The 72089-nt window shown below is 41.2% G+C and overlaps 2 protein-coding genes across 7 annotated transcripts; both read right to left on the reverse strand.

Annotated features, from left to right (window-relative positions):
• Window positions 1-451: 451 nt before the first annotated feature.
• On the reverse strand, window positions 452-37228 carry IL18R1 (interleukin 18 receptor 1). Of its 6 annotated transcripts, none has more exons than XM_049651269.1 (13): window positions 36531-36617; window positions 35369-35461; window positions 32606-32710; window positions 31224-31309; window positions 26827-27070; window positions 22762-22927; window positions 19274-19424; window positions 17041-17103; window positions 13257-13377; window positions 11401-11540; window positions 10079-10240; window positions 4700-4858; window positions 452-2824 (listed from the first exon to the last, which is right to left on the reverse strand). In XM_049651269.1, exons 4-13 carry the CDS (start codon window positions 31279-31281, stop codon window positions 2469-2471), a joined length of 1620 nt encoding a protein of 539 aa, XP_049507226.1. In that variant the 5' UTR covers window positions 31282-31309; window positions 32606-32710; window positions 35369-35461; window positions 36531-36617; the 3' UTR covers window positions 452-2468. The 6 variants fall into 6 exon arrangements, with proteins under 6 accessions (XP_049507226.1, XP_049507227.1, XP_049507228.1 ...); XM_049651270.1 differs by having other exon boundaries at window positions 35369-35451; window positions 36531-36611; XM_049651271.1 differs by lacking the exon at window positions 35369-35461 and having other exon boundaries at window positions 10079-10237; window positions 32606-32713; window positions 36531-37228.
• A 5370-nt stretch (window positions 37229-42598) lies between these two features.
• On the reverse strand, window positions 42599-59963 carry IL1RL1 (interleukin 1 receptor like 1). Its single transcript, XM_049651273.1, has 10 exons — window positions 59887-59963; window positions 59137-59347; window positions 57934-58108; window positions 57656-57818; window positions 54794-54865; window positions 53245-53386; window positions 53006-53151; window positions 47286-47432; window positions 46125-46292; window positions 42599-43442 (listed from the first exon to the last, which is right to left on the reverse strand). The coding sequence occupies exons 1-10, from the start codon at window positions 59945-59947 to the stop codon at window positions 43057-43059; spliced, it is 1671 nt and encodes a 556-aa protein (XP_049507230.1). The 5' UTR covers window positions 59948-59963; the 3' UTR covers window positions 42599-43056.
• Between the last annotated feature and the right edge of the window lie 12126 nt (window positions 59964-72089).

The following is a 72089-nucleotide window of genomic DNA, read 5'->3' on the forward strand; positions in this document are numbered from 1 at the left end:
AGTGAGTTGACATAAAAAAAAAAAAAAAGGCAGAAGAAGATAGATGTAGAAGTTCATTTAGAATGACCCATATCTTATTAAAACAGGTAGACATCTATATTGAGAATGAGGAAGGGGAATGTTCACATAAGTGAAAAAGGCATCCAGAGACATTTCAAAATTAAGGGCACTGGACCAATGGTTTATTAATGTCTTTTAAAGCATATGTTTAATGTGCTCATTTAACACACTTAATGCAAAACTTAATAATAACACACTTAATATATTTTACAGCACACATAATAGAAGAGAAAAGCAAAATCAGTCTACATAGTAGAGACTTTGATGATAGCAATAACATTTCTCTTGACTGTATGTTTTCACACATAATTAAATTCTTTTACTTTTTTATCCATCCAACTAGCACACAAAGTTTTAAGCTCTCCAAAAAGCAAATCACTTTCTACCACTGAAAATCTAATAAAATCTTTTTTTTTTTTTTTTAATTTTCAGCAATATCTACCACAGCCGTTTTAAACAGTCTCTGGTTTAAATCTGTCTGGAACATTCAGGCTGCATCCATATAGCCTAACCAGGCTTCCAGATCTACCCAAATCTTTCCTTTCTGTGTAAGGCAGATATTTGTCACTCACTCAGTGATTTCCATGGACAGCCATTATTGCTGAGGCCACCAAGAAGGCCCACAGGGCTGTGCTTGCTTTAGGGAGACAGACACATGTCTCCCAATGTCAAGTTTCATGCCTCCAAGGAAGAAATCTCTTTTTCCCTATTGATGTGCTTCTCCCATATGCTTCTCTCCATGTACAAATAAATGTCCTCAAGTCAAAACCGCCTTCCTTCCAGATCTCTTTCCTTTTCCTGCTCTCTGGCTAGTATTTTAGTTCACTGCTAAATAAATGAGCTAACAATTAATGATGACAATAGTGACAATTAATAATAGTAATAACAACACATGAACTATTAAGTCTGGGCCAGGAACTGTGGTAGGTACTTTATTCATTTGGTTCCCCTATGAAGTAGGTACAATTACTCTAAATTCCAGTTTTACAGATAAGGACACTGAGGCACAGACCGGTTAGAAAAGATTCCAGGGGCCACACAGAAGTAAGTAGCTAGCACAGGATCCGAACCCCAGCATCTTGACTGCATGGCTCATGCTCGACAACCATGCCCTGCTGCCTCTACATTAACGGCATTTAAAATATATAATTAAAAAAAAATCAAGCAAGTAACTTTTTTTTTTTTTTTTTTTTTTTTGCTGTGGCTAATGAATAACAGTGGCTAACAGTGAATATGGAAAATCTGGTCTGGCACCATCCTGTCTATAAACATTCCTGTTCATTAAATCAACAAATGTTTTAGACAAGTTTTGAAAGACCCTGAGAATGATTTCAATGAAAATGTGTGTCTCAGCATTTGGGGAAGTTCCCTCCAAACAGGCCCAATTAAGCAAGCCCTGTGCAGTGCTTTAGGGGGGTTCCAGTAACTGCGGGTCTGTAGCTGTGGTCAGCACACACCGAACACGTCCTGAGGCCAAGGACTTGGCACACCTCGGTCCCCTACTCTGCACACAGCCCCACCCGCTCTCTGCCCCATCCCAGGCACTCTCCACAGTGCTTAGAGGTAGGAGGCACTGTGGGGAAGTGAAGGCACTGTTGCAGTTACTACGTCACCTACAGGATCATAGAAAATGCCACTTCATCAATGAGAAAGAATGAAATATGGCCCTCTGTAGCAACGTGGATGGAACTGGAGAGTGTGATGCTAAGTGAAATAAGCCATACAGGGAAAGACAGATACCATATGTGTTCACTCTTATGTGGATCCTGAGAAACTTAACAGAAACCCATGGGGGAGGGGAAGGGGGAAAAAAAAGAGGTTAGAGTGGGAGAGAGCCAAAGCATAAGAGACTCTTAAAAACTGAGAACAAACTGAGGGTTGATGGGGGGGGGGTGGGAGGGCGGGGAGGGTGGGTGATGGGTATTGAGGAGGGCACCTTTTGGGATGAGCACTGGGTGTTGTATGGAAACCAATTTGACAATAAACTTCATATATTGAAAAAAAAAAAAGAAAATGCCACTTCATGAACTTAAAATCCTTTAGTTCAATCATGAGCATTAAAAACGTGAGGATGTACCCTTTTTGTAGGGCGTAAGTTCCTTTGCTTTGTGCCCAGCCTCACCGTTGCTGAATATGGATTGAGAATGAGCACCTATAGACAGTTACGGAGGAGGAAGAAACAGAAGAGGTCTGTTGCTTTTGAATTCTGGGTTCCACTGGGAGCACATGACCACAGCTCAATGTTTAGTCCTATCTCTGGCAACCTAGTGATGACTTTCATCTTCAGACTGTAAGTAAGATTTTCAGAGAGCCAAATATTTTTAATAGTGCCCTTTGTTAAAAATAGGCTCCTCCGCTCCGAGCCCAGAGAGTCAAGAGCTCTTTCTTACATTTGGCTTTTCTAAAGATCAGGACTGTGAAAGAACAGGGAAGACTTCAGATTCAGTTCCACGAGACTTGACCACTTTTGCAGGCATCAGGTACAGAAGATTCTTCCAGAACCTTGAGTTATACGACAGAGGTTTATCAGCGTTCCACTTCAGAACTCTGTGAGATTTCAAAAGCTTTAGTGATTGGGGGAAGAATGTGAAGTCACTGACAGGTGTAAATTCAATTAAGATGATTTTAATTTTCCTTTCTACCAGAGCTTCATGGAGTCCACTTTCAAGTTCATACCTGACTTCATTAGACATGTAGCTTTTACTTAGGACAATGATCAGTCTTCGGCTTTTCTCTATCAATGAGTGGATTTCATCAACAATAGCTGAAAAGGCAAGATGTGGCAAAGTAATTAAAGAGAACTAAAAGAGCAGACAGGAGATGAAAATCATTTTGCACAGTCTAATTCTGTATTATTTAACTTACTTCACTAGTAAGTTTTTCAAGACAAACCATTTATTCTTAATTCTATACACCTATGGAAAACAATCATCTAGATAACAATAATGAAGTTGGCACTAATTCTATGCCACTCCCTCTTCTAAATGTTTTATGTATATCAACTTACTAAAGCATCATGATGATCCTATGAAGAAAGTATTGTCATCACCACCATTTTACAGATGAGGAAGCCAAAGTGCAGAGTGGTTAAGTAACTTGCCTGGAGTCACACAGCTTGTAAATGGCAGAATCAGAACCTAGGTGGTCTAGTTCTGGAGCACCTGTTCCTAACCATCATGCTATGTTGCTTGCCTCTCCACAGGCAGGGAGGAGCACACTAAAGTCCAAATTTAAAGATTATATATCTATATATCTATATCTATATGGAGATAGATCTATATGGAGATACAGATATATAGATATAGATATAGATATAGATATAGATATAGATATAGATGATATAGATATAGATAGATATAGATGATATAGATAGATATAGATATAGATATAGATATAGATATAGATATATAGATAGACATCCATCCCACAGTTAGTCCAGACCAGAAGTTGACAAACATTCTGTAAAGGGCCAGATAGCGAATATTCCAGGCTTTTCACACCATCTTTGTCACACTGCTCATCTCTGCCACGTAGCTCAAAGGCAGCCACAGACAACACATGAACAGATGTCACCTTGCTGTGTTTCAACAAAGGTGACAGACTGGATCTGACCCGTGGATGATGGGCTGCCAATTTCTGGTTTAGACCTCTACCCTTTCTCAAATAGACGTTTTAATCCAAACTAATTACAATTAAATATACAACATTCTTTATTTTTATATAAGAACCGAGAAGAAATCTATTTGATTAATTAATTTATTAAAAATTAGTATGCTTTCTCCTTCTAATTGGTAGTATTTTCCCTTTCTCATTTGTAATCTGGGTGGGTGGGAAGGGACCACAACTATTCCTTATTTACTGCTATGTTTTCAATGCCAAGCTCAGATTTTGGCACAAGGCTGGAGCTCAGTATATGTTGCATGAATGGATGATAGTGACAATGAAAATATTTATATTGTATCCTTGGTAATGCACCAGCCCCCAAAACATTCTGACGCAGATTTCAGATATTTGCTCTGGAAGACTTCAGAGAAAATATAAGGAAATGTTACTAAATTTCTTGGCTTCAAACTGGAATTTGCTTCAATGTATGTTTTAGGGTTGTTTATATTCATATACTAGTAAAAAACTGAATTTCATGACTAAAATCCGACATGAATCATCAATCTCCTTTTATTCACCCTTTTCTGACCGTAATTTTCACACCAATTCCAACCCAACAAAGAATAAGTATTTTCTGGTAAGAATGAACTGTGTTTATAGTGCAGAGAATACCGTTCTGCTGTATAAAACATTACCAAAAGAGATATTCCTACTGTGGGGCATCTCTAGATAAATGCCTCACGACAATGCCGATTCTGGGCCTGGTTCTGAAAGTGGAATGCCCTTTCCCCAAAGGTTCAGAGAAGTAGGAAGCACATTGAAGAGCCTGGGGCCCAAAGAGGTGACTCTCAGAAGTAGTGTACTTAGCTTTTTTGTCACTACTGATTCCACTGATTTAGCTGGTCACTTTTGGTTTAGAGAATCGCGTTCATTTGTTTTTAAGGCAAAACGGGGTTGTCTTTTGTAAGGCTGAATTATTCATCTTTTACAAGGAAAATCTCTCCACCAGTTCCCTATCTTGTATTCCCTTTCTTACCTCCTCCAGGCACTACATCCCTTTCATATATGCATAACTTATACCCAAAGTGTTTCTCCAACACCCTGGGCAAAATCTCCACAGCAAAGGTGTGCTCCTCTCCATTTTCGGGTCCACATTCTTTTAGGTAAGACACAAAAGCATCGTATGTTTTCCCATCTAGGAAATAAGGTTTACTCTTTTAATTACAGTGCAAATAAAAGTTTAAGTACGAATTTGAGCAAAAGGCATGAAAAATGGGAGTGGAACCAATGAAAAGGAAAAATGAAATCGAGCATCTATCTGTACAGCATCTATAATCAAATCGTACACATTAAATATGTACTGTTCCTTGTATATCAATTGGAGCTCAATGAAGCCATTTAAAAAAGAATAAAGAAAATATTTTTGCTAGAAAACAAATTAAAAATTAGAGCAAGAATGTTTAAACTAGGTAACCCGTAAGGTCCATCAAATATATTTTGGTTCTCGGAGTCTTTTTAGACATTATTCTTTATCTATGACTTTTTAAGTTGTCAAACACAAGAAATAAATTCATTATTAAAGACAAACAAAAAATAGCATCACCAAATCTCATATGCTAATCAAGCAACCAACCAGCAAACTGTTTTTTTGCATGTACATTAAGACTCCCCTTACTATAGAAGGATGGAGATAAATACTAGATCCAGGAGCTCAAGGAATTTAAAGGCAGTTAAAGCCCAGGAGACCAAATATACCCTCAGTCTAGAATTGGAAAGCAAATCTCATCTTGGATTTCTTGTATCACCTAATTCTACAGCATCCTCATATGTCTACTCTCAGAATGACTCTCACTGGAAAGCCAAGACAGAAACAAAGCTGAGAGTTTACACTGGCAAGTGAGAAGAGACAATAGAGGTGATTTCACAGAAGACCATGTGGGAAGGGAAGGGGAAAAAATAGTTACAAACAGAGAGGGAGGGAGGCAAACCATAAGAGACTCTTAAATAGAGAATAAACTGAAGGTTGATGGGTGGGGGATGGGGAAGAGGGGAAAATGGGTGATGGGCATTGAGGAGGGCACCTGCTGGGATGAGCACTAGGTGTTATATGTAAGTGATGAATCCCGGGAATCTTCTCCCCAAACCAAGAGCACATGGTACTAGATGCCAATATGAAAACTTCCAGTCTATTGAAAGGTTTTCACTGATAATAACATCTGCTCCTATTTAATTCCTGATAATGAAGCGCTTTCAGGAGGTTAAGGCGACAAAGCCAAGATGAAAGTGTTGCCTAAGCAACAAAGACCATTGTACTAATTGGGTAACCACAAAATTACATACATCTCTGTCTCCTCTACCTTCATCCAATCTGTTTGAGAAGACAAAGCAGACAGACCCAACAACTTGAAAAGTTTACAAAGAACACATTAGCAGATGCCAGACGGTGTGACAAAACCAGCAAAACAAACAGAATCAAAACAGTCAGACACTACAGCGTGATCTCCAGGAGACACGCTTTCCGAGAAAAAGAAATTTTGAGCCAAGTCCTAAATGATACAATTGATGCTAACTGGGATTGGTAGAGGAAGAAGGGGCAGTGGGTGGGGCGTGGTCTATGCCTAAGCCGTGACAGTTGGTTAGATGGTACAGGAGTTAGATATATGCTTGCCTGTGTTATTGGAATCATGAACTTGCTACTGAGTTGAAAGCTAAATATCACTGGGTCCTTTATGAAAATCTAATAGGATGAAACCGTTCCAGTTCCATGTTCTTTGTGGTGCCACATCATGCATGCTCAACAATTCAGCCCGGTACCTTCAATGGCTCACAAAACAACAATTTCTGTTTCTGGCAAAGCTTCTTCAATTCCACCTACAGCAGTTCAAGTCAGAGCCTACTGTTGATTTAAAGCAATTGGTTGGCAGAATCGCATGCATACAAAAGAAAGGACAGGGGCGCCTGGGTGGCTCAGTGGGTTAGGCGTCTGACTTTGGCTCAGATCATGATCTCCCGTGTTCACGAGTTTGAGCCTTGCATTGGGCTCTGTGCTGATAGCACTTTGGATTATCTCTCTCTCCCTCTTTCTGTGTCCCTCCCCCACTTTCCCTCTCTCTCTCTCTCAAAATAAATGTCAACTTTAAAAAAAATGAAAAGAAAGGACATTTTGGTAAAAACTGTAGAATTAATATGCATATCGGAGGTAGGAAAAGCTGGTATAAAAAAAGAGCCAGTTCCTAGTTTAATCAGTAAGTGGATCCCCCAAGTAATTCTGTTAGATTGCTGTGAAATACAGCTATTTATTAGTGTAAGAGCTAGTGTTTCCGTTAATAGTCATTATGTCAACGATTAGAATAGGCGCCAAGGAGTAAGAAATAAATAAGTACACTTTTTTAAAAGGTACTCTTTTTTTGTAATCATGATGTAACTAATTGCAATAAACTGGAAAGACAATTCAGCCAAATTTATACTGTAATATGCAAGTAATATAGCTTTACTCTTACCCATGGAAAATTAGTTTTTCAACTATTAATTAATTTTCAAATGCCTTATTTCAAGCAACTCTCTTCTTGGTTTAGCAAATCTTGTAATTTATATTCTAATTTACTTTAAACCCAGGTAATGAACGGCTTGCTGGCTTTGATAACAAAGTAAAGTGCTTAAGATAAGGTATCGGAAAGCTAATAATAATTATTTGGGGTTCTGTATAAACGAAGTCCTCATGTGAATGGGCATTTGGGACTTTAAGGAATCAGGCCAGAGCTTCTCAAACTGTGTTCAGCAAGTGACCATGTTTTCATTTAATTTGACTGGCTTGGGCTGATGGTTTCATTTCCAGTCCTTCATAAACCAGTACTGAAAACATTCTTGGATATTGCAGCAATATCAATTGGCCAGGAAAGTTTAAATTTTTGCACTTTATCTCTATTTCTGCCCTTTTCCACAACTGATCTCTGTCATGGACCACACTTTTCAATATAGCTGATGTAGAGCACATCTGTAAATGTTTCCATGCACCGCCACATCGGGAGGTAGGAAGCGTGAACTGAAAAAAAAAATGTGGATTGGGTCAAACACAACAACGAGGGGGAAAAAATCTTAGCTGAAGATCAGAAAGAGAAATATTGGTGAATGCTCATTTTGAGATACTTTCTGATCAATGCAAGTACAGACCTGTTCAGAAAGGGCCAACAAGAGACTTTTCGGTTGTTTGCAGTGTTTCTCTCCATCTCCAAAATTGCACACACACAGGCTCAAAGCTAAATTAATTAGCTTTGCTAATTTTATGTTATTTTTTAAATTTATTTTTATTTTTGAGAGAGAGAGAGAGAGAGAGAGAGAGAGCCTCAAGCTGGCTCCATGCTGTCAGCACAGATCCCAACACGGGGCTTGATCCCACAAACCGTGAGATCACAAACTGAGCTGAGATCAAGAGTCAGATGCTCAACCGACTGAGCCACTCAGGTATTCCTAATTTTATATTATTAATTAAAAGTTGCAAATGTGAAAAATCTGAGACTTCTTTCATAACTTGAGGAGAGGAGGGTCTTTCTACTTCTGATCACAGATCCAGATTTAAAAAATCCATAATAATAAAAATGTACACCTGAAACTAACATAGCAGTGTGTTCAATTATCCTTCAAGAATAACAACAACAAAAAATCTTCCACATGTGACACTACTATAAGCAAAGTCAAAAGACAGATTACAATCTGGGAATAATATTTTCATTTCATATTATAGACAACAGGCTAGCCTCCTTAAACTAGAAATAGCTCCTAGATATAAACAAGAAAAGGAAAGGCCAACAACCCAAAAGAAAAAATGGCAAAGGCTGTGAATGAGTACTTTGAGAAAAGAAGTACAAATGAGTCTTACACAAATCAATAGTGACTCTTGCATAGGAAGCGAAATGGCAAACGAAAACTACCCGGAGATACAACTATTTACCTATCAGATTGGCACATACTCAAAAGGTTTTGGGTAAGGTCATGGGACAAAAGTGACCCCATTCTTTGAAGGTGGCAGTGGTATAGTAATATGGGGGGCAAATTTGCAATATCTGCCAAAGTAACAATTGTGTTTATCCTTGGTGTTGCCAGCAATTCCACTTAGGAGAATTCTTCCTTCAGTTATACTGCCCACAGTTGAACCGATGACTGTACAAAACTATCTGTCCCATCATTTCAGTAATAACAAGTTGTTTTAAATAACCCACAAGGTGACCAAATAGGCAGTGAGACAGCTGCAGAAATAAAACACTGGGCAAGCCTAACAACTGAGAGACTTTACAAACTACTATAGAAGTGCATCCAAGGCATATTAAATCAAAGTTAAAAATAGTGTACCTAATACGCGAACATTCGTTGGAGCGGAATTTGATTCTATATTGGTATTTGTTCGCCTATACTGTCAATGGTGGATGAAGTGGGAAAAACAGACATAGGATAGGATGACAGGGAGATATTCTGCTGTATCATTTCTCAGACTTTTTGTGTTTTGAACTATGTGTGTCCTACACACACACACACACACACACACACACACACAAGCAAGTGCAATGGGGTAGACTGATTTTTTTAAATTCAGTAGCCATCTTTCTTTTTTATTAAAGTACACATAATTCAGTAACTGTCTTGAAACTTGAGGACTTCTTTAAATCACCTTTAAAAGTAGAGAAACCTAGGCACAGAGTTGCCACACAGAAACAGCCATAGATAAAAACAGGCAGTTCTAGGAAACTGGAACCCGGGTCATTTGACTTCTAGTCCGGGGTTCCTGTAGATACATCATGCAGCCTTCTTTGTCAGGTTAAAATAATGAACCATAATACAATTCAATTCCATTGAAATGAAGTTTATTGAACGTGCATATTGTTTAAGATGCCCAGATTTTGTGTGAATAACGACAGCTCATGGGCACAAGCATCTCACAGGCCATGAAGAAGGACGTGACATGCGTGCATAAAACAGTTAGAGAACAGGTTTTGGCAACATATGAGCAAGCACAAAAAAAGGTGATACAAGACAACACTTGTGAGGGATGCTACGTTCAAATCAATTTTTCCCATGGACAAACCTCTACCACACATGAAGTATAATCAAAATGAAATGAAGATTAATGTTTCTTTATTTGGTTTCTTTTTAAAAATTTTTTAATGTTTATTCATTTTTGAGACAGAGAAAGAGTGTGAGTGGGGAAGGGGCAGAGAGAGAGGGAGACACAGAATCCAAGCAGCCTCCAGGCTCTGAGCTGTCAGCACAGAGCCTGATGTGGGGCTTGAACCCACAAACCGTGAGATCATGACCTGAGCCGAAGTCAGACACTTAACTGACTGAGCCACCCAGGTGCCCCTCTTTATTTGGTTTCTTAATGAAGTAAGAAGATAAGAAAATCCAGCATTGTGATATTCATTACCTGTTAATGTTTCATCTTTTCTCATGAAATGTCTATAAAATAGAGCCAAGTCAACTCTATAAATGACACCCATTATCACTAGGCACACAACTACCACTGAGATCAAAACAGCCACAATCATTCCTCTGGTGAAGATGTAGCCTGGGATATCAGCCATATCTTCTAGAGAGGAAAAGAAAATGGAAATGATTAATGAAAGATGGTTTACCAGTGTCTCCCCCCATCTTACCTCATAGTTGTCAGTTTTTATATTTAGCCCTAATCCCAGTTGTCTATCCAACGCATTCCGTTCACTTAGTCCACATTCCTGCCTTTAGTCTGGAGTACTGACCTTTCTACTCCGATTTTTAAAGAATAAAAATGTGTAAAAGGATATTCAGAGACCTGAATGGAAAGCATTGTGATATAGCCTGTCCCTACTTGGGGAAGGCAAGGATGATAAGATACCAGGGTGAAATGTCCAGGGACCCAAACATACATCTCAGCTGGTATGTTGAGAACATAAATGGAAGTACACAGTCTTGAGAGAGCAAGTGCTGACCTGAGCTCGTCTGGGCTCCCAGCCTGGCTCCGTCACTTAGTTTGTGTCCTAGGGAAAGTCACTGATTCCCTTCATTCTTAGCATCTTCATCCATAATATGAACCCATTTCTGAGCAGCTATTGGGCCAATGACCCTGGGTTGTATTGTATTGGTGGAGGATGGAGGGGGGTGACTCTGGAATGTTCCGTCAGGTAGGCAGTGAAAAATTTTAGGAGTCCGCAGATCTGAGCCATCAACTGTCCACCTGCCAGATCCAGGGACTGGTCCAAGGAAGGGAAGCCTCAGCTAATCTTGGTTGAATACATGAGCACACGCAAGGGCCCCCTGTGCCCAGCGCCCAGCTAAGGTAGGCTGGAGGCCGCAGTACCTAGTATCATTAGCCTCACCCTACACTGAGCTGCAAGCATGCCTCCCCTCGTTATGGGTGTGTGAGGGCTGCCATGACTGCCTCCCCCATGACACTCAGCTACATCTCTGTCTCTGGGCTATATCTGCTCCACTCTCTTGGGCCCCTGGTGCTTATCTAGGACTGCAATCTGATCGAGAGCAAAGGATTAGAGTTTGCGTTTTCATTTTCTGCATGAAATCAATGCACAGGGGACTCCGGCAGGGGACTGAGCCCCAGTTTAGCCTGAATACCTGTGACACAAGGCAGACAATTTCACCTCTTGGGAGCTTGCTTCCTGGGGTGTAAAATGAAGGGAGTGGTGATCTTTGAGGTATCCCTCAGCAGCAACTTTCTAAGCTTCCACAAACTTCCAAAGTAAAACTTGCTCATACCTTTTTTCAACAAGACAAAGTTTATGGTGTCTGTGCCTCCCTCGCTGGCCACAGTGCAATTATATGAAAATTTTAGATTTTTTGCATTAATATTCTCAATTTTCAACATTCTTGACACATACAATTTGCCGTCCAGAGCCCTGTAAAAGAAGAAACAATTCAGTGACAGGCTTTGTTCATTGCCAGCAACATTGCTCATGAGGGAGGAATTCATATGCACAAATACTCAAAGGCAGTGGCTCTGTTGGCCCCATGGAACCTTCTCTTTCTGGTGGGTCCTCAGAGTGTGGGCCACCACAAACCTCTGCTCCTCCGGGGAGCATCAGGGTGGACAGAAACAGCCCTCCTGAGACCACCTGGGGACGACCCTGTGAACCGCCCAGAATGAAAATGTCTGGAAGGTAATGATGCTAAGTCCTCTCTCAATGATTTTCCCCTATTTCTCCTCGCCCAACGGCATAGCGTTCTTCCCATGGGGAGGTCTCCACCGATTGTGACAAAGCTGCAAATAGTTCAGCAGAGATACAGATTCCTATCAAGCTTGTCCATGCCATCCTGAAGATCGCTTTTATTTTGTTCAGCATCGAAAACAAACTGAAGAATGACACTATTGTCAGATGCACCTGCAGGCATATGAAAAATACCAATTAAGCTGTTCAGCACATGTCAGAAAATGACGTAGACAACCATTAGCAGCAAGCTGTCTTTCTCTTCTTAAAAGATCCAAGTTGTCCTGTCATCGATGCAAGGCAACTGCTCATGACATCTGCTTCCCCGTCAATGACAGGCCGTGAAAGCACCATGTCAACCAGCACTCCCCAGGTGCGCTCACTCACCTGCCATGCCCCTAGCAGCAGGTGCCTCTATTCTTGGGACATGGCACCCTCTGTAGCCTCCAACTGTGTCAAATATAATTTGAACATGATTCTGTAAAGAAGTCACCAATCCAGAAATAGCAACTATCTCATATCAGTGAAAAATCCCGAAGTAAGGCACAAAAGGCCAGTAAGAAGCCAAGACAGATGACAGAAAAAGCACAGGCATAACTCTAAAGAAAGACCACCTTACTCTTAGCTTAGTTTGAGCTCCATTGCAGATAGTTTGGTGAGTTGGTCTTCTATCCCTCCAAACAGGAGCAACAGATCGCTAGAAGGGGGAAATTCAGAACTCCAGGGGAGGTTCGATGCTGAGGATAAAGACACAATGGCAAGACAGCCCTGCAATTCAGCTGAGTTACTAGTCACGTGCCTACTACAAGCAAGTGGACAGACCTTGCACCATAAGGAGCTTGCAGACAAGTGTTAGCAAGAATCAAGAGTTGTTGCTGTGACATCAAAGAATTTTTTTAAGTGTAAAAAGCAGAAAAAAATCCTCAAAAGTGCAGCTAAGGTAACAGATACCTTGGGATCCCTACTCTCTGCCACCTGAGTATATCAGTACAATACTGATTAATGACCCAAAGTCATTCAAAAACACTCAAATGACCACAGGCTTAGCACAATTTTCAAAATCCAAAAAACTATGGCCTAGGTAATCCCTCTTTTATCAGATGCTTAAGTAAATTGCCCATCCCTATCAGATCCTGACCAACCAAAAGCTACTTTTTGTAAGGCGATGTTAAAAAACCTCACTGACCTTCTTTTTCTAGTTTAGATCTTAGCAATAGATTTCTGCATAATCCATCAGCCTAGCGCATGGTAATTATCATTATAAAATATGTAAATTATAAATTAAAATTTAAACTTATCTCAAACACCCAATCAGCCATTCAGGACTCTGGTGTTTTTTATAGCATGGATCTATGATACAATGTGATTTGTATATATCATGATACATAATACATCACATATACGTACCTATTTTTTTTTACGTTCTCTTCATGTACATTGGGCTCCTTTCCATTTTCATCCCACAAGTTCCAATAAATCTGATCCTTTTCATTCGCCAAAGCAGAGCAATTGAGGTTTACATCTTTTCCTACGTAAAAGTTGACAACCAATATTCTGATCTTACAGACTCAGAATTCCCAAAGGTATAAAATTAATATAATCAACATATATTAACTTAATACATAGAGCTAATGTAGTGCTACCTCTCAGAAAGAAAAAGATAGGCTTGGTTTTTAAATCTTAAAACATGTATAAAGCAGAGAAATTAGGTAGCAATTTTAAGTCATCCACAGCCTATGAGTTGGTTTCGCTTCAAATGTCTATGTTTAAATAAATTATTAAAACTTAGAGTGGCGAGTGGGCCTTCTTTTCAACATACAGTTTAGTAGGTAGTGTCGGGGCAACACTCCCACAGCAACTTCTAGAAAAACAAAATGGGTAAATCACACAAAATTAAGTTAGCCAGCAATTAAAGACATTAAAGTGCAGGGAAAACAAAGAGAAACAGCCGGGCTGAAAACGCAGCCAGGAAGAAGCCCTTCCAGGAGGAGCTGAGATAGCCGGCCATCTTATTCTTTGGAGAAATTACTTTGGGTTTGTACAGCACCAGGGGAATCTCCCAGAGAAAAGAGAGCCCAGGGGAAACTCTGACAGCCACACTGGCTTGCAGAATTATTGCCGAGGGCTTGGACAACACACAGGAGGCTGCAAAGGCTCAAGGGTCTCTCCTACAGTCTCACAGTACTTAGGGGAGAAAGTCCCACTTCCAGGAAGAGATGTACAACAAAGACAGGACTGAAGTCCTTGCATGCCCCACCCCGCCCCATAACCTCGCTGCAGGGAATGCCAAAGGAAAGGTTTCAGAGTCACAAAAAATTATCCCAGACGAAAGCAAGGCACTACATGAACAAATGAAGAGTACAAGAAAATACAAGTATTTCAGTAAATATAAAAGAATTTTGGTCACCTAAAGCAATAACAGTGCCAATCTATTTTGAGTTTTATCACATATGCAGTAGGGAAATACGTAAACTAATAGCACAAAGTGAGGTAAGAAGACAAAAGGAAATACAAGTCTCTAGCACAACTTTTTTTTTTAATATTTATTTATTTTTGACAGAGAGAGAGAGAGAGAGAGAGAGAGATGGAGCATGAGCGGGGGAGGGGCAGAGAGAGAGGGAGACACAGAATCCGAAACAGGCTCCAGGCTCTGAGCTGTCAGCACAGAGCCCGACGCGGGGCTCGAACTCACAGACCGCGAGATCATGACCTGAGCCGAAGTCGGACGCTCAACCGACTGAGCCACCCAGGCGCCCCTCTAGCACAACTTAATGAAGGACACAAAAAGGTATAACTAGAAAGAAAACAAATCATATTAAATGAAAGAAAGAAAAAATACTTCATGAATCCAAAAGGAAGGGAGGAATAACAGGAACAAATAACACATAAGGCAACTAACAAACACATAGCAAGATAAGAGGCTTCACAGGATCACCATCATTAAATATAAATGGACTGAGGGGCGCCGGGATGGCTCAGTTAGTTAGGCACATGACTCAGGTCATGATCTCACTGTTCGTGGGCTGGGGCCCCGCAAAGGGCTCTGTGCTGACAGCTCAGAGCTTGGAGCCTGCTTCAGATTCTGTGTCTCCCTCTCTCTCTCTACGGCCCCCCCCCCCCCCCCCCCCGCCCTACTCACTCCCTACCCCTCTCTGTCTCTCAAAAATGAATGAACATAAAAAAAAAATGTTTTAAATGTCAATGGACTAGACACTATACAGACTGGATTTCAAAAAAGATCCAAATAGATATAGTTGACGTGAAATATAGTGCATGTGTAACTGATTTACAAAGAAATGTTAAAAGGATATAAAAAAAAGATAAAACATGCCAATCCCAAACAAAAGAAAACTGCTATGGCTGTCTATTACTAGAGAAAGTAGGCATTTAGGAAAGAAGTAACATGATAGATAAAGAGAGAAATTTTATAATGATAAAGTGTCAGTTCAACAGGCATCAGTACGTATGTGCCCACAAGATAACCTCAGCATGTATAAAGCAAAGATTGAACAAAAGGGTACGTAGACAAATTAACCATCGTAGATGCAGATGTTAACATCTCTTTCTTTAACAGATAAAGAAAACACATCAAAGATTGGTTACAATATACATGATTTGAACAATGCCATTAGCTAACTTCACATAATTGGTATTTACAGAATGATAAAACCGAAACCTGCAGAATGCACATTTGTTTCAAACACACTGGGAACATTCATCAAGATGCCACATTCTGTTCCTTAAGCAAGTTACTGCAAATTTCATCAGACTGAAATGATACAGAATACAATCTTGGACCAGTATGAAACTAAACTGGATATCAATAACAACAACAACAACACAAAAACTAGAAAATCCTCCAACTATTTAGAAGTTAAAAAGAACAAATTATCCATAGATGAAAGAAGAAATCACAAGGGAAGTGTTTTTTTTTTTTTTAATGTTTGAACCAAATAGTAATGAAAACACAGCATACCTGTATTTGTTAGAAACAGCTACAGTAGCGATTAGAGGGAATTGTAGAGCTTAAAATTCATGTGCTACCAGAGATGATAATTGAAATCAATTATCTATGTCTCCATGTCAACAAATGAAAATTGAGGTGCAAATTAAGCCCAAAATGAGAAGAAAGAAATAACAAAGCTAAGTTCAGGAATCAATAAAAATAAAAAGCAGGCAATCCACAAACACAAAAGGCAAAGTATCTAAGCTACGCTGGGCATCTGTGGTCCCACAAATGATTGTGACAGGTGGTGGTGGTCCAAAGGTGTGGGCTTAGGAAACAGTCAACAGAAACTTGAACCCCAGCTTCACCACTTTTTATTTTTTTAACTTTAGACAGATTTGTGAACCCTTCTGGGCTTTGGTCATTTAATCCATTAGATGGGAATAATACCCCTTGGAGTTTTTTGGAGGATTGAATTCAAGAATGTTTTTCTGGACGTCTGGGTGGCTCAGTCGGTTAAGCGTCCAATTTCGACTCAGGTCATGATCTCAGGTCCGTGGGTTCAACCCCACATGGGCTCTGTGCTGACAGCCCAGAGCCTGGAGCCTGCCTCCGATTCTGTATCTCCCTCTCTCTCTGCCCCTCCCCCACTCACACTCTGTCTCTGTCTCTCAAAAATGAATAAACATTTTAAAAAAGAATATATTTCAAACACCTAATACAAAACATGATTTAGTATACGTGAATTTCTTCTTTTCCTTCCCTCCTTTCCTTATGGAAAGGAATTACTCAACTGGACATGTTGATTTCATCAAGACCTGTCTGGATGGTCAATTAAGTCCATTGATTCAAAGTCCATTGATTAAACAGTCAAATATTCATAACACAGGATAAGTCTGAATCATTTCTCCAGAGTGCTCTCTTCTAGGGTTTTCGTCTTTAAAAATAACCATAAAGACTATTAGAGAAAAGCCACAATGGGGTGACCAAAACCCTATGTAAAAACCACAGGCACGTCACATTATAGAACTTACAATGTTTTCAACATACTGTTCATTTTCATCAGCCTAAAAATGGCAACATTCAAACAATGACATACTTTCCCTGCTTTTCTAACTTTCCTCACTAAATCTGGTATGTGTTATGCACGCACAATATTGGTGAATCATGAATCACATTTAGCCTTGGAAGACTCAATTATGCACCCCATTCCTAAATGTGGAATACATGTATGTCAACATATACCTAATTCCACCTTCACACGGTTAAGCTTTGGTCCAAGAAGAACAGGAATTATTTTACTGCGATCTAAAAGTGAAAAAAAGAAAAGAAAAATGTTTCAGCGTTGCACTGAGCTTCTCTAAGACAAGTTTTTGTTGCAATATGCTTATACGATGTAACAAAAATTCTAAATAGTCATCACTATGTCATATTTTCATTAAGTAATGGTTGCAGGGAATATTGTTTGTTTCACTTTCCATCAATGCAAAGCTAATGTAACTGGAGGGAACACACTAAATTTTGTTTCCTTCAAATCTTTGGCTTCTGCAGCTATATGGCAGAGGAAAATGTTCATCCAGGAGGGACAACCACATCTGTAGGATTTAGATGCAAAGTCACTGGGAAGTGCCTTTCTGCTCTTTCTTCCTTCTGTCTGCCCTTCTCAACCCCTCGAAGATGGATTTATTGGGCACAGGGTCTCTATCCGTGCTTTGGCAAGACACTCTCTCTCAGGTGCCAACCCTCCCCTCATAGACACTAAACGAAGCACACCTTCAATTCTGTGCTCTTGATACCTCACTTGCCTCACCTTAGTCCTGGCCCTGCAAGGTGTCCACATGTGTGGGCTCAGCTCTACTTCTGTTCCCGAGTGGCTTCTGACCTTGACCAGAGGTACATAATACTCTCCACCCCAGCCTCCCTCTAGTAATGTTTCAAAAGTAAATACTTCCCTAGCAGCCTCCCACTGAATGCTCTCCTACAACCTAGGACAGCTGATAGCTGCACAACACTGAGAGCACCTGTGGTCATACATTGAAATTGCTGTTGTCAAGTTCTCGTTACTCTTCTGATCAGCACTGGCAACTTTCCTCATGACCTAGACTCTCCCTTCTAGCACATCTGGCACTCCTAGGGCATTTACAAGTAACCTCCAGAGCAGCCTTCCTGGGACATACTTGTCCTTAGCAAACACGATGCCTGAGGACAAGGAGTAAAAGGCAACCCAGGAGCTCTCCCGCAGCGCCCTCACCTACCTGAGCTCTCTCAGAAAGTGTGATGCTGAAGAGTGAAGGGTTGAGACGGGAGGGGTGAATGTGTGGGTGAGAACTGGAGGATGAAACTCGCAAAGTGAAAGCCCAGGTGAGTCGGATTTGGTTCCTCTGGGGTTCAGAGTCTCTGGGCAAGCCTGGAATTGCTATAAGTGGACAGCGGGACCTGGGACGCCCCCAGAGAAAGAAGGAACTCTCGGCCTTGAGAGTATGGAGGAACATGAGTCGATTCAAGGACAAGGGGGCAAGAGGTGATTTTGCTGAAAATTGCCATTGCTTATCTTTCTCCGGATCCATTTTCTTCCCCCCTGGGAAGAGGTAGTGTCAAAGGGTATCTGTAGGACAGGACGTCTTTAAGACAGTATGCCATCTGCTAAACCTTGAAATATATCGGGGAGCCTGGGTGGTTCAGCCGGTTAAGCGTCTGACTTCAGCCCAGGTCATGATCTCACAGTTCGTGAGTTCAAGCCCCGCGTTGGGCTCCGTGCTGACAGCTGGGGGCCTAGAGCCAGCTTCTGATTCTGCGTCGCCCCGCCTCTCTCTCTGCCCCTCCACCGCTCACACTCTCTCTCTCTCTCAAAAATAAATAAACCTTAAAAACAATTTTAAAACTTGAAGTATATCATTGGAAACCCCAAGTACCCTGTCCCCAGCGTGCTTTCCTCCTCATCCGTCATGTCCCACCTATAAACTCAGCTCAGAGTCTCCTGTCTCTGATCTATCTCTGGACTCCTTCTGCACCCTAACATCACACAGATGTGTCCGGTTTCATACACTAGGTACTTCTATGTGGCTTATCACCTCTCCTGACTGTTCCTCGAGAATAGCATAGAACTCACTTCATTGCTTATTTCCCTGTTTCCTTTACCTCCTGATGCTCAATACAGTTTATTGAATACAGGCACCCTCAATAAAATACCTGTTGAGTGAAAGCATACACTGAACAATAAAAAAATCCACAAATTACTCGAATACAAGATAAGAGGGAGACATTCTACTACATACAAGTCATTTACTATCCCCCCTCCCCACCACCAATCTCTCCAGGGTGGTGAATGACGCCCAAATTATTTGACCCTATATTTGAGCTAGTGATGCGGTCATGACTCCAAATAAGTTGCCTCTGGATTCCTGTGCTGGGTTAGAAGAAAGAAAACTCTGTTTTATAAGATACATTTCTTTCTTTCCAATTCTAACATTCCTCTTACCTCCAACGATTGTTACGTTGATGGTTTTGGTGACGTTAAATAGTTTTCCATTATGAGGGATGGAAAACACACAGGTGTAATATCCCTGATCTTTAAACTCTGCATTCTTCTGTAAAACTGGGTTTGTACCATTGTTTATCTTTTTACAGTTCTGTTTTGTGAAAAAAAAAAATCAAGTTAAAATATTTTAAGTAAAAGCAGTATCATATTACATTGATTCAAATTTTAGAAATACTTTTATAGAAAAAGGGAAACAGGACGAAAGGTAGAAATTTCTGAGTCGATATCCCAGTGATTTGGCATTGCCTGTAGAGCAACAATGAAACACAGTCCCATTACCTGTTATTATTATGGTTATTAATACATGCTGGGAAGTAGAATATAGGGGGAACTATAGCTGCTTCCATCATTTTCTTTTGATCTCTCTTTTACACACAAAGAAGGGAAGGGGTAAAGAGAGAGGGAGAGGGAGAATGGAAGGAGGGCGGGGTGGAAGAATGGAGCACAAGGAGGAGATAGAGAAAACTAAAAAACAACAAAATCCCTGCTTGGGTGAAACCTTTTTGCATTCGTAACACTTTCAATCTAACCCATGTACTCAGGAACATCCGTGGTGGGGCTAGTGGAGATAGGAGCAGAATTAGGCAGAGACCTGAGTACCTAACTGACTACCCACCCCCCCTTGATGTCTTCCACAGAAGACAGTGGACTGATCAGAAATGTATTAAGAATGTTCAAATATGTAGGCACACACAAACATGTCTCTCCGTCACAAATTTCCATACGGGTCACAGGAATGAATAATAGGAAAAAAAGCCACCTTCTTCAATCGAGCCATCGGTCACCCATAGAAAAGGTTCTGAAGCAATCTAAGGTCCAGATACGGAGAACAGGAACTACACTGCTAAACTTGACTATGTGATGCTGTTCCTGCAAACGCCAACAAGAAGAACGTACTGCGCACATACTTCTCTCGAACCTGTCAAAGCTGGCAACAACTGGGGTCACTAAGAATGGGTTTGTGAAGCACCCACATGTGTCCCTCAACTCAGTAAATTGTTTCTGTGTATGACAAATTTTTATAAACCCAAACTGTGTTTTTGAAGGCACGTTAAAATATCAATGTCTCTTCGTTTTTACTTCTAATCAGTTGTTTACTGATTTAGCTTCCTTGCTCTCCTCCCCTCAGGTACGCCACAATCTCTAAACAGGCTGAGAATATTGAAGTGGTTAATCATCTAGCTAAAAATAACCTCTCATAGATCTCTTTTCTACATTTAAACATCCGCATGGTGACATTTCTTAAAACCTAGTGCATGGAACCTTACAAATTTATATGTATTGTCAAGTATTTGCACACTTGACAGGAAATAGAATCAAGTGAACTCAGGACTAACTCAGACGTTTGGAAAACATGCGGGTAAGAGCTCTCCTTGAAAACTCACAAGTAAACAGAGGTCAAGCAAAATATGCAAACAGAAGTTTCTAGGAAATCATCTGTGGCTTCAACTTTCCAAAGGGCTTCTGTCTGGATCACTCTCCCATACAGCTCATTAAAACTTCCATGACAGGGGCACCTGGGTGGCTCAGTCGGTTAAGCGTCCGACTTCGGCTCAGGTCATGGTATCACAGTTTGTGAGTTCGAGCCCCGCCTCAGGCTGTGTGCTGACAGCTCAGAGCCTGGAGCCTGTTCGGATTCTGTGTCTCCCTCTCTCTCTGCCCCTCCTCGACTTGTGCTCTATCTGTCTCTCAAAAATAAATAAAAATGTAAAAAAAACACAAAAAACAACTTCCATGACAGAGTCACATTTGTTCTCCTATAGAAATAATATAATTTGTGTTATGTGTCTGCATGTATGTATATTATGCATGTGTATGTTATGCATGTGCATACTGTACATTTGTATATAACACATGTGTGACTGCATATATAATATCCACAGTACTGTCTACAAGAGTTCTTACAATTCAAGTTATACCAGCTGAAGAACATAGGCAATCCACAAAAGAAATAATACTGAGATGCAATAAAGATATAAAAATGTTTAATTTATTATTAAGAAAAGAAATGGGGAAAACCCACTAAAAATTACAGAACTTCTGCATGTCATATTTCTAAATGTTCTAAAGGTACGACTTCTTGGTGTGGTAGTGGTGGTTGACAAAAGTGTTTTGAACTAGCATAGCTCCCCAGAGAGGAGCCAGCTAATGCACAGCAAAAGCTATAAATGTGCTCATGGCCATTGATCCAATTATGCTACTTTTAGGGATGCGATTAAGCAATAAAATTGTGCATACACCCTAACAGTTACAGGAATGATATTTATTCTAGCCTTATAAACAATAGTGGAAAGTAGGAAACTAACAAATGTCTAATACCAGGGGATTAATTAGATGCAAGTATAAAGCACAATGGAATCCCAGATTTGGAAGAATATTTAAAGACACGGGAATAATCACAACATAATTTGTAGAGGATAAAGGAAAAATCCAGGCATAAAATACCACTTTTTATTTTTTAAAAGGTTTTTTTTAAAATACCACTTTTTAAAAGTAGATGTTGGGGCTCCTGGGTGGCTCAGTCAGTTAAGCCTCCGACTCTTGATTTTGGCCTCAGCTCATGATCTCACAGTTCGTGAGTTCGAGCCCTGAGTCAGGCTCTGTGCTGACAGCATGGAGCCTGCTTGGTATTCTCTCCCTCCCTCTCTCCTTCTGCCCCTCCCCCACTTTCTCTTTCTCAAAATAAATGAACAAACATTTAAAAAATAAAAATAAAAGTAGATGTTTACACACACACACACACACACACACAGACACACAAACCCTAAAGTCTCTGGCTGGTGGGATCATGAGCGAGTTCTGCTAACTTCATTGTCCATTTTTCCATCTTCCAATTTCACAAAAGGAGCTCATATGTTTAGGGGGAAAAGTACATACAATGGAATTTAAAAATGTAAATATATGTGGCAAGAGAAAATGCAAATGCTTAAGCTAGCTAGCAATCCTAAAAATCAATCTACCAAAACAGAAGGGCAAGGAAGGAAGGGCAAGGAAGAAGGAAGTGTTATGTTCACTGAACAGTTCGGATGGGGCAGGGGCTCATTTTAGCCATCCCGCCTGGCACCTGGCTCAGAGGGGTCGGCTAAGCTGTGTGTGTGGTGGGGGGTCATGTGACCTGCATGTGATGAGACCAAAATGCTCCACAGCCATCAGATTCTTACTTTGGAATTTTGTCCTTTGTTTCCTCAAGTCTTTTATTTTTAAGTTTATTTCTTTATTTTGAGAGAGAGAGTGTGCAGCACACAGGAGGGGCAGAGAGAGAGGGAGAGAGAGAGAATCTGCACTGGTGGTGCAGAGCCTGCTGTGTGGCTTGAACTCACGAACCCGTGAGACCATGACCTGAGCCGAAAACGAGAGCCGGTGACTAACTGAGCCACCCAGGCGCCCCTTTCCTCAAGTCTTAAGTTAAAATATTTTAAAAGCATTACCTTATACAGTGAAGTTCTATTGGCCAATGGTTGAAAGTAGTCATGTTTACAGGCTACGTGCAAAGATTTCTGAACTTCTACAGTTTTACTAGTTAGTAGTTTTTCAACAAAACAGCTGCCTTTACTTCTTCCAATGACATTTAATTTCCATTTACGAGTATCATTTCTATGAAATAAAGGTTTAAAGATATTTTATTAGTACAGAGACTTTGCAAATACCACCTTTCAGTAGCCAATGAAATTCTTTCCTTATTATTATATAAAGAGACTTATTCATTGACGCCCAGACCCTGCCCCGTTTTGGCCCTGTGCAGCAAGAAATGTAACAATTGTCATGGGACAGAGGCGAGGGGTGGGGAAAGAGAAGAACCTTAGCGGCCCTACACCCACACCCACACCCCTCCCCCCCCACACACAAACACCCTATTGCATACCATATATTATAGATACCAGGACAGAAATGTTTAAAACTTCAGTGAGCTTTGGAGATGGACAAGTTCAAAGATTCTTAACCCAGGATGGGACAGTGGCATTGGTTTCATGAGGTCCACAAACAAACTCCTGAACTTGTTTTCTGGAAGTTTGTATATATGCATTGGGTTTTATATTTCTCTGGGCTGTTTGTTTCTTCCAATCCTTTTCTCTTACTGTTGAGTAAACCCAAGTCTGGAGCGCCTGCCCTCACCGTAGCTGTAGTAGCACTTTATGTGCCTTACTGAGCAAAAGTTAGTTTGAATAGTTTTATTGTTGTTGTTCCTTCTGATTAGAAATTAGTAATCTGGAAGAGGAAACAACTTTAACCGTGTTTTTAAAAAGGATCTCCTTTTTTTTTAAGTTTACTTATTTTGAGAGAGACAGAGAGAGCAGGGGAGGGGGAGAGAGACAGAGATACAGACAGAGAAAGAGAGGGAGAGAGAGAAAGAGAGAAAGAGAGAGAGAGAGAGAGAGAGAGAGAGAGAGAGAGAGAATGAATCCCAAGCAGACTCCTTGCTATCAGTGCAGAGCCTGATAGGGCTCAAATCCATGAACCTGTGAGATCATGACTTGAGTTGAAATCAAGAGTTGGACACTTAACTGACTGAGCCACCCAGGTGCCCCTAGAAAGGAGCTTCTAAGAAAGGAAATGTTTGCAACCTGATGTTTGTTTCAACTGAACTACAGGGATCCACATACTAAATACAACAGACGTGTGTTAAATTGTCCTGTGTGTGTGACATGCTTGTACCGACCACAGGCTCTTACAGCCCCAACTCTTACGTCTGTGGTAGCATGGGAGGAAGACTAGCACTCACTGAGCTCCAGGGATTGTACTGAATATGTACAATGGAGATGGCTATTTCCCTTACTTGTGATAAGAAAGCTAAGCTTCATGTAGCAACAGGGCCAGGATGCAAACGCACATCAGCTCGGCCCTCAAGGACAGGACTGCACTGCCCAATACTATGCTTTCACAGTCGATGTGACTCTGGCCCCTCCTTTGGGTATGCATTCATACAAGATTGACCAGGACTGGGAGGGAAGTGATGGGTGGGCTGACAGGCTGTCCTGAAGGTTAAAAGCAGTAGGTCAATGGCCATGGAACATAATAGAGCTACCTGGCCCTTGAAATGGATTCGGAATCCCGTTGGTATCATCTTCTTCTCAAGTGTGTCTACTGTTTCCCCTACTTCAGCCCCACTGAGCTGAGCAGAGACCTATTTCCAGATATTTCTATCCCGTCACTTACGAGGAAGAGAGTGCATACATATTTCCATCTTATCAGGTCATATTGTTCTCTACCTCTGCAATCCTCAGTTCCTAACACTCAGTAAGTCCCGACTGGTGGAATGCTTCCGTGTCCCCGCCACCGCACTGTGAGTGCCAGAACAGGCAGATGCCGGCCTTGCTAGAGGAACTCAAAGGATGATGTGAAGCTGAGGCCAACTGACCCAAACCTGTGATCATCTGTGTTCTCATACAAGGCCATCCCATCCTGGTTGTGGAGCTACTCCTGCCACACAGGAAGGGACTTGAAAAGCTCTGGGCCATTCTTCTGAAGCCCCTTACCAAGCCAAGCTTGCTGTTTGTCAATCCAGAACATGATTGAGACATGAATTGCATGTGCTTTTTTCCTCTGTCTTCATGTCCTCCCCTCTACCACTGAAAACCCCCTCTCTCCTGTGTCCCCTCCCTTCTTGGTGGATTTTCCCCCTTAAAATTTTATCTGACTTTAGGATTAAAGTATCAGTCTCCAGAAGCATTTGATTATTAGCAGAAGGCTCCCTAGAAATGAAAGGATTATGGTTCTAATGGGGGGTGGGGTGGGGAGGAGGATTCCAGGGATGGAATCTGGTCTTTGAAGGATTCCACACAAAATTCCAAAGGCTCACTCATGCATGTGCACACACACGCACACACACACACACACACACACACACACACCCCTCTGAGGCAAACCAGTGCACCATATTTGAAAAAGCCCCCATCTTCAATGCCTCTAGGTGTCCAAACAACCTGTGTGGGTTCCCATTTATTTTCAAAACGATTGTCGAGGCTGTTCCTCATACCATCACTTTTGTCTCATGTTATTCGTCAGCCTCAAATACCCTTTAATGTTCGTCACCACAGCCCCTGAGTCACCTCATTGTTCCTGGCCTCTTGCACCCTCTTCCTGGTTCTCCACACGTCTCTGACAGCCTATCTGTTGGACTATTCCAATTTTCCTTCCTAACCCAGGCTGTGTTCCCCACCTTCCATATCAGAAAGACAGTTAATGCTTTCCCTCCCTGTCTCTAAGCGACATTTGTAGGTAACTGTCTCTTCCCCTCCATGTGCTCCTTCTGTCCAGTCTGGAATGCTTCCTTCAATCATACCTTTATTCAGTCAGGATTAAGGAGAATTTTTTTTACCCCATTTGTGAATATTCATTCTACGTTAGTGTGAGAAGACCCAGTTGTGATCCATTTCTGGAATCATCTCTCTTAAAGGGTCACATAAAATCCACTGCTGGTCAAAACAAACAACAGAAAGAGTTCTCAAATTTTCTCTCTGACTCCTGGGAGTTCCTATGCATAAAAACAAACCCAAATGACCTCATTTTGTGTAAAACCACAGGAGCGATAACAAGGTTTCACTGTGATATCTCACTGCACTCTCAACAGCACTGTTGACGATGATCGGGACCCACCCCAGAAATCGACTACATCTGCCAGCACACCACCACGACTCACCTGGCCCTGAGCTATCTTCCACAGGTCAGTCTCACATCTCCATAGAAACATACGTATACACCTACGCAAGTACGCACAGTACATCACAAATGTGCCAGATGAACACTATGTCACCAACACTACTAATCCATCACATAGAGCCCTGCCTGTCCAAGTTACTCCTTCCCACCTCACCAAATAATGTATAAAGAGAACCCAGCTCAGTGATAATCACTGACGCAGCGGTTGCTCTCATTTCATAGAACTTATGACTCTTGATGAGGAGCGTCCTGGCGTAGACTGGAGCGGTCTGGCCTGCGAAGGCTGTGCAAAGCCCTTTCCGCGCTGCCTCTCCCCCTGCCCCCGGCTGTAGGCTTGTGATTGGCTGCAAAACCCACACACTCGTCATGAACACTACGGCCTTGTCCCCAAAAGACCCCGAAACACTGAACTAGGATGTGTCTGTATCAATTCCAATCCCTCTCCTCAGCCTGCGGATATCACCCAGGAAGCTGAGGCTACCCCCTTCACTGCATGTTCATTACGGAGCTTCACCAATTAGTCCATTTGGCCAGCAACTCTAGATAACAGGAACAGTTGAGTTTTAAAATGAATTTCATCTGATACCTACTTACCTTTGATAAGGATCCCCTGAAAGAAGTATTAAGGGAATCTTTCATTAAGATCACTAAGAAGATAGACACAAGGGCAATATTTAATTTGATTTTCCAATGATGAAGTATTGATTACATGCTGGAAGAAGAGTAGGGGGGAATAAATGCATGGATTATTCTTTCAGACTGCTGTATATGTGACTGGCTGAGCTAAGTCTAGGGGTGCTACGAAACATACTAACACAAAGAGAAGCTATACTCACCCCATTTGGAAAAAGTAAGATCCACTGTCCTCCAACTCAACTGGCCAAAACTCCAAAACATAATCATGCAAAGTAATTCTGGGGGAACTGCTCGAGTTTAGCTCAATGCGTCCATGTGATCCACTGCTCTTGTACCATTTTATGGTGTTTTTTTCACTATCGTGCTCAGATGCTGATGAGCAGTATCTCAGATAGAAAAATTCCCCTTCCACTGCAGTGATGCTATGACGTGAAATACATGTTTCTTCATAAGATTAGCAAAGGAAAAGGAAAAAAAAAACACAGGTAAATTCTTTCTTTCCTAATGCATTAGGAGAATAAGCCAGGTTAGTAAGAAAATTGTAAGCAATCTCAGTGTCTCAGTCTGGTGGGTTCTCTCATCTTAGGGTCAATCTTTCCAACATCAGGGCACTTTCAGGACGTAAAGGAAGACAACATTTCCAACAGCTTTTCCCAAACAGGAAGGTACCAAAACTTAACCTGTCATAACTGAAAGACAGATAAATGTAGTGTAAGCTTTTCAAAGAAAACGCTACACATTACAATTTCCTTGTAAGGAAAGCCACAGAAGTCACAATGTTGCCACATCTACGCCCAAACACCCCTAGCTGGGGAGTCTCCGTAGAAATGAAAACCAGAAACCAGGAGGCCTTAGAGTTCATCATCTGCCTCAGCAGAAGTGTCACCTCGCCTGTTCTCAACCAGCCTACCTAACCATTTCCTGGGCAGAGAGGGATGGTTAAGGGGCTCCTATGTAGCTTAGAGCGTGTGTGAGTTCATTATCTCTCCAGGTTACCACGTGGATCATCAAGAATTGATTAATATAATATCACTCCAAATCCAGGTATATGTCACTTCCCTCCTTGAGTGCTTTTGCAAGCTGTCTCTTTCTCTCTCCCTGCCTCCCTCCCTTCCGCTTTCCCAACTAACCCAGATACTCTAGCTTTGGAAATTTATCTAATTCTGTCAGCTAACAGAGTCATCATTCCCGTCCTTTTGAATTTGTGATAGTTCAAAGTCAGCCCTCATGGACCCTTTCCATATCCTGTTTTCCAGTGGCTGCTGGGTGCCCTTTTACTTTATTGAAGTATAATTAACATATAATAATATCAGGTGCACAACATATTGATTCAACAATTCTAGGGGCGCCTGGGTGGCGCAGTCGGTTAAGCGTCCGACTTCAGCCAGGTCACGATCTCGCGGTCCGTGAGTTCGAGCCCCGCGTCAGGCCCTGGGCTGATGGCTCGGAGCCTGGAGCCTGTTTCCGATTCTGTGTCTCCCTCTCTCTCTGCCCCTCCCCCGTTCATGCTTTGTCCCTTTCCGCCCCAAAAAAAAAAAAAAAAAAAAATTCTATACGTTACTCAGTATTCACCATGGTAACTGTGGCCACCGTCACCATACAATGTTATTAAAGATATTATTGACCATACTTTCTATGCTGTACTTTCCATCCCCGTGACTTACTTATTTATTTTTATTTTATAAATCATAGTTTATTTCTGTGCTTAAAAGAAATATTTTATATATCATACATTGAAATAATTATGCTTAATACTTTCTATGTTTAAAATAAATATTTTATATATCATATATTGAAATACTTACATATTTTATATATTTTAGTATAATTTTATATAGTTTAATTTATCAATTATAGTTTATTTCATAGTTATTTTATAACTGGAAGTTGTAATCCCCTTTTTCTATTTCACTCAGCGCCCCACCTTCCCTCGGGCAACCACCAATTTGTTCTCTGTATTCAAGAGTCTGGATCTGTTTGTTTGCTCATTTGTTTTGTTTTTTAGATTCCACATATAATCGAAATTATATGGTATTTGTCTTTCTCTGTCTGAGTTATTTCGCTTAGGATAATATCCTTCAGGTCCATCCGTGTTGTCCCAAATGGCAAGATCTCATTCTTTTTTTGTGAATGAGTAATATTTCATCACATGTTCCCACACTAATTTATATGCCCACAAACAGGATTAACTGAATTTTGAGAACGAGAATCCTTAAATTAACTAGAGCACTTCGCGGAAGGCATGGAGAAAATGCCTCCTCCATACTTAGGGTCTATTTCTCAAAGCAGTTGTTTGGTTTTAATTCGATGTCGTTAACCACAATGTAAAGAGGAAGTGGCTGAAATGGTAGACGTATTCTTTGAAAACATGGATGTCAAATCTACCTCAAAGTACAAGTGTTACTGAACACCAACCTTGTGTTTGGTGGTTATAGAAGCTCCATTTTACATTTCGGTCCTTCAACGTAGAAGGTGTGATACAGGTGTAAGTGTTAGTGTTAGCTTCAATTGACATCCGAAAGGGTGGTATGTCCAAAACAATGTAATTTATTTTCCTGTTTTAGAAGTACGACACACATAAAGCCGTACAATATGTGCTCTTCTGTGCCTGGATTCTTTCTTACATCATCATGTCTATGATAGGCATCCATGTTGCTGCATGTAGCAGTGATCTGTTTTGTCTCATAGTTAGGCAGTATCCATGCCATATCCAGTTGTGTTTGTATATGATAATTTAGCCATTCTAGTGGTGTTAAACATATGGATTACTTCCAGATTTTGGCCAGTCTTTTAAAAAAACCAGAAACTTCCATAAACATCTGTGCCTGTGTTGTGATAGACATATCCACCATTTCTTTTTGGGAGTAGTTATCCTTTGAAGAACCCTAATCTGGATTACATTCTTTCCAGGGGTAGATGGTTGGAGTTGGAAGTTCACACTCTTCTGGCAACTAATGGCTTCAGCTACCTAATCCTATGCTTAACACTACAGGCCTTGTTGATTAGAAATGGTTTTTGGGGGCGCCTGGGTGGCTCAGTTGGTTGAACAACTGACTTCCGCTCAGGTCATGATCTCGCGGTTCGTGAGTTCGAACCCCGTGTCGGGCTCTGTGCTGACAGCTCAGAGCCTGGAGTGTGCTTCGGATTCTGTGTCTCCCATTCTCTCTCTCTGCCCCATCTCTGCTCTGTCTCTCTCTGTCTTTCAAAAATGAATAAACATTAAAAAAAAAAAAAAGAAATGGTTTTTGGTTGAAAAAAATGACTGGAATTTAAGCTGTGCAGACTGCCCAGGCAGGTACTCACTCCCATTCTTACATGAACAGAGAGTAAGAATCCAAAAGCGTCAACAACCTAGACCCTTTGGAATGATATCTGTGTTTGGAATTGTCTTGAGTTTGGACAGTAAATAGGATGCTTTCACTCAACTTCTACTAGGTTAAATGAAACCTCATGTAGAATACTGTCGTACTTGCCTAGATTAAAGCCTTTATGAAGGTTCTCTGAAAGGACAAAGAGCTGGGACCTTAGTAAACTTACAGAATGGGTGGTCTGGCTGTTTCTGAGCCTGAAACATGTTTCATTGTAATTTGGGAGCAAGGTTAGTTATTAGTATATGTCTACAGTGCAAGGTGCCCATGATGCACACTTTTCTGCACCTCACTTTTTCACTCAGCAGTTTCTAACAGAGGATTCCATACCAAGAGGAGCAGATCTACCTCCTTCAACATCTGGATAGTATTGCATTGTATGGATCTCAATAAAAATGGATCCACTTTAAGTAAATATTAGACAGGAATTATTTGAAAGTATCAATTTGTTCTCTCTCGAGCAGTAATTCTCAGAGTTGGGGATATGGGCTAATATGCTTCCTTCTCCTAGATGACAGGTCAAGGCAAATCGGTATTGGCATTCCCACTTTCTCTTCCAAGGCATAAGGAGAACCTTGCTTATCAGTCATGTGTCTCTTCTCCAAAGGATCGTAATGAGACCCCAGAATCATTCTCGATAAGTTTCCAAGTGATCACTGCTATTGCTAATCAGTTAAAATTGCTATCTGCCATCTGATATAAAGACTACATGTTTTCCCTAGTCTACACAGTCTTTCTTAGGTACTCCTTCTAACTCGAATATTTCCCTCAAGACCTGTAAAGTCTTCCCCCTCACTGTCTTCATCACCTAAATAACAAGATGAACCTTGGCCTCCGCGTTGGCAGAAAAATGTGTATAAAACTTGTTAAATATCAACAATAAAGATGGGTGTGAACTCTTCAGTTTTCAATAACACAAAGCAGAGTTTCACCTCAGACAAATGTAATGTGTTTCCAGACATGATCCTGCTCTCTCTACATAAACTCAGAGGACTAAATATTTCCTTTTCAGCAATCCCATATGATTCTTTACTTGATTCCATTTCTACGAACGTTTTATTCTCTATGCCAGGGACACGAATTGGTAACTCTCAAAGTAAAATTTAAAACCACTAATGTTAATAAATTCAGCATTTTCAGTAGCCACCTCCACATAAAAAAAAGTGAAACCTTGCTCTTCCCTCTCAACTACCAATGAAGTATGTCCGTGAATGATTATAATTACTTACCTGAGGTGCTTGTAAACATAAGTGCCAAAAGTGTTAAGAGCAGTTCTATATGACGCATATTTAGGATTCTGCTTCCAGTGGTTTCTCTGGAAAACAGAGCAAGATGGGTTCAGCCAAAACTTGCAAACAAAAGTATACCTGTCTCATGAAGGAGATTTTAAAACATCTTCTGGCATGCAAACTTTAAAAAAATCAGCACAGTAAGTTTCCATATCCCTTAATAGAGTCACCAAGTGTTCTCAGAACTTTCAGTCATATAGAATTCATCACATTTCAAGGCAGGAAAAATCCCTAATAATGCAATTTTCTAATACAAGAGAGTCTGCCGTACAGAAAATCTACTATTCTATGAAAGAACATTCTGTGAAGTGCCAAGATATGTATGGCAGGTCTACTCATGTAGGTGTGTGTGTGTGTGTGTGTGTGTGTGTTCTTTTTTTTCTCATCACACCAAAATGCTCTTTGTGATCTTCATGTGTGGCTTGAATTTTTAAATATCTATCTTTCTTTGTCAGAACTAAGTTCTTGATAAGTTAGGAATTAAGTCTGTTTTGTCCATTACTATATCACTAACATCCCAGCACACAGTCGTACAATGCTTAGTACATAGTAAGGACTAATGCTCATTCCAGAGGAACAGGTGTACGGATGTGTGCATGCATGTGTCTATACACACATGCCCACATGTGTTTATTTTAGGGAAACAGAGACAAAGCAAGAGTTTCCTACACTCCAAATGCTTAATCTACAGTGGGTCAATGAACTCAAATCTGTGTTGAATTTCAGTCGTACTCTAACCCATCTTTTGTCCTGTGAATTACAATTTTAGAGAGTAGGACAGGGGAAGGGGGCAGCGGGGCTCTACACCTGGGTTGGCATCTCCAGCTGGAGTCTCGACCAACAAGTTACTTAACCTCGGGCAAGTTACTTAAAAGTCTCAGAGACTAGCTGCTCATTACCAAAGTGGAGATGATAAGAAGGCCTATGACCAAAATTACTGAGTGATAGAATGAGCTAATGTTTGCCAAGGCTTTCTGGATGCATAGTGGCCTCTCAGTCCCAAATAATTCTCTTACTAACTGCCATGCACCTCCCATACTTAAAAAAGAAGAAAAACAGTTAACATCCAAATCCTGGATGAAGTTTAAGGGCTATGCAGTCAGACCATTTACATCAATCTTTATGAATAACATCACAAAGCAAAGCATCTGATGTAATTTCCAAGAGATAATAATCAGTCATGTAAAGGGTTAAGTAGGTATGGAAAGTACCAAGTGTTCAAAATAACTAAATTAGAATATTTCTATGGTTCTATGGTTTGAAATCAATCCCCCACCCACACTCACACACACGTATTTATTATTAACTATCTATTCTCTTACCTTGGATAGAATGAAACGTGTTGTTTCCTCTGGTGAAGGTTGACACAGCCTTATAAAGGGCACTGCTATTTTTTCTTGGTTTTGGTTTTTGTTAATTTTCAAGGTCTACTGAGAGATAAAGTTACTAAGAAATAATCTAGCATTGTGATGAGTTAACTCTGAGTTTCAATATGAATCATGTTAAGATCCCAGTATACAAATTAGCTGATATTTGCACTGCTCTGTGTATGTAAACATAAAAATTTTATTGTGCTTTCATGGATTTAAAAGATTAAGATATTAAATAATAGAACTCATTTCCAAAAGAAAAGCTATTCTGGAAATGTCACATTTGGTACCATGTGTAATGTTGATTTTTTTTTTTTTTGCCTTTCCATAATATTTGAATTTTTTTCTTCTTTCTTTCTTCCTTCCTTCCTGCTTTCCTTCCTTGCTTCTTTCCTTCCTTTAAAATTTTTTTTTTCTGATTTCTACAGTATTATATGTCCAATAGGGGGCATTTATAAAATGAAGATTGAAAAGAAGAAAATAATCTCAATATGCAAAATAATTTAACATGTTTCCTTGTGCTTTTTCTACATATTTTTTCAACTAATTAGGATTATGTTTAAAAAGTTTCATATCCTGCATTTTCCACTCATTAAATGAGCACCTTCCTGTGTCACAAAAATGTCTTTGCTACCATCATCTTAATTGCTACATATATTCCTTGATATGAGTCTAATTATAATTTATAAGATATATTTGATTACAAAATAACCCCATGGCCGTCTTCTCATGTCAGACGATATGTATCAGTTTTTGGAGCACGGCCTCTGGGGCCAGACTGGCTGGATTTGAACCCTCATCCTACTCTTTATCAGATGAATAATTAATTAAAGAGTCCTGCCTTTCCTATGTGTTGACAGCATAGTTATAAGTATGGGTCCTCTGTGCAAGCACTCTGTGGAAATCTAACAGTATTACTGCTCAGGAAGTGCAAATATATGCAAGCACACACACACACACACACACACACATACACACACACACACACACACCACTCTCTCTCTCTCCTCTTCCGTTGTGTTTTATTTTTCCATTCATAGCACTTATCGCTAACGGATACACTTTATTTTATGTTTGTTTATTATCTGCTGAATTAACACACACATTAGATTCATTAACTATATACAGTTGGGCATCTTAGGTGATCGCCTGATCCACTGTTACACCCGCATAATCTTACTTTTGAAATGCTTCTTAAATCATGACATCTTGGAAAATATGTTTTAACAGTGAATGTGAAGTCTACCTTGAGCTTAAAAAAAAGTGATAATAATAATGCCTGGGTCCCCACCCAGACACCTGAGGTACAGCCTAGGCTTCCTGATTGCTAAACATCATCCAGGTGATTCTAATATGCAGCCAAGGTAGAAAGACACTAATCTAGGGGGCTTATTTGTATACTTAAAAGTAAATTTAATAGATCACAAATATACACATTTAACGATAATATTTATTATTTGAGACATTAAGTATCTGTGCATATATATGTATGTGTATATAAGTGAGTATGTGCACACACACACATACACACACAAAGAATACTCACAAACTTCCCCTAAATCACCAAATGGAATGAAGTTTTCTCTAAACGAAGAAGGTTCTCTTCTAAAAATTGTGTGACTTAGAGTGAGGATACAGACACAAGCCAACTGTTTTCTCTGAACCCAGCGTGGTACTATCCAGGGCCCCTGCAGAGTGTCTGAATGTTCATTCCTGAGTCCCTGGGTCTGTCCAACTGCCCTGCTTATAGACTCCACCCTGAGCAAAGTGACCATTCTCTAGAAAAAAATAATAATAGTTCACAGAATTTCTGCTGAGGAAGCTGAGACTGGACCAGGTGAATAGGTCCAGATTGTAGAAAGTTACACTGACCCACATAAATAGATGTAGATTGCTTCCGTGAAAATCACCCTGATTAGCAAAACATAATTGAGTACCTCCTAAGATAAGCTGCCTTGATGAAAATCTTAACACCAGTGATTTTTAAAATAACTTTTTCTCTACAGTGTTCAATGCCTAAGTGTTTCACTCAGCCTTCGAGATGACAAATCCACCAAATGCAAAGAGGAAAAAGTGATCTTGGACATAAAACACACACATGTGCACACGTGCGTGCACATCCATGCTTCCACTCCAAGGAAAGCAGCATTTATGTTGAACGAGGGTTGCCCTGTGCAGGGCCAGGAGAATCATTCCCATTTCATAGTCTTTTCCACAGACACCTGCTGTGATCCTTCTGCTTCCCCCACCTCCACCTGTGCCTGTGCCAGTCCTGCTACCTGAACCCTTCCTGCTTCTAACTGTCGGCTCCCTGAATTCTAACAGCCTGGTTCAATGGTTGCCTTCTCAAGGAAGCTCTCCAACGGCTGGTGCCCCCAGACACATGCACACTTGTACCACACTGCATTCCCGTTACTCCTGATTCATCCCCGCTCCCTGGGACTTCCCTGAGGCCAGAGACCCTGTCTTTCCGTGTTCCCACACCACTTGCTCAGAGCCTTTATATGTTTTTGTGCCGGTGGGAGGGGGGAGCAGTCATACCGTTCCAGAACCTGCATAAACCCAGTTTCTCCCAAATCTACACCCTCCCAAACCATCCAAGGACCTTGGGTTGAGATGTGTGCCCCAGATCCCAGCGTTGCACAGCACCAAATGAGTGTTGGTGGAGGTTCCCAAGAATAGACCAGGGGAAGGGGGTGAAATTCATACAATCACCTCAGGTGTCTATATCTGCCTGGGATTGCCCAGTCATTAATTTGTCTCATAACTGCAGTGCAATTTGCTCGGGGTTCTCTCTCCTGGAGGCACCTCGAATTAAAGGCAAACATTTTGGAATCAGAGAAATTTTGTTGTGAATCTGTGATCTATTACTTAGTAGCTGGATGCCCTTGGATAAATAACTAAACATCCCTGTGCTTTGGTTCTCCTCCTTTAATTAAGCATAATGATAGTGCCTACTTCATTTGGCCTACAGGAAGAATAAATAAAAACAGTGCATCTAAAAGTTTTCTACGCCATGACAGACAAGAGCTTAATAAGTGAAAACTACCAAATATTTTAGCCATTTTCACTTTTTCAGGAAAAAAAAAATGGGGAAGTTTTAACCTTTAAAATTATACTATCAGGGAAAGTTGATGATGCTGTCTCACCAACTATTCATGTGTGTGTGTGTGCATATATATGTGTGTGTATATGCAGACACATGCACATATATACTCAATATTTATATACATATCGGTATATATATATATATATATATACAGTCCTTACATATGGTGACTCCACTTATGATTTTTTTTTTTAGTTTATGATGGTGCAAAAGAGATACACATTCCGTGGAAACCATACCTGGAACCTTGAATCTGTATCTTCCCCCAGGCTAGTGTTACGCCCTAGGATCCTCTCTAGTCTCAACTCCTAGTGGGCCAGGGGTTCAGGAGGGTGAACAATAGATGCACTTACAACCATTCTGTACCCAGGCAACCTTTCTGTTTCTCAGTTTCATCACACTATCCGATCAACTGAATGAGACACTCAACAGTTTATTATGAATCAGGCATTGTGATAGAGGATTTTGCCCAGCTGTAGGCTACTGTACGTGTTCTGAGCACCTTCAAGGTAGGCTGGGCTAAGCTATGATGTTCAAAAAATAGATTCATGTTCCAGTGACTTAAGATATTTTCAGCTTAGGCTGGGTCTGTCAGGACTACCCTCATCCTAAGTGGAGGCAGACCTGTACACATAATGGCATACATACTAAGCTGATCTTGTTTTCAGAACCCTGGCCCCAGGAGGCTGGGTCGCCCTTTGCCAGGCGGGCCGGCAGCAGAGGGGAGGGGGCAGGGGGTGAGGATGGCATCCGGGCGCCGCTTCTTACCTTCAGAGGGGAGTCCCCGAGGCTGGCGCGGGGGCGGCCGTCCCTCCTCCACCCTGGTGGCCTCGGCGACAGAGGCAGGAGTTCAAACAGCAGGTGAGAAACTGCAATCGCCGCCTCCCCAGCGCTGTGAAACACGAAAGGAAAGAGGAGCCGCAAGTGTGATTAAAGATATAAGGCAACTAGAGAAGGTTGGAGGAAAAAAAAGGGGGGGGGGGACAAAAAAAAGCAGAAGAAAGAAAAAGCGTCCGGCAGCCGCCGCGAAGGCTGTAGGTGGGACGCTGCCCCTGCCCAGTGTCTGCAGTGCTGGAAGTGGGGCGCTGCTGGGTCCCGCAGAGTGTTCCAGGTCTGGGTTGCTCCGATCGATCGAAGATGCTCCTGGTCGAGGTTTGCTCCCAGTGGGGGTGGGGGGGGTGGGGCTAAGGGATGAGGGGAATCCTCCCAGTCTGCGGTGCTCCTCTGAGGGGGGTACGCCCTGGAGCAGGCGTTCCGGCCCCGGAGTGCTCCTTGACTGGGGCGCCCCTCCCAGAGTTCTTGGGGTTTGGGCTCCTCCACCTGGGCGCCCCGCCTCTGAGTTCCGGGAGCTGCTTGATCGCGGCGGCAACTGCACACAGCTGGAAAATCCCGCCTCGCCCTTGCACGGAGATCCGCTGCGGTCCCCGGCGGGGCACGGCGGGTCTCGGGAACTCTCGGCTGGTGGGCGGTGGCCGAGGGACCTGCAGTGCCCTGGGCGCTCGGAGCTGCTCTTGCACACCCTACAGGCCGCCGAAAGGTTTGCACCAGAGTAAAGTCAACCGGCCCGTGGGGCAGAGGGGCACCGTCTGTGGTCAAGGGGAAGGAGCAGGGGGTGGGGGGCTGTAGACAGGAAAGAGGCCAAGTAACAGCCCTTGGTTATGACAGGACGGCTTCTAGAAGTTACCCAAGGTGAGGAGGAAGCCATTGTCTGAAGCACTGAAGCCTCAGACCTGTGCCGAGGCCTTCTGCCTGTACTGGGGGTTGGGGGGGGGGGGCGGTTCTCTCCTAGGAAGTAATGGAGATGTGTCAGAGGTGTTGAACTGAAATTTTAAATTGTTTAGAACAAAAGAAGGGCAAAGGAGAACTTGTACTCCTAATTTTTTGCTTTTTTGTTTTAGTGTGGTAGAACTCAGGATACATTTTTAGACTGGTCTGTGGTAGGGTCTTTCCAAGAAAAGTGAAGAACGAAACCATGGCTGACAGGAAGAACGTTTAATGAGACAGTGGTTTTCATCCTTTTTACTCGGTCAAAATAATTCATCATATAATAAAAGAGAATAATCATATAATTATCTCAAATGCAATAAGAACAAGCATCTGACAAAATTCAACAGGCTCTCTTCAAATAACACTAGGAATACTGAGAATAGAAAGGAACAGTCTTGATCTGATAAAGAATGTCTATAAGAAACCTGTAGGTAGTTTCATCATTAATACCGAAACACTTTGCTTTTTTTTTTTCTAAGATGGGGAACAAGATAAGGATGTTATCTTTCATCTGGGACAATCCTGTTGTAATAAGCAAAGAAATAAAAATAGAAGACATACAGATTGGAAATGAAGAGATAAAACTACTGTTTTTGACAGACGGTCGATTTCATGATCACCCTTTGAAATTCACAAAAGAGTTACTGGAAATAATAGGTGAGTTCAGCAAAACCATGGAATAAAAAGCCAATATACAAACTCAAGTGTAATTCTATATACTAGTAATGGAAATTTGAAAAATGAACCTTGTTAATAATACCACGTATAATACCATAAAAATTAAATACCAGGGTATAAGTCCCTTGAAACATGTACAAATTGTCTACAATGGAACCTACAAAATACTGCCAAGAAAAATGAAAGACCTAAAAATTGGAAGATTGGAAAGACCTAAAAATTGTTAAGATATCTATTCTGCACAAACTGTGGAGTTTATATAGTCTATACATTTTTGACTCTATACATTATAGAGTCTACATATTTCATGCAATCCAAATCCTAGGAGGAATTTTCAAAGAAATCGAGAAACTGTTTCTAAAATTTATGTGCAAATACAAATGATCTAGAATAGTTGGAACAATCTTGGGGAAAAAAGAACAAAGACTTACACTGACTTGAAGGTTTACAATAAGGCAATACTAATCTTAACTGTGATATTTGCATGAACATATAAACAGAAAATAATAGAGAGTAGAGTAATAGACCCACACATTTACAGCCTATTGATTTTTGACCAGGGCACCATGTCAATTCAATGGAGAAAGAAAATTTTTTTCACAAGTGTTGCTGAAAAAATTGGGCATCTCTGTGGGGGAAAAAATGAAGCTTAACCCTCCCCTCATCCTATATACAAATATTAATTCACAGTGGACAATGTGATCATAGTGAACGTAAAAGCTGGAACCATAAATACTTCGTGAAGATCCATAGGAGAATATCTCCATAATGTTGAGGTAAAACAAACAAACAAACAAAAACAAAAACAAACAAACAAAAACTTAGGACACATAAAACACTAACCACATAAGAAAAATTGATCAATTGGATGTTATCAAAATTAAAAATGTCTGCTAATCAATGATTTCATTTAAAAAAAGGAAGAGGTAAGGAGGTAAGCCTGGAACAATTCTCACTTTACACCTATATGAAGAGGAATTTATATACAGAATATATTTTAAAAATTTCCACACATCAACAATATGAAGAGAAACAACACAATCTAAAAATGTGCAGAAGACTTTACTTTCATTGAGCAATACATGAATCTTATTGGTGAATAAGGTCATGAAAAAGGCTCAACATCATTAATCATCAGGGAACTGCAAATTAAACCATAATGAGGTTCATTTGTCACCCACTGAAATAACTAAAATGAAAAGAAGCCTGACAATACCAATCATCGGTGAGGATTGACTCAATCGTAAGAGCAGTCTCATACATAACTGTAGGAAACATAAAATGGTACAGTTTGCCAATTTGACAGTTTCCAAAAAGGGACCAGTCCTAGGTATTGAGCTAAGAAAAATACAAACACAAGTCCACAAGAGTGTTCACAGTCTCCAGATCCACAGTAGGTACAACATGAAACCACCCATGTGTCCACCAACAGGGATAGGTTAAACATACCGTGTACAGCCATACAATGGAATACCACTCAGTAATACTGAGGAACAAACTACTGACACATGCAAAACATCAATGAATCTTCAAAATGTTACATTGTGTGGAAGTAGGGAGTCACAATGCTGCGTGCCTAACTTTACTGATAGAAATTTCAAGATCTGACAAAACTAATCCATAGAGATAGAAATCAAAACACTGCCTCTGAGGAGAGGGATTGACTGGGAAATGGAAGGATGGAACGTCCGGGGGTGATGGAACTATTTCTACCTTGTTTGGGATGATAGCTACACAAGTATGCGTAGTTGTCAAGACTCATCAAACTTAAAATCTTGCCTTTTATTGTATGCAAATTTGACTCAAGCAAGAGCAATTCTTTGTGTCTTTATAATTCACCAGAATTTAAACCCGGGTCACAAGGTAGACACATCACTGGTTTGGGCTGTATTCATTGTGTTTCACACTACCTTGTATGGTACATGAAGCACTTGTCACTCTGATGGTACAGATGAAGGAAGCGAGAGAGGTCGGTGGTACTGCTGGCAGGAGAATCCAGGCTTCTGGAAGTTCTGCGGTGTCTCTGTGAGCATATGCTTGGAATCCGGCTATGAGAGCTGAGAAAGACCTCAGAGTTCTTCTTCTCCATCCTTAGTTTGCAGAAACTGAAGCTCAGATGACTTGGGAGGTGGTGTGTAAGTTTGGGAAAGGAAGCACTGCAGAAAAGAGCTCAGAGTTGCTCCTGGGGCCAGCCCTGTCTGGTTCTGTGAAGTGTTCCCCTTGTCCCTCCCCGTTCTAACCCCATAAGATAAGTAAGGGGTATGCCCGATTCACCTGAATACCCCTCCAGACCTCTTCCTCTCCCTGCCCTTCTCAAAGAGATACTCAGCTCATGTTCAGGAAATGTAAACGTTGAATACTGGCAAAGCAGCATATAATACACACAGTTAAAATATATTTAAAAAGAAAGTGTATCAAAAACAGGGAAGAGATTATTATAAATTCCTTGTTGTGACAACCTATGTACGTACTTGCTGTAGAAAGAGCCCAAATTGGTCTCCATGCTGTCAAGTAGCTAATGCAAAGAGGTAAATAAAATCAGTTCCAAAATTCCCTGTGTCCATCCACCAAACAAATGTCTGTAAGTCTAGGTGGGTGGGGAAGCAGGATTAAAGGCACATCTATTCCTGATGGCGAGGGTGGAGAAACATCCTTCAGAGGCGCTCATTGCGAGAGGACTTGGAGTATCATCCACACTTCAAAAAGCACAATGAGATGTTGCCATTTATTGAATTCTTCTCTGGTCCAAAGAGTCTTCTTCTACTTTTTGATTCGCACAAAAATACAAAGAGTTTGGTATGGTTTATTCTCACGTTACCTAAGGTAATTTTGGAGAAATTTTGGAGAAGTTGAGTAACTTACTCATAGTCACACAGCTGGTTGAGAGCAGAGGATAGATTGTTGATTCCAAATTAGGTGATGCTGACCATTTATAGGGCATCCTTCTCACAGGCTTTTTTTTTTTTTTTTACTAATTCAACGAAATCAGATGTCACCACAGAAAAGCACAATAGCCCACCAGCATAGGGAGAATCAGATTTAGCAAATAAAAATACAAGATTCGCAGCTAAATTTGAATTTCAGATCAATTTCATATGAAAATTCATTCTTGGAATTCAACTTTAACTGATGTCTTGTAATTTATCTGGTAACCTTAATCCAGGGAGTATAGATTCAGATTATAGGGTACATAGAAGGATGGGTAACTGCAGATCCTTTAGGCAACCTTCCAGAAATATGATCTCTTTTCAAGCAAGGCTCAGTAAGGCATTGAGTGACAATGCAAAATTATACTTGCTGTCGAGGGTCTGGAGTGCAGTTTTCTTTTGTAGCTAAATCTGAAATCATACACATTTTAAAGCAGCTCAGCTGAGGGTAAGATCTCCATCCACCTGTAAAATCTGAGCTCTGACAGGACTCCCAGCCTGAGAGGACACTGCTGAGTTCCGGATCCACTGATGGGCTCTGTGGCCCCTGAGGCTATGTGAACTCCTTCAAGGAGTGGTCTTGACTGCATACCTTGACGTCACTTTTATCAAAGGGTTCTGTCAAAATGCTTTACTAATTTCATAGAAATGTTATAACAAACCAATTTCTCAAATTAAAAAATAAAAATAGGGGGCGCCTGGGTGGCTCAGTCGGTTAAGCATCCAACTCTTGGTTTTGGCTCACAGTTTGTGAGATTGAGCCCCGCATTGGGCTCTGTGCTGACAGCCTGGAGCCTGTTTGGGATTCTTTGTCTCCCTCTCTCTCTCTCTATCGCTCCCCCCACTCTCTTTCTCTTTCTCTCTCTCTCTCAAAATAAATAAACAAACATTGTTTTAAGTTCAAAAATTGTAACTGGGAAATATAAAATATGCTGGTATGGTCATTGCAAAATTACTTATAATGATGGCTATTTAAACTCAACACAACTCAAATATACAACAATAACTAATTAGGCATGTCAGCTGTGGCACAACAGTGAAATAGAACTCTATGAATAGTTAAAATGTTAAAATTTAAGTGACATGTCAAGTGTTTTTATTATGATGTTAAGTAGAAAAAATGTATAAACCCTACACACTGTGCCAGCTCAGCTATATTAACAGAACATTTAAGTACAAGTTAAAAATTTTTTAAATACGAATTTACCCAAATGTTTAAAAGTCATTATCTTAGGATGATGGATTTGTGGATAATACTCACTCTTTTCTTCTTTGATATTTTCTGTTCTTCTGTAACTTTTAGAATGAGAAAAAAATATTTCTAAAGAGAATAAAAATATATCAAAGCGACTTTAGAACTGCAAATACTGATTGTAATGGCAGTTGGGTAAGGGACCCCAATGGTATCCACAATATTGAGATGATAAAACTTAGCATCCATTAAAATAAAATATAATAATTTTTGGTAGGTTGGAAACAAGATTTGCTGCTAATATTCTGCTTGTGGGAATCGGAGTGTTCTTCACGGTTACATGAAAATTTCGCTCTAATGCTTTTCGTTTGTTCAAAATGTAGAATATTGACAAGGAAAACGGGGCAGGAGAACAAGAAAGAGAGAGAAAGAGGGAAAAAAGAATAGTGAAAAGATCCTAGGTCTTATGGAGAAAGACCAGCAAAAGGAGAAAGGGAAGGAAATGTGGGGTGAAGAGAGGGGGAGCGAGGATAAAAATTTCGGGGCATTTTGCATCCATCCAGAATCAGGAAAATGGAAGTAAAGTTGCTAGATGAAACCTGAGGCCTGAACACCCTTGACATGTCCCCATTTCTCATGCCTCTGCTCCAGGGTCTGGCCCAGGGGCGTAATCCTGCCAGAAGGAATGCAGATCTAGGAAATCTGGTGCACCAGCACATCAAAGCAAGCGCTACTGCCCCTGGGTACTCAGGGAAGCCCAAGTGGATGTCTTCCTTGAGGGTTTGTTTGGCACAGGCATGTGGTACCTCACGTGCTTCCAGAACTTGGAATTCCGGGACCGTTTGTTGGCCACATCATCTTCCTTCCACTTGATGGTACCTTGCATTTCCACGACGTGCTTGAGGGAATCTTGGAGCTCCCCAAACTGCATCCCTCCTGGCTTGCTCAGAGCCTCTAATTCTATAAGAATCACCTTGGAGTCGTTCTGGATGAGGGCACTGTGCAAGGCGATCTCCTGCTCATAGGCAAACTCCCTGCAGTGAGTGATTTCAGGAGTCAGGATAAAAATGTGCCGCCTACTCTTTCGTATGTTGGTTTCCACTGAGGTGGCTGCATCTGGGGATAAAAGACATGGACCAGATTTCCTGTTGATGCATTTTTAAGTCTAATGCTTTGATCATAAATGTTCTGAACTTTAAAAAACTGTTATTGTTATAGCCTGCCATGAGATTCTGACACTGATCAATTCTTTATTCAGGAAAGTGGGAATGAGCTTGGATGGACAACTTGTGTTCATCTTCTCCTTCTCACTGTCAGAACATCAGTCCCAAAGCCTTCTTCCTTCCCAGGTAGAGGGGTCCTAACTAAAACAGAGTCCTTGGAGTTAAATGGGAATGTAGAGATATTTAGCAAGAGACTTAGAATTCAAGTTCATTAACTACATGTTGCCCTCTTCGAATATTAGTTTATGTGTTTAATAGGGCTTAGAACTTTAACTCTTAGGAACCCTTGCTTCTCTGAACTGATTCATGGGGAGTCCTGGATTCATGTCTTTCCCCAGGATCTCTGTTTTAGAAGCTGATTTGATCCAGACTAGAAAAATCTTAAGGAAGACCAGATCCCCTTATCAAGTTGGAGTTAATACAGCATCAACTCCAAGATGATAGCAGGTAACTTCTGGACAGACTTAGAAAGAACATGTAAAATACTCAGCTCTCACCGCAAGGAGGTAACAGCACGATCAAAGAAGCTTAACCATGAATGAAACCACTCAAGATATTCCTAGAGGCTGGCAGCTGAAAGACTGCCAATTCATGTAGTGGGAACTAGGGAAATAAATGTTAAATACTGCCAGGTAGAGACCTTATGTTGGTCAGGATCCCAACATAAAACTTGGCATACTCAAAGGACTGACTTAAGAGAGTTTAATCAAAGGTCAATTTATAAAAGATGTGGGCAGACCCAAGGGAAATCAATGAGAGATACCTCAGAACCCCCAACATTGGAAATAACACAGGAGGCATTACCACCCTCCAGGTATGAAGGGGAGGAAGCAGTTATGGAACCTAATGAGTATGAAAGCAGCTATCAAGAGCCCTTGCTTTGGGAGAAAGGAGCCCAGCCACCCTGGCAACCTCACAAGATGCCTGCCTCTGACCTGCCCCCGGTGCTCCCTCTTGGCCAAACTCAGCGTGGAGCAGAAGGCAGGGGTGTGATGGATTCCATAATGACCAGCCACCCAGGGCCATTGGATGGAGTGGGATGCAGAGTGGATTTGAAGGAGCAAACGGAAGATACCTAGGAGGGGAAGAAATATACTGATGCAGGCAGTCATGATCTTTTTCTAAGGGAAGAGTGAAGTTTGGTGTTGTTTTGTTAGATCTGATTTTATTTTGGTTGAAGTAAGGTCAGAAGGCTTCCCCTTGAGGGAGGGGAAGTAGGAAGTCTTCTCACATGAAAACCAGCACAATGCAGGCTACACGAGCTTGAGCATCAGCGAGCTGTCTGGAGCGAGACGGAGCTACAAGTGAGGTCAGTGGATCTCAGAAAGAAGAGATGAAGAGCTTGCAGCCAAGTGTAGCAGGTGCTGTGACATCACGAACAGATGGAATCCCTGCAGCTTCCTGTGCCGGTGTGTCACATGAAAAAGAACATTCGAGCACCATGACTTGCTCCTCTCGACTGGCCTGAGTAGCCAAAGGGAGAGTTGGAGGAGGGAGAAAGAATCCAGAGGAAACTTGGATTACATTTTCCTGGATTGTTCATTTTATAAGCCTCCCAAGCCATTATGGGGTGATTAACATTGCCCAAATAAATATTCCAGGACAAACCGGCTTCACCTTCCATGTATTCCTTTAAATCTATAGATGCTGAATCCCTCTTTTCAGTGGAAATGCCAGGTTAAGTTCACAGTCTACTAAGCATTTGCTTTATTGGAATTACCCTCATGATGCTCCTGCCTCATTCATATTCCACATGCTTCCTGGTCCCTGAGGAATTTGAGAAGGGCCTTAAGGAGGGTTCGTGGGTACTTGACATAAATGTAGAGAGACAAGGAGAACCGCTTCTGAAATGCCAGAATTACTCTCAAAGGTACATGGAATTGACTACACTTGATGAAACAGAAGACAGCTCTAGTTGTTGTGAGAATATACATCTGCAAATGTTTCCCCTATACAAGGAAAGTCATAAAGAAAGACTCTGAGGCCTTTCAACTATCGTAGCCAATGCCTCTGGATATTAGAACAAAATTCTTTGTTTTGTGAGTCCTCTTTCAGTTCTTCTAGGGAGAACTAAGAAATGTCAGTTATGTTAGTGGTGGATGTGGGAAGTAAGTAGGGGCAGTGCTTTGCTAAATCCACACTGCAAAGACCGCTTACTGTGTGTTCACGTCACTGACACTCCTGCGACAACGTCACGATCGGTTTGGCTATGGGGGCAGGAGGAGCAAAGAGTAAGTATCTCCTTCTTCCAGAGCAATACTTAAAAACCCTGGTTTTAAGGCATGGAATAATGATTGCAATTCCCTATCCAACACAGGGAGAAGACCACCTATCTCTTAGGGTTCTGACGAATGTGAATTTCTGTCCTTAATGTATTTTTTTAAGTTTATTTTATTTTGAGAGGGAGGAGGGGCAGTGAGAGAAGGAGAAAGAATCTCAGTCTCTGTCCGGCGCATAGCCCGAGGCGGGGTTGGATCCAGTGAAACATGAGCTCATGATGAGCCGAAATCAAGAGTTGGTCCTTTGACTGAGCTACACAGGCGCCCCTGTCCTTGATGTATTTTGACAGCTTTACCTTCTCCAGGTAGCACATCTCTCCCATAAATGCATAAGTTATAACCACATTTATTTTCCAGAACATCAGGCAGAATCTGGTAAACAAAATATCCCACAGCGCTGGCCCTCTCAGGACTATTTGTATAGTTCCGCGGATAGATAACGTAAGCATCGTAGATCTTTCCATCTGAAAATGAAAACAAGAAAAGCAACTTTATTACTTGGTTCTCCAAATTTGACTCTCGCTAGACATTCTTCACTCGATTTTATGGTTGCTGGTGATTGTATCCCACCCCCCAAAATATTCTGGAATCCAGAGATGGTGAGGACAATCTACTGCTACAGAAAGTCATCAGAAAATCAATCTTAATCCTAAAGTTCACCTCTTCACTGTCTCACACTGAATGAGAGAGAATAGGCAAGAGCCCGTCCAGTTTAGCTCATCACATCATATTGTCAAGTGTGAGTAATAATTTATTGAGAAATATTTATAGTCATGGATAACGAGTTCTTCTGCTGTTTGGGGCAGATCTCAATTTTATCTTTTGTTTTCTCCGTGCTTACCCAAGAAACGGAAATGCTCAAGTAGAATTTTTTAAAGGATCTGCATTTCCCACAAATTGAATAATTAGCCCGAATTGAGAGGACCATAGGGAAAATGTAAAATATATCTTCATCCAAAGGAAAGAATGGTGTTCTTGTTTAGCGGGGCACAATTGTATTCTTTCATGTGTCTACTTATGTGCATAGATAGGACTCTTTATGGAATGGGCTTTCTGGCAAAATACACCCGCATTCTGACGGCCCCTTCTAAACTGTTCACTTCTGGAAAACGGGAAAAATTTTTTTAATGTTTTAAATTCCATGAAGTTTTGCCAATACACATTTTCCAAACTGTTTAAACCACTCTGGGCTTGGGGCAGATTCTGTTATTTAGTAGGAACAGCAATCCTGTTGGGAAGGAAATCTGAGGTGTTGAGATGAATCTCAGAACCATGAGAAGCAACAAAAAAGGATAGAAAATGGCTACTAAGTGAACTGAAAAAAAAAAAAAGGTCTACTTTGAATACATTTATCAGCAAAATCTGGATTTAGTCGACAGCTGTTAAGAGATCAACAGACAAGTAACCATCAGCCATTATGGATCCTTTTGAAGGAAAATTTGAAACTTGCCACTTACCATTCCTACTTTTGTAAGGTCTAGCTATGTCTCTCCAGAGCAGAATAAACTCAATCCAGAACACTTTTAGCATTATCACCATGATATTGATTAGCATTAACAAGATGCTAAATCCTGTCAGTATGTAGTAGGTACTTTGATGGTCAACTATTCAAAAGATAAAGGGAAGACAAAAATGATCACTATTGTTTCTAGAACAAGGTAAAATAAACAAATATATATGGATGCTGGCCTCCATTGGGCATATGAGAGATTCATACAAAAGATGCTTCCCTGGAATTTTCATGGCTGCTTTAAGAATCTGTAAGTGAACATTTATGGAGCACCTACTCTGTGCAAGGCTAGGCATCATAGGGGATTCTCAGAGCAAAAAAGGTGTCAAGGCCATGTAAACTTAACTAAGATAGTAGGTAAAAGTGCGATTTTAGCTGGCAGAGGTTCTTAAGAGTGCTGGCTCCGTGCTGGACTGGGCAAGGAAGCCTTCCTGCAGGAGGAGGTCCCTGAAGAATACGTATGTTTTAGAGAACTTTAAAAAGAAAAAAGAAAAATGTATTCCTGGCTACAGTGGATGCTATGAGCCCGAGGGCAGAGATGTGGTGTGTGTGTGTTCTGAGGAACTGGAGTGATCCATTTTGGGGAGTTAGAGGCAGACACAGTAAGAAGTATGTGTCAGGGCGAGGTTCTGACCAGACTTGAGATTCCTGTCAAGGTATTTTGTCTTTACTGTAAAGGTCATGGGAGCCCCTGATGAGTCTTGAGTGGAGTGTTAACAACAAAAGTGGTTTATAAGCAAGATTCATCCGAACGTAGGGGAAGGTTTGTTTCTGTGGGAGAGGCTGTAGGAACTTAGAGTAAAATTGATGGGAAGCTTCTGTAATACTTGGCAGTTAGAGGTAAGGAGGGCTCAGACTCCTGTAAGAATGAGAAAGGAATGGATGTACCTGGTATTGGGGCATGAAAGAGAATGAATCAACAGGTCTTGGGGTCTTACTGCATCTGGGGCTGGGGGCACAAGAAAGCAGGGAAGAAACAAGAATCTTGTAAGTCACTAAAGCATCACTGATGGAGAAGTCAAACTACTGGGGTTTTAGGTTCTACACACCCCTTACTTTTCTCATGGTGGACATCATTTAGCCACCATTGAACTGGGTCCTGTACTCACTTCTGCACAAGGTGCATATGCAAGATGGTTCCCATTTTCAATACTTATTAATAGTATTCTTGGACATTTTAGGTTTACTTCTCTCTTTGGAATTAACTATCTTCTTACAAATAGTGCCCCTGAAAGATGAACGTGAGAAGGACCTCACATAAGATTTGATTCTTACAGTGTTCTCCCTGCATTTTCACATGACGTCTCAAAGCATGGGTTCCTAGGCTTGCCATAGAAAATTTGTGACTTATCCATAGTCACAAATTCCTCCCTTGGCTCATCGGCCTGCTGAGCATCCAGCACCATGAAATGAAGAACGGCCAAGGTGAAGTGATTCAAAACCAGGGAGCAGAGGGTGTTGCTGAAAATTGGCAGAGAGTTTACTGACTGCACTGTCATTAGTGTAAATAATAGACACTCCCTAAGTAAAGCATTTCAACAGGATTGTCCACACCCTGCCCCAGTTCACTCTCTCTAAAGGTCCTACCTAGGCACACTCTGGGGGTGTGGAGGTTTTGGTGAAGTAAGTGTGCATGTGACCGGCTGCTTTCAACAGGAGGAAAGAAGTTAACCAAGTCAGTAAAGGAAGTTGAAGTCCCATACCTTCCTGTTAATGTAATGATTAAACACCAAATACTTTCTGAAGGTGTTTATAAACAGAAAAGCACTGTCTAAGTTGGAATCCTGGCTCTAACTAGAATATTTGGTAACTTATTCAACCTCCATTTGCTTCTGTTTCCTTCGCTGCAAAATTGGATGATAGTAACAGTCTCTTCTTCATGGAATATTGATCGAATAAATGAGAAATTTAATGGAAAATAAATAGACAGGTTCAAAGGAAACAATGAATAAATGTGTACTACTATTCTTATGAGTATCGAATATTTATTTAATCACATTGAATAATATGGGAACATAAGCTTTTAGAGTTTCGGTTTTCTAAGCCTCAAGGCAGTGTTGTAATTTCTTTTATTCTGTGATTAGAAATAAAGGCATTCATTGTGACGAGCTACTGTAGCAACTGTTTTTGTTTAATTTACACAGTTGTCAAAACAGAGTGTATCCATGTTTTTTGTGGTTTTTTTTAAGATTTTATTTTTAAGTAATTTCCATACCCAGCATGGAGTTCAAACTCATGACCCCAAGATCAAGCGTCACACGCTCCACCGACTAAGCCAGCCAGCCCCCGCCCCCCCCCCAGAGTGTAACCATGTGAATTTGAAGAAAAACAAGGGAAACATAGAAAATACAAATAAACTAGAAGGAAAAAAGTCACCAAGTACATGTAACGTGAAAACAATTCCAATACACAGGTAATGAGAGAACATTCATAAAGTGACAATATAAGCTTCACATGGGGATAATGATGCAATGGCAGCGTCAGGGCAGAGACTGCAGTTTCCCCTTTCCTTGGGGAACCCATGTGCCCACTACCATCACATTACCCTAACATGACGTCTTGACATTGTCCATATGTCCTGGGGTGACTCAGTTATAACTGAGAAAGCTGGAAACCCACGGAACTCAATAGCACTCAAAATCATCCAGGGAAGTCATGATTCTGTTTGTTTGGTAACAAACTTACAAATTGGTGGTTGAAATCTACATTAAAACAAAAATCCGAAGCACCACCTCAGGCAGAGACTTAGCACGAACATATCAAATTGGTGGCCTCCGTTTTCATCGCTCCCAATTTTTTTCCGTCAGGTTGTGCTTCTGTGTTTATCCAAATTAATCAGGGCTATATCCCACTTAGGGGTATAAACTGAGGGTTCAACTCTCCCTTTTGCTGTTTGACAAACACATTAAATAACTTCCATGTCGCTGTACATGGAATTACAAGTGTAAAAATACCATATTTTTCTCCCCGCCCATTTACACCAGATTAAATGCATCATCTAACGAATAGGATGTCTTTGCCTGGAAATGTAAACAAGTGAGGAAACTGACAGGTTCTCAGGAAGGATATGTTTGTAAAACTATTTTTGCTGACATCATTGCCTGTGGGGACACACCGACAGAGTGGAAGGAAGGAACAGACTGCCCCTGAGAGGAAGAGCGTGTCATCACTGACATTGATTAACAATGTCTGGGTCAGGTGATGATAAGAAGCACAATGACTCTTAGACGGTCTGTTTTGGACTCTTTACACAAATGTGTCCTCCTGTTACCTATACCCAAGACAGATCATTTGATCATTCTCTACATCCTGCCCTCATATGCCACTGATTATTTGTGAAAGGGAATGTTACATTTTAAAAGATTATATGTAGTGTCTGAATGTAATCTCTTGAAGAGTAGTCAGTTTCACATTTTTGTTATGACCATATTTTATTGCAGCAAATTATAATGAAGTCATTAAAGGCACGCTAGATTCAGATGAAACTATAGGAAAGTTACAAATAATCTGGCCCTTTTAAGTTACAGGGAAGGTTATTCAACCTGAGAAACATAAATGTAAACTGCTGTTTTGTGGTATAATTGAGCCTTATCGCTAGAGCAGTAGAAATGCACAAAAACAGTTTTCCTTGATAACTTTGGTGTGCATTCGCTTATTCGTTGGACCGATTTTTATTGGACACATGCTAGGTACCAGGCACTGCCCTACAGACTGAGCACACAAAGATGGGTGAGACGCCATTCCTGACCTCACAGAGGTTACAGTTATGTTCAGCAGACTCTCAGACAAACTTTTATAAGTGTGATGAGTGTGGAGACAGAAATAGGGTCCTACAGAAATACCTGGAAGAAACATATACTCCAAACTGGCGGTCACGGAAGGCTCCCCGTAAAAGGCAGCACCTGAATTGCATGTTGAATAACAGATACAATAAAGAAATGAGCCGAGCTATCAGACTTCCATTGAGTCTCACCTATATTTAGACTGGTAGTTACTAGAGGTGGAGGGGGAAGAAGTATGAGAAATGTGTTTTGGTTTCTTTCCTCTTCTTCTTATTCTTCTTCTTCTTTTCTTTTAGTTTAAATAAATTAAATTTTGGGGGTGCCCGGGCGGCTCAGTTGGTTAAGCATCTGAGTCTTGATTTCAGCTCAGGTCAGGTCATGACCTCGCAATTTGTGAGCCTGAGCCCCACGCTGGGCTCCTTGCTGACAGTTTGGAGTCTGCTTGGGATTCTCTCCCCCTCTCCCCCTCTCTCTCTCTCTCTCTGCTCCTCCCCTGCTCGTGCACCTGTGCCCACACACACTCTCTCTCTCAAAAATAAACTTCAAAAAATAAAAACATAAATAAATTGAATTTTTAAAAAGACAGGAGAAGAAAGACATGTAGCCAAGCAGTGTATGTGGTGAGATAAATGATAGTCTATCTGTATAATTGAATACTAAGAAGCCATTAAAAATTGTATTGTAGACGAACATTTAATATCATGGGAAGACTTCTACTATACATTAAGTAATTATAAAACAAGCAATAAAACCCTCTATGTAACTACAATAAAAACATGTTTATAATCAAAATATGTCTGAATAGAATTTATATGGCAGTACAAAGGCCTAAGACTAGCCAAGACGATCTTGATGAAAATAAAATTGGAAGACTCTACCCAAAATCAGGGTTGATTATAAAGCTACGCTAAGTGATACAGTATAGTATTAGCACACAAATAATTTCTTTTAAAGGGACAGAATGCAGAGGTCCCACACTTTTTCTGGAAAGGACCAAAGAGTAAACACTTTAGGTTTTGCAAGTATAAATAAATAAATAAATAAGCAAATTTAATATTTTATAAAATTTAACAATGATGGCACGTGATGTCTTATTAAAAAGTAACATCTAAGATCTTCTTACTGGAGTGGGCAGTAATTAAGTGCTTTACCTTTTTATCCACTTTGCCAGCTTCACTAACAATTTCTTTGTGACAAAAAAAATTATAGAAGAGAACATGTTTATAACATGTCATAAAAGTCATGCAACAAACAACATGTTCAGTTTACTCTTAGTGTGTTGTCTTTCGTATACAGTGAGACAGAGAGAGCTGATGAAATCGGGAGGATGGCCAAGGAAGCAGTTGGGTGTTAAAGAGGAACCAACAGGAGAAGGTAAGGGGTGGGGGAGGAGGGGGAGGAGGGAAGGGGAGGGAGGGAAGAGGGAGAGAACAGAGAGGAGTAGGAAGGGGAGGAAAAGGAGGAGGGAGAAAAGGAAGAGGGGGAGGAAGGGAAGAGAGGGAGGGGGATAGAAGGAGAGGAAGGGGGCTGGAGGAAGGAAAGTAAGGATAGGAGGAGGAGGGAGAGGAGGAGAGGGAGGAGAAAGAGGAGGAGGAGGGAGGTTGGAGGGAGAGGAGGAGGGAGGTTAGAGGAGGGGGAAGAGGAGGGGGGCAGGAGGGAGAGGAGGAAGGGGGAAGTAAAACAAAAGAGAGGCAACTAGGGAAACCAGACTACAAATGGTCAGTGATCTTAAGAGGAAAAACACAATGTATGAGATGGGCCTCTTCGTCTTGAGAGACTCCCCATGGAACCACACATGCCAACACATTGTTCTCCAAGAAAGTGATTTCAGCTTACAGTTGATGCAGCTAACTTGGGTGGCCAAAATCTCAGAAACACTCCTTACTTGGACTTCTCCGCTTTAGTCTTATGGTGTGCCGTGTCCAACCGTGCAAATTCAGAGCCACGCAGTCATACTCCACAGATAAATCTTCTTCTCTCACAGGCTCTATTTTTAAAACGGTGCTCAGACAAGTCAACTCATTGCTGGAACTAAGGAGGCAACCTGTTACCTTTAATGCTTGCTTTGCAGTTGCAAATTGTGTGGGAGGAGGAGGGGATGTTTTAACTTCAGTATAAAAATACCTTTGATTTTGCTCCCGGTCCTCGTGAATTCTTGGTTCTCCAAAGTTCTGAACTTTGCTTCCATTCACCTTCCACAGGATGCCGGCCATGATCTGAGAGCCTTTCCCAAAGCAAGCGGAGCAGGGTATGCTTGCTGGTTTTCCTAGATGAGAAGTGAAGAAACTCACCAATAACATTCAGTGCTGCCAGTAGTATTGCAATTTAATGTGAAAAAAATCGTTGAACGCCTGGTGTGTGCCAGGAATTGATTCCAGACCCCTTCCTCATCCTTAGCCCTTCTGTGTCCTTGCCTCCACCCACTTTGCTCACAGTTTGGAGGAAGCTCCACTCACGCTCCCCTCTCACCTTCCATGGAAACTAAAAAGGTGAATAATTCTGGTTTCACCAATCAGACATTATAAGGTGGGGCTTCTTTTTACTATAGATTGGAATTTCTTTTTAACTTCTTTCTTCCAAACCTTCCTCCTTTTACCAAATTCTCTTCATCTCTCTGTAAGTCACCTTGTTGGTAAAACTATATTTTGCTCGACCCAGCTACAATCCCAGCATTTAATCATTCAAGAGTGCTCTCCATTACTACCCCTTGTACTTGAGACTTCCTCTGCCCAGAACTGAAAGCGTGAGGGCTGCCCTCCTGCTTGGGACAGGCATTCAGGCATCCCTTACTGAGCTCTTGGTTCTGGACTCAAGAATTCTGCATCTGAAGAGGGATGAGGGACGCAGAGTGTCTCAGAAGATGATAAGGGTAGACACAGATGATTAAAACACAAGGTATTCTACTGTTCTATAGAAAGGTTGACAAATGACATGGAAATACAGAAGAAGAAGGCATTCCAGACTTCTCTGGACTGCTATGCCGCACACAGAAATGGTTTCTTTGGACCTCATTAGGTGGAAGCTCTGGTGGTGCCCATGGTAGTAAGGAGGGCGGGATGGGGAATGCTGTTTGAACTCAGTGTTGAGAGATGAGAAGGAGGAACAACATGGACAAAAGCAGGAAAGAATGTGGAAATGCTGCCAATCGGTGTAACAACTGTGAGGTGGTCGGTGTGGAGGGGACTCCAAGGCAGGTGGGGTTAATAGCTTCAGATGGGCCAGAATGTAGGTGAAGACTAGTTCATGAAGGGACTTGTTTTATGGACCAAGAACTTGAGTTATATCTAATTTCTAGTGGGAAACTAGTGAAGGCAGAGATGGGCAGAGTCAGAAAGCCTTGGTTCTCATCCTTCTATCACTGATTATCCATAACCTTGGGCACATCATTGATCCTACCTGAGCCTAAGTATCCACAAGCACAAATTGGAAACAATATCTACCTCCCGGAGAGAAGTAAGAATGAAATAAGATAGTCTGAACTGCAATACAAATGTAAGTGCTGGGTATTCCTAATATTAACAAGTGCCCGGTGGATGTTTCTACATGTAACATTTCATTTAATCCCCAAGATCCATCGTGTTAACTGCATGACCCATACTTGGAGAATCCAGACCAAGCGTCATATGGAAGGATTCTCCAGGTAACATTCACAGCAGTCTTCAAGTTTTCTTACCAATTTCCACTTCTTTTATTTCATTTTGTGGTGGGGCTATAATTACTGGAAACAAAGAAAAGCCTTCCTCATCTTAAATCAAAGACAAAGAAAATATAAATATTAGGATAGCATTGGATGGTCATCAGTATAAAGCTTGTGTTTTCATATTACTATCTTATATCATAGCAACGTTTTTCAAATTTTTCTGACAATGACCCATGGCAACAAATACACACATACACAGACACACAGAGACACACAGACACACACACACACACACACACACACACACAAATGAAAAAGAAAACATTCAAGTAATACTTTCTCTTATGACTTATGATACTCTTTTATATTTCCTATTCTCTTTTATATCATTAAAACAAATATTAATTAATTAATCTAACACATTAAATTAATTACCTGGGTTGCCAATTGCTAGAAAACTACAATTCTACAGAAGAAGAACAACATTACAGGAAAGAAGCTTTCAAAAGTTGCATGAAATGCTAGCATATATAAGGTACTGAGTAAATGCTTGTTGAATGAAAAAAAGGCCTATGAAAAAGATAAACATGTAAGCCCACACTTCTGCTCAGAGATTGCCACCATTGTGGTCCCTTCTGTAAGGAAATTCTAACTTCTGTGGCACTGATGCCTCGAGTCGGGGAAGGGGAGTCTTCTGAAATACTGCTACATTCTGACCTTCCTTGATTCTCATTTATTTCAGGATCGTGTGATTAAGGACCCCCATGATCTGGTGTTTAATAGTGAGAGACACTAATAACAATGTGGTCTGATGGTGCTTATTTTATATGATAGAGCATCAAAAACCTCCAAACCTTGTCTTCACGATTGCTTTCCACTGAGAAAGCTTCCACACTGACCGGTGCTACTTCATCCTGTATCTGTAGATCAAGTGATGCTAAAGAGACCGTGACTCCTTATAGATTTGACATGCTTGACTGTGAGGGATTTCCTCTGAATAGACTTTTATAGACTTAAACATTTGAAAACCAGCTTTTAGGATCAAATTAGCTACTTGAGGTCATTGATAATGTTGGACAAATTGCAAACCAGGATTATGTGAAATGGAATGGCATCACTTATGTCAAGGGGTTTTGAAATGGAGCCAGGAGGCCATTAAGGAGATGGGCCCATGTCCTCACTGGTGGAATCATGAACGTGTAACCTGACTAAACCACAAATATTCCAAGATGAAGCCCAAACATCTGCAAGTTGGTACAATAAAAGACTTTGCTTGTGTGTGATAGCCTTAGGAATCAATGATATTCAGTGAAAATCAGCCTTCTGCTGCCAACATGCATCAAAATTCTTTGTAAACAATGTATCACAGGCATTCCCTCTTTGCTTTAAAAACCCCTGACTTTATGGGGCTCCTGAGTGGCTCAGTGGGGTAAGCTCAAGGCCATGATCTCACGGTTCATGAGTTCGAGCCCCACATCAGGCTCTGTGCTGACAGCTCAGAACCTGGAGCCTGCTTCGGATTCTGTGTCTCCCTCTCTCTCTGCCCCTCCCCAGCTCGCATCCTGCCTCTGTCTCTTTCAAAAATAAATAAACATTATTTTTTTTTTTAAAAACCCTGACTTTTGTTCCCTAGTGGGACACTATGTGGGTTCTACCCAAATCTGAGTACCTCAAATTTACAATTCTTTGATCCCGGATAAACACTCTTGCTTACTCACTGCCTCCTAACAATTTTAGGTTGAGAATTAAAAACCACCCAGCAGTATCTCAATAGTCCTTTGTAGCACTTCTAAACTTCTAATCTAGTTAGTTATATTAGAGATTAAACAGATTTTTTTTCTATTTACAGAGCCTCTGACAACAAACTGGGAGAAGAAGAGTTAATCTTGCTTTCCAAATACGTGTATTATCATACCAAAAATGTTTATTAAGTTGGCATGCCAATCATGCTGTTTTCGAAAAGTGAAGTCATAGAGGAGAGAACCAGTCTGGCTTTAGATTAGTAACATAATCTCCCCCTAAAATTTCTTAAATCTTGATCGTGCATTTAGAAAAGCTCTTTGTGCTATTATAGAGAATGTGCAAGATAACATGAAGCTGGAGGGCATCTTAGGGACCATGAAGCATAGTAGCTCCTCCGTATCCCCAGGTTCACTTTTCAGGGTTTCAGTTACCCATGGTCCACCTCTGTCCAAAAGGTTTAAATTGAAAATTCCAGAAATAAACAACGCATAAATTTTAGCTTGCTCACTGTGCTGAGTATCACGAGAAAATCTCACAATGCCCCACTCTGTCCCACCCAGGAAGTGAATTGTCCCTTTTCCAGCAGATCCACATGATATCTGCCACATGCCCATTAGTCACTTAGTAGCTATCGTGGTTATGAGATTGGCTGTCATGGTATGACACTGCTCGTGTTCAAGTGTGCTTTATATTACTTAATAATACCCCCCGAAGCACAAGAGCGATGATGGTGGCAATTCAGAAAAGTCAAAGAGAAGCATTAAGCACTTCCTTTAAGTGAAAAGGTGAAAATTCTCAACTTCACAAGGAAAGACAAAAAAATCATATGCTGAGTTTGCCAAGATGTATGGTAACTTTTATTACAGTATATCATTGTAATGGTTCTATTTTATGACCACTTATTGTTGCTAATCTCTTGCCACATCTGATTTACAAATTAAACCATATCGCAGGTATGTATGTACATGTGAGAAAAAACATAGTATATACGAGGTTCTTCAGTACGATCCCTAGTTTCAGGCATCCACTGGGGGCTTTGGAATTACCTCTGCAGATAAGGGGGTCTTTAGTACAGGAAAATCAACAAGAAGGGCACAGTTTCTCCACATTATTTTTTTTAAATAATCAATTTTGTTAAATTCAGCAGCTTACCGTTCACTGTGAGTGATCTGGTCGCTGTCACGCTATAATTGACTCCATTTTCATTGTGGATAAATTTACATGTATAATCACCTGTGTCCTTGCTGGTTGCACCGTCAATCAGCAAAAATGTCTTGTGTGTGTGATACCTTGGTCCTTGAAGAGCTTTACAATCCTGAAATTAAAAAAACAAAACAAAATAAAACAAAAACCTCCCTTCCATTTCCAGTAACTCTTCACTTGCAGCTATCCTGTGTAATGTTATCTATTTCCCCCAAGTTTCCTTTTACCTTAAACCACTCAATAGGTGCCGTCCAATTGTACAAGTCAATCGTAGGACAATATATTTTGGAATTTGTTTCTGATCCAAATGTTGTTGAATACATCAGATGATCTGGAATATTGCAATTTGGCTGTTTTTTATATATGGTGACGTTCACATAGCCAGTCTTATTGAAGAGAGGGCTACCAAAATAAGTCAAACGATTTCAAAAAGTTACTCAGCATTATGAAATAACCTCATCCCATTCTAACTTTTGCTGAATGCTACTTTTGTTCTTCAAACAGTTGAGGTACAGTGGTTCTTTCCTTATTTAAAAGTATGTATTGAAATCTAGAATTTTAAATACTTTTTGCGTTGCATTTGAGAGCCAACATAGCCTCTGTGGTAGCCCTGAATATTTCCCTCACTATTTCTTTATACACTCTATCAGGTGCCATGCCAAGAACAGGATATTATAAAGATAGTTAGTATTTATTGAGAGTTTACTATGTAGCATTCATGGTGGTAACACCATATCAATTTATTCTCATAAGATGCTTTGAAGTGTGCTATATTATCATGTGTATTTTATAGATCAGGAAACAGAGGGACAGAGAAGTAGTTGTTGGCATCACACAGCTAACTAGTGACAGAACACGAATTTGAAACGAAAACTGGTCTGACCTCAGAACCTAGGTGGCCAACCATACACACCCTGCATTCCGATGTAGTTCATCTGACATATTGTATGTACCAAACACAGGTCCAAGATCAAAACATTTAACAATATGTATGTAGCGTAAGTAATTTGCAGGCACACAATCTTACACAACCCTTTTCAGCTTACCTTTCAGGCTTAAGGGACTAGTAACTGCCTTATGGCACCCACGATAGGCCTCTTTGACGCTCAACATCTAGATTACTGGGTCTTTTTTCTGGTTTGTTCCAACCAAAGTGAATGATTGCTCTCAGTTCTCTTGGTCACTAGGCAAGCTAGGTCTTTTCCTAATTGGGCTACAAATTCATTCTTGCAATTCTGCCTCTACATAGTTCATAATCACCCAAACCCCAACCCAATGGTGTTCCTAGAAGGACTCTTCTATTCAAATCGCTTTATAAATTCATCTGTTCCAGAAAGGTCTAGAAAGGGAAGGACAGTGAGGACAGCTCAGACCATCAACTATCAAAGAAAAGGGAGCAAGCCCAAAGATTATGGGTAGCTGCCTGGTACCTTCTGATAATGCAAGTATAAATTCCAGAATCGTTGACTTTGGCCGGGAGAAACTTAAGACGTTCCCCTGAGGCAAGTACATGATTTCTTTTCTGGGTAGTGATACATTTGTTGGTTTTTGAGTAATACCAATCCACAGGGTATCGAGATCGTCCTTGCCTAGGACATCTTACGATTAAAGCCTCATTTTCCAGGCCCCAGGATGATTTGCCTGCCCAAAATAAAACAGAAACCATCAATATGATCCTGAAGTGATCATCATCTAAAAACATTATAATTCCTATATTCTATCCTTCTAGGATGAAATTTAGAAGTGGGCTATTCTGTGTGACACTTTCACTGAGAAAGAACAAGTAAATGATTAAGATCTTTTATGAAAGGTTTTAATGGGTAGCACAGACGAATGAATTAACTTGGAGCTCAACCCCCTCACCCTGCCCCCAGGGGAGAAGCAGCCACATCTACATCTACAAAGCCTACTGCGGGACAGCAAATGCTTGCAGCACCTGCCGCGTGCAGGCAGCATGTGAAAGTTCGATGTTTATAAATACGTAAAACTAAAATCATGCTGTATTCTGAAGAATTTGTCCCGTTAGATTTGCAATAAAGAATGATCGAGGAGCATAAACGAGTTTTCCAGGTTCCGATTCAACTGGAGCAACCAGGAACAAGCGGTGTGAAACAAGGCAAATGTTTTGGGGATTACTTAATTTAAAATTTTAACAATTTTCACTGAAGAGCAATACTTACTAAACTTAGCTGCTGTGGAATGTACCAGAATTGTTGAAAGTGCCAAGACCCAAAGTCGCATTGTCAGTTCTTCAATCCAGAGCAAGTGTTGGTAACTAACTGTTGAGATTATTCAAGGCGAATCCGTGACATGTGATGGTAAAGGTCTCTCCTAGGAGGTAGACGGTGGCCCCTGAAATTTATAGCTGGAAAGCGGTTTCACTGTCTCAACTGAAACCTAAATCATACAAAATCACAAGCAAAGTATTTATTGCCAAGATTTTTGCTATTTCAATACCCCCCCCCCCCGGAGAGTTAATCAATCAACAGCTATTTATTAGATATAAATATGTATCACAGCAGGGTTTCAGGCATGAAACACTGCACTTATTCCTACTGAACCTTAAGGTCACGTGGGCCTTACAGGGGTCACGCTGTTTCATAGTATCATGAGAATGTACTGGAAGAAGCTGAATTAGGAGGAAAGAAAACTAGTTTCCATTTTTGAAACAAATAAAAACTATAAAATTCCACAGACCCTAGAAAATACAATATTATAAGTGGTAACACAAAACCACACATTTCCACCCAGGCTGGGGCCTGCCTGCACACAGGCATGACCCACTTGTAGGCACACATGCAAAGAGTCATCACAAAGCAGTTAAAATTATAGGAAAGTGACAGGGAAAACATTAATCAAGTAATTGCCCTAAGCCCTACACCAAACCCTCAAAAATGCACCCCTGCCTCAGCTTGTCCCCAAGCTTCACCAAAGTTATTTCAAGAATAGTCAAAGGTCTGTGCAAAATAATTACATACTTTTCTTTTTTCTTTCCAGCAAGGGAATCATTTAACTAGGTGGTTTTTTTCTTAAAAAGTCAGGGAAGGGAATTGAACTAATAGAAAAACTGACCAATAGATCAACTGACACAACAGACCTTAATATAATACTTCAAGGAAGCACATTTCCTGTAAACATCAGTCTTTTCATATTATGTGTATAGAAAAGTTGTTATTGTAAACTTTAGATAAGTAATTGATGCTTACCCAAACTGAAGGACAGAAGGGAAGGGACTCCAAGTCAATGACTGAGCTAAGAACAGCTTCCACCTCTTCTGGCTCCTTCCTTGAAGAGTCCTCAGGTGCATGAACTCTCTCTTTTATTTTGAAGGGGAGGCAGCCAAAGACATCCTACCATTCCTCACTCCACCCACGATGAAATGTGATTTTTTAGCCAAAATCCATGACTTGTTCAAAAATACTGGTGCATCATGTACCAAGAATTTTTGTCCTTGTTACATAAATATTTAAACATAATGACAACATTGAGTAATCCCTTTAGAGGAAGTAATCCTATCATCTCCCCTTGGTTTGGCATCAGTTTCTCAAGCTAAGTAATGCTTGTCTTTTACTGCCCTAATAATATTTTTAACCAATTTATTTATTTTGAGAGAGAGAGAGACCACGTGCGCTTGAGCAGGGAAGGGGCAGAGAGAGAGACAGAGACAGAGACAGAGAGAGAATCCCAAGCAGACTCCATGATGTCAGCGCAAAGCCTGATCTGGGGCTCCAGATCATGAACCTTGGGATCAGGACGTGAGCAGAAATCAAGAGTCAGAGGCTTAACGGACTGAGTCACCCACGTGCTTCTGTCGCCCTGGGACTACCCAGTTGATTCTAAATGATCTTGAAATCTTGGGGCCTTGAGTCTGCCTTTCCCAATATCCCTTGACACTTCATTTGGCAGACATTAGCTAAGCATGCTCATCCAGTTTGGAGAGCTTTGGTGCAGAGAGTTCCAAAAGCAAATGAGGGGAAGCAATGAGAAGTAAGCCAGACTTTATGGAGGTTTGTAAATGCTCTGCTTATGGTCCAGACTCATCCAAAAACAGATTCCAGCTTCTGGGCTCCTCACATGTAAGTCCCTGTAAAGATCTCAGTTTGGATGGAAAAGGGAAGTTTTTCTAAAGAGTTCAGGGATATAGAGATAAATTATGAGTAAGAAGGCTCCTCAAGGGGCCTGATAAAGACCATAACCTTCAACCCTTGGGCTCCATGTAAAACAAATGTTAATTGCAAAATTAGATTTCAGCTACACGCAGCTGAAATGCTCTATTATGAGTAAATTCAACTCACTTTTAAAACCGACCACATCCCAGAAGCATTCAGGGATTAACTGCAGACCGGTGTCATAGCGTAACCATAGTTGAGCTCTCTCCAGAACTCGCTCTATGCCAAGATACAGTTCTAAGCAACTTAACATTTGTTTACTCCTTCACTGTCCCACACCCAAGAAGGCAGGTGCTATTATTATTACTATTCCTGATTTACAGATAAGGACACCGAGGCACAGAAAAGTTAAGCAACTTGGCCAAGTCACATGCTGCTAAGACACAGAACCCAAGCAGGTGGGCCTTAAAGACACCTAACCACTAGGTCACACTGCCACGGGTGAGCAAGGTGAGGAGGTGTTGCTAACGAAGAGTTCTAGTAGGTTTTCTTTACCCCACACTGTGGCCAGCAAAGCTCTTGCACAGGCTTGCCTACCTGCTTGGGGATACGGTCATAGTTTGGACATTGGCCACGTGCTCCGAGAGGAAGAAATGCAAAGTCCTGTCACGGCTAGGAGATTTACCCTGAGATGTTTCGCGTAAATTCGGGGAATCGGGTCTGCTTATCTCTACCCTCCTTTTAGTTGTCCAGACTCTTATTATCAAGATCGTATGAGTTTCATACTGACACCACAGAATCAGGAGCAAGTGGGCTTGGAACAGTGCCCAGGGTGTGGTTAAACTCCAGATAGCATTTTGTTACATAAAATAGCATGAACTTGAAAGTTCTTATACATGAATATGAGCTTTTATTTTGCATACTAATATATGATTCAAAAAATTTTATTAACTGTAGGCGTTTTTCATGAGACTAGACCACATTTGCATTGGTTTCCTAGTTTCAAATAAGATTTCTTAGTTCAGGGGCACCTGGGTGGCTCAGTCAGTTGAGCGTCCAACTTCAGCTCAGGTCATGATCTCACGGTTGGTGAGTTCGAGCCCCACCTCGGGCTTTGTGCTGACAGCTCAGAGCCTGGAACCTGCTTTAGATTCTGCGTCTCCCTCTCTCTCTCTCTGTCCCTCCCCTGCTTGTATTCTCTCACTCTTGTTCTCTCTGTCTCTCAAAAATAAATAAACATTAAAAAAAATTTTAAAAAGATTTCTTAGTTCAAAATAAGGTTTAGGGGTTCCTGGTGGTTCAGTCAATTAAGCATCCAACTCTTGGTTTCAGCTCAGGTCATGATCTTGCAGTTTGTGAGTTTGAGCCCCACCTTGGGGCTGCGTTGGCAGCATGGAGCCTGCCTGGGATTCTCTCTCTCCCTCTCTCTCTGCCCCTCCCACTGTCTCTTTCTCAAAATAAATAAATAAACCTAAAAAAAAAAAAAAGGTTTCAATTAGAATTTTAATACAGTCGTGAAAACTTACAGAAGCATTTAGTAAAATCTAACGACTATTGTAAGATAATCAACTAATCCATTCAACAGTAAAGTCCTGGGGCACCAGGGTGGCTCAGTAGGTTAAGTGTCCACCTTCAGTTCAGGTCATGATCTCACAGCTCATGAGTTCAAGCCCCGCATCGGGCTCGGTGCTGACAGCTCAGAGCCTGGAGCCTGCTTCAGATTCTGTGTCTCCTTCTCTCTCTGTCCCTCCTCTGCTCACACTCTGTCTCGCTGTCTCTCAAAAATAAATAAACATTAAAAATTTTTTTAGAAATTAAAAAAAATAAAGTCCTTTCATCTAAAGTACAGTACAGCGTGCTGCTTATCAACAACGCCCTTCCAATTTTACAGATTAAAATAAAACCCATGGATGAGACTGGTTAAATCATTAGACCAAGCTCATCCACTTGTGGCTAGGGTTAAAACCAAATTTGTTGAACCTCAAAGCCAAGGGTTTTTTTTTTTCTTTTTTTATTCAGTGTCAACTAAAAAAGAGAAAGAAGACAGCAGTAAAGCTTTCTTTCTTATAATTATGACTGGGTTATTAAACAAAAATAACCTAGTCTGATTTCCTGAAAGTTTCTTCTTTATAAATCACTAAGCCACTTTGGCTTCTGACCACCAAGACCCCATCCAACATAAAAGTATAGTATTTCATAGCAACTTAGTAAGACAAAATGTGAAAGGCAAAGACTTCTAAAAACCAGAATTTGGGGCACCCATAAGTTTCTGTCAAGTTAAGAAGAAACTTTTCTTTTTATTATTATTTTTTAGTGATTATTTGTTTTTGAGAGAGAGAGAGAGAGAGAGCATGACAGGGGAGGGGCAGAGAGAAAGGGAGACACAGAACTCGAAGCGGGCCCCAGGCTCCATGCTGTCAGCACAGGGCCCGATGCCGGGCTCAAACTTATAAACTGTGAGATCATGACGTGAGCCGAAGTCGGATGCTCAACCGACTGAGCCACCCAGGCGCCCCAAGTTAAGGAGAAATCTTTCAATGTCTGCTTGTTTCTGTAGCGGATACCCTCTTCCTCTTAAGATTTCTCAGAACTACTCTCCATTTTTAAAAATTAATCTAACCCAATTTGGCCATAACTGCTTTCTGATTTTTTAGTTTAGCCATAATTTTCATCTGATTTGGGGTTATAGTTTTGAAATCTCACGTGTCCCTATTTCTAATCTAATTCTCTGACATTTCTGCTAAAAAATGAGCAAAACCCAAAAAACCTTTATTTCCAGAGTAACAGCTAGCAACTTGCATTTGGACCGTGGCACTCAAATACTGCCTAGCTTAGGAGATACCCTGCAAGACTTCTCCATTTGTCTTGGCCGGTGTCATAATTAGATCAAGACGTATGTCTCACACTCCAGAAATGGCCATGGTCTTACTGTAAACCATGTCAAAAGCCAGGACATTTTTGTCATGTTACACGCACGTGAATCCAAGTGGGTCATGTTCTCAGTAATTCTCACAGGAATAAGCAAAGAGGAAATCTTCCCCCCATTTTATTCGAGAGATTTAGGATGCCACGTTCCTCCCATTCTCCCAATGGGGTGTTCGTAGGGCCTACAACCAACAGAGGCAGACCCTGTGTGGCAGTGGGTGGCCTGGCCTGGGTCTTGGGAGAAGGTTCTGGGGGGCACTCCGTCCACCGTGGCACCTTGGGCAGATTCTTCTTCGCCACACTTCAAACTCTAGGAGCTCTCAGTGCTCCTTCCCTGCCTCGCCCCTAAGAAAAGCACTTTCTCCCTCAGTCTTCTTCACCTCAGTGATGGCAACTCCGTCTCTCCAGTTGCTCAAGCCAGAACTCACCCTGTGTAATTAACTCTTCTTTTCCTCACACATTTGGCCTGCAATCCACCAGGAAACCCTCTGGGTCTCACTTTCAAACACATCCTACCTGCCAGCACCTCCCCCCATCTCCCTAGCCACCTCCCTCTCCCTAGCCACCACTACCTCGTGCCTGGGCTTTAACGATGGCTTCTGTCAGTTCCCCCTACTCCCACTGGTGCCCCTCTTCAGACTGTTCCTAATATAGGGGTCCAGAGATTCTGTTAAAACCCAAGGCAGATCATCTAGTCCTTCCTCACCCAAAGGAAGAGCCGATGCCCTCGCAGCAGCTCTGAGGGCCCACACAACCTGGGGCCACCTATCACCTCCCCAGTTCCTCCTTTCCAACCCTGTGTCCTCCAGTTACCCACCAGGCTAACTTGCTCATCTCCTCCAAGTCAGTGCTCCTGTGGTAACTTCTCGAAAAGCCTTACCCTGACTACTCAATGTTCTCTTTTTCTTTGCTTCTGAATAGCTTTTTTTTTTTAATTGAGCTTAAATTCACATTACATAAAATTAATCGGTCTAAAATGACAATTCAGTAGCATTTAGTGTATTCGTGATGCTGTGAACCACCACCTCTGTCTAGTTCCCAAATATTTTCATCACTCCAGACAAACTCTCACTCCCATTAGTAATTACTCCTTCTCCGGCTCCTAGCAACCACCAGTTTGTTTTCTGCCTCTCTGGATTTCCCCCTTCTGAATATTCCATATAAATGGAATCATCAAGTAAATACCTTTGATGTCTGGCTTCTCTCATGTAGCATAGTGTATTCAAGGTTCATCTATGTTGAAGCACGTGTCGGTACTACGTTCCTTTTAGTGGTTGAGTGATGTTCCATTGTGTGAATATCCCACAATTTGTTTATCCAGCTATGCATTCATGGACATTTGGGTTGTTTCTGCCTTTGACTATCGTGAATGGTGCAGTTCTGGACATTGGTGTCAAAGCATTCATTTGAGTATCTGATCAATCAATTTTAAATTGCGATATTCACACCCCCCGCGCCCCCTCCACGTATTCCCTATTTTCTCACCCAGCTCTGGCCTTTTTACTAGGGCACCTATCAACGTTTAATTTTCTACCTATGAATTGTGTTCCCTGTTTGTATTCTGTTTCCCACCACTAGGATGCGAGCTCCAGAAACGGAGAGATTTTTTGTGAGTTTTTCCCACTGACACAGCTCACGTGCCTGGCATAGCACCCAGCGCCAAGTAGATACTTGAAAATGTTTGTCTGGAAAGGAGAGGTTTGTATACGAATTTGAATAGGAGCAATGTCCTTTCTGCCATATTTTTACATCTCTTCCTTGAAACTCTGGCTTTTCTATTTTATCTCACAGTAAGGTGAGGCCTCAGTCACTCTTGGACTATCCCATGAGAACTCCTGGGGCAAGAAGAGAGTGAGCATCTTATAAGCCAGAAGGAACTCTGTGGGCTGAGGACACACAGGAGAGAGAAACAGAGGTGCTGGCCATATGAAAACTAGCCAGCAGGCATAAGTTGGAGAACTTATATAACCTGACTTTAAGACTTCATATAAAGCTGTAATAATGGAAACAGTGTTGTAATGGCATAAAGATGGACATATAGATCAAAGGATCAGAAAAAAAGAGTCCAGAAATAGACTTAAACATATAGAAATTGATTTTTGATAAAAGCACCAACATAAATCTACAGGAAAGCATGGTTTTCAACAGACGATGATGGAAAAACTGGCTATCTGTATGGATGGAAGATCTTTACCTCACAATATACATAAAAATAAAATCAAAATCAATCATATTTGTGGAAATTGCATAGTCGAAAATCTTCATAATTTTCCTCTTGGAGTAGGACAAATATTTCTTAGACTAGATAAAAAAATCACTAATCATGAAAGAAGAATAAATAACAGAATGTACCAAAATAAGAGCCCCTGTTCTTCGAAGGACATCATTATAATTTGAATAGACCAAGCCACATGCAGACAAGATACAACTTATATGGCTGATGGAAGGCTTGTATCTATAATTTATAAAGGTGACAAAATAGCCGAATTAAAAAAAGAGTGAGAAAGAGACTCAAATTGAGATTTGACAAAATACACTGATGGCCAAAACACACATTAAAAAAAGAGAAAATTAAATAATTGAAGCTACAATGATAATCCATCTCATGACATTACAAAGACTGAGGATTTCAAGTTTTGGCAAGGATATGGTGCAACCAGAACTCCCATATATCACTGGTGGCAGTGTCAAATGATAAATGGCCTCGGAAAGTAGTTTGGAAGCTTCTGGTAACTGCTTACCATATGACCCAGAAATTCATCTCCTAAGGATTTACCCAAAGGAAATAAAAACCTATGGCCACAAAAAGACTTATACACAGATGTTCATAGAATCGCGATGACCAGTAACACGTGAATGGAGACACTATTTTACACTCATGATAGAAAGCTACTCAGCAATACAAAAAAAAAAAAAAAAAAGAAAGAACATTATGAGTGGGTTTAAGAAACATTAGGCTGAGTGAAAAAGCCGGGAGTAAACGAGTACACACTCTATGATTCCATTTCTATAATGCTCTAAAGTGGCAAAGGTTAATTAGTGATTACCTGGGATGGGAGATGCGGGGGCCAATTAACTGTAAAGCAGAATAACAGAAATTTATGGGATGATATCTGAACTGAGATGATGATCTCATAAGGTATACATCTGTCAAAGCTAACTGAACTTTACACTTAAAATGTATTCTTTTTATCGCACGTACATTTATATCTCAATGAGTTGACAAACAAAACATAAAGTTAAGGAACATCTACTCTGTGACTTAGCAATTCCACTCTTAGTATTGTCCCAAGAGAATTAAAAGCACGTGTCCACAAAACACTTACAAAAGAGTGTTTATGGACGCCATATTCATGTACCAAAAACAAAATGATTCAAATGTCTACCAACCAGAAGAATGGATAAAGAAAAGGTAATGAGAAAGAAGAGAATTACTGGTACAATACCATGATGAATCTCAAAAAGATCACGTTCAGGAAGTTTAAAGCCCTGCCCCCCCGCCCCCAAATTACACCAAGCAGAAGAAACTAAACATGGAAGAGTACATATTGCATATTATGTGTCTATGAAGCCCAATGGCAGGCTAATTAACTTAGACTAGGAATCATGAAGCATGTGTTTGAGATTGTGAGAAATTGGTGGGTAAAAAGTGTGGAGGAAACTTCTGAGAAGAAGAAATGCTTCCGGTGGTGTTTGGGATGGTGATTACATCAGTGAATATTACCATCAAATCTTATTCAATGTTTGAGATCTATGGTTTTAATTGAGTGTTAGTTATTTCCCAGTATTTTAAGACAAAATAAGGTCATAGTCTCCCAAGTATGTAATAGGAGAAGCACTGTACTGAAATCAAGAGACCCAGATTCATTTCTAGTATACCATGAGAAATCACCTCGGGAGGTCTTACCCATATTTAGTCATCAAACCTCCCATAATAAATGATCTCTAGAGAAAATTGGTTATGTTTTCTTTTTGTTTTTGTTTTGTTTTGGTTTGGTTTTTTCTTTGAGAATGATTCCAAGAATGAATCATCCAGAGCAAGTTCTGTGGTCTTTTTCCAAAAAACCTCAGGTAAGTTTCCTTTCTGAATTCATTTCAGAATTTTTCTGGCTAAGATTACAAGCAACCAGCTAGGTAGGCTTCTGTGTAGTTTCTTGGGTGTGAGTGAAGGTGATGCTTGAAATATTTGATGAAAGTAGCATCATGTAGGCACTGACCAGTTACAAGGACACCGGCCACTACAGAGGAGCTGGGCTTAATCCTGTGGTTTCTGGATTATGAGGAGGTCACAGGGGAGCACAGTGGAGGGTTTGGGGTGGGGAGCTGAGGTTTCAGCAATAAGGAAATATTTCAGTGTTTTAGTAATTACCATGGTTGTGCACACCTATTCTGCGTCAACAGAGCTTTTAAGAGCAAAATCCTGAACCCAGACCTCTAGTGGGCCTCTTAGGTGTCGATCACTGCTTCAGATACTGGGGGTGCAGCAATGCACCAAACAGAATAAAGACAGACAAAAAGACCTGCCCACGTGGAATTCACATCCTAGCTGAGAAGAAAGACCATAAACAACACAAATAGGTAAAGAATATTTATAAAACATTTTAGGTGGTGTTACAATAAGGCAGAAAAAAAAAGCAGAGGAGGGAGGGAAAGAGAGTTGGAGAAATACAGTTGCAGGTGGTGGGGTGGGGGTGGTCCCGGGAAGGCCAACCAGGAAGGGGACATTTGATAAGCAGCCGAAGCAGAGCCCAGGCAGAAGGGCAGGCAGTGTGGAGGCCCTGAGGCTGAGCAGGCCTGGTGTGTCTGAGGAGCAGCAGGGAGCCACGTGGCTTGAGCCAAGCTAGAAATGGCAGAAAAATAGGAGCTGAGGTCAGAGAGGTCTGGTGACAAAATGCTGCAAGGCTCCGTGAGTCACCGTAAGCACTTTGATTTTTACTCGGTAGGGTAATGGAAACCATTAGAGGATTTCAAGCCAAGGAATGACCTGGGTGTTGAGGAAATGCCCTTAGGGAGGACCAGGGATGGAGGAGAAGAACAAGTCAGGAGGCTATGTGGTCGTCCAGGAGAGAGGGAGATGGGAGGGTAGGCCGTGAGACAAGGTTGGAGTCTGGATACATGTTGACATATTGCTGACAGGATTTCTTGATGGATAGGCTCTGGGATGTGAGAGAAAGAGAGCAGCCAAAGTGATGCCAAGGTTTGGCCTGAGCAGATGGACAAAGGGGTTGCTATTCGCTGAGATGGGGAGACCACAAGTGGAACAGGTTTTGGAGTAAGATCAGCTCCGTGTGGGACATAATCAGCTTGACATATTTATTAGACATACAACTGGGGATGTCTAGTCAATGGTGGGGTACTTGCTTCTGAAGTTCAGGAAACACATTCAGGCTAAGAATACAAATTCAGGAGATGTCAGAGTGTAGATGAAATGAAGTCCGTGAGACTAATAAATGAGATCCTCAAGAGGGAAAGTAGACAGGCCATGAGGGCACAAAAGAACAACTTCTTAGTTTCACCATAAAATTTCCCTAAAAGACAAATTTTACTCTCTCTGCAAAGTACTGGAGAAGGGTTGAGACTTCAGCATAAGTTAAAATAAGTTTTTAACTTCAAACCCTTGGTCTCTTCTTTCTTTTTCTTGTTTGGTTTGTTCACTTGTTTGTTTTGTAAATGACTTGATAGAATCTGAATCCACTCTGGGAACACAGCCTTACTTGTTTCTTTAAATTTCAGCTTGTTAATAAATAGGTAAGATTGTGATGGCATTCTGCTATTGTCATTGTCTCTGATTACCCCCATGTCCTTGCTAAAGCCGGTGTCAATCCTCAGTCTTGACCTTCCCTTGAAGGAGTCTCTGTCACAGGCAAGCAACTTCTCCTTCATTTTCCTGCAGGCCCCCCACTGGCTGCTCCTTCATATCCCACCCCACCTCCCCCCGCCACCACACCTCATGGTTTAGTCCTTGGGTGTCTCTTCTTCTCTACCTGCATTCATTCCCCACGTGATGCCGTCCAGATTCTGTTGGTTCCCAGGTACTTCCCAGGTATAATCTGAAACCAGGCCCCGTACATGGAGGACAGGGGGAGGCTGAAGAAAGAGGCAGGCCACTCCAGAAAGGTAGGTGGCAGTTGGCAGTTTTAATGAGCAAGGGAACTTCGTTATGGAGTTTATAACGTTGGGTATACCAACGTTGGGTAGCAATACCCTTGTTGGGTAGCAACAGGACAAATAGATCTCTGTACCTGCCTGCCAAATCTGAAGAGTTTGTCTAAAGGATTTGACTGGCTTCAGCCATGTACACCGTCCAGATGGTCTCAACACCACATGGCTCTCTCAAGTGCATGTCCTTGGAGCAGCCTCTGGTCATGGATAAGACAAGCAGGACCCATATTCCAAGGAAAGTGGAGGGGGTGAGGAGCCTCAGTTCCCAGGCTGAGTGTCAACCAGCAGTCATATCCTCTCAATGAGCTCCCCCAACAGTTTCCCTGTTCTGACCATTGCCTATACACTGATCATACACTGGCAAACCTGTTGTTCAGACTTTCCCCCTGAACTTCAGACTCAGGTATTCACTGCAGATTTAACAACTGCACTCTGGGTCCTCGACGTCTCAAAATTAACCTGTCAACTTTGAATTCCTGCTCTTCCCACCAAAACCTGCTCTTCCGATAACCCCTATCATCTTAGTTGATGGTAACTCCATCTTTACAGCTGCACAGATAAGAAGCCCTGGAGGTCTCCTTATGCTTCGTTTTCTCCAGCACATTCTCTCCAATCCATCAGCGAATCCTGCTGAGTCTATTTTCCAGATATATTCAGGGCCCAACCACATGACCCCTTGTCTTGGCCCTCACTGGTGGTCCGGGTCACCTCTGTCTCTTGCCTGGACTACTGCAATCGCCTCCAGAGTCCTCTCTTTGGTCCTTCCCTTGTCTCTTATAATCTACTTCCATAGCAGAAATCATCATGAACCTTTTAATCACTCCTCTTCTTAAACCTCCCCTTTCACTCAGTGAAAGCCAAATTCTTTGTAACGGACAAAAAGGCCCTCCACAGTCTGCCACCCTTCACACTTCTTTGACTCAGGTTATTCTGTGTTCTTGCCCTCATTCCACTCCATGAACACCTTTCCCCTCCCTCTTCCCTGAAAGCTCTGCACTTGCCTCCCCCTCTGAGCCTTTGCACCAGCTTGAGCCTCTATCCTAGATTCCCTTCAACCAGACATCTCTCCGGCTCATTCCCGCACTTTCTCCTTAATGAGATCTGCCCTTTGCACTCCCAACCTCCCTATTCTGCTCTATTTTTTCCCGTGGCTTTTACTACCTTCTAACACACTAGATACCGGACTT

This window comes from Panthera uncia (genome assembly GCF_023721935.1).
Source record: "Panthera uncia isolate 11264 chromosome A3 unlocalized genomic scaffold, Puncia_PCG_1.0 HiC_scaffold_11, whole genome shotgun sequence".
Classification (NCBI taxonomy): Eukaryota; Metazoa; Chordata; class Mammalia; order Carnivora; family Felidae; genus Panthera; species Panthera uncia.

Bases quoted from the DNA above. Each gene is read 5' to 3' on its own strand.
- IL18R1 (XM_049651268.1), bottom strand. From the start codon at position 31,281: ATGCGTCATATAGAACTGCTCTTAACACTTTTGGCACTTATGTTTACA. The intron at 27,071-31,223 runs GTAAGTAATTAT...AATCTTATGAAG, and splicing joins TATGTTTACAAGCACCTCAG to AAACATGTATTTCACGTCAT. The intron at 4,859-10,078 runs GTAATGAATATC...CTTATTTCCTAG, and splicing joins AAAAGATGAAACATTAACAG to ATGGGAAAACATACGATGCT.
- IL1RL1 (XM_049651273.1), bottom strand. From the start codon at position 59,947: ATGCGACTTTGGGTCTTGGCACTTTCAACAATTCTGGTACATTCCACA. The intron at 53,152-53,244 runs GTATTTTTATAC...TTGCCTCCTTAG, and splicing joins GACCGGGAGCAAAATCAAAG to TTCCAGCAATGAGTTGACTT. The intron at 47,433-53,005 runs GTAAGGAGTGTT...TCTTTTGAATAG, and splicing joins ACTAAAGCGGAGAAGTCCAA to TTGACCATCAAAGTACCTAC.